This window comes from Anolis carolinensis, chromosome 2 (assembly GCF_035594765.1).
Source record: "Anolis carolinensis isolate JA03-04 chromosome 2, rAnoCar3.1.pri, whole genome shotgun sequence".
Taxonomy (NCBI): Eukaryota; Metazoa; Chordata; class Lepidosauria; order Squamata; family Dactyloidae; genus Anolis; species Anolis carolinensis.
The window spans coordinates 166,157,081-166,229,169 of record NC_085842.1 but is presented as its reverse complement, the minus strand read 5'-3'; the positions used below and the strand labels follow the sequence as shown (position 1 = coordinate 166,229,169).

The window sequence follows — 72,089 nt, the reverse complement described above, 5'->3', positions numbered from 1 at the left end:
GAATCCTGGGATTAGTTCATCGAGGCATGGAAGACTAAAGAGTAACCAGATGACGCCTTGGCAGGTCAAAATGGCGCGAAACTGCGCTAATCCTCCAGTGCAGACGCACCCGTGTCCAATTCCCCCTCCCATCGAGACCCGCCCACTCTTCCTCAATATTACGAGACAAAATTATCTTTCTAAAAATTCAGATCAACTTTCTTCTCTATCTCTAATTCCCCCCAATATTTCCCTCCTCCAACACCAAAACACCCCGAAATGCCCCACTAGCCTCTCCACTGGTTCGCAAGGCTCCAAACCAGCCTTCTTCCTTCCTTCCTATCAGCTTCCTTGCCTTCCCTAATCCTCCACTGAATGCCATTCATTCGCCCTCCACATTCCTTCCTCTCTCTCTCCTCCCCATTCATTTCCTCCTTCTAGGCTCTGCCTTTTGCTTCCTCCATCATGCAATGTCTCCTCCTGTTCTCTTTCTGACTCACCATGATGCTGACGAGGAAGAATTGCAGGAGAAGGAAAGAAGGGGGGAAAGAAATGAAACCTCTGGTGTTACTTCTCCCGACAAGCTAAGAGTCGATGTAAGTAACAGAATGGGGAAGGCAGGCGCCGCCCGCTCCCTTTTATATCACATCTCCCTCTCTTGGGCAGGGCCGGGGGCGGGACTTGCTTGTATTTAGGAGGATGGAGGGATTGCGTGGCTCCCATTGGGCGGGAGGGCACGTCCATCTGTGAGATCATAATCAGGGGTTGGCCGAGGCCCATGGCCCCCTTTTCCCTGGGAGAAACAGGAGGGCTTTTGTATCTGGAAGGAGGGTGTTTGAATGGAACCAAGGCTTCCTTTTTCATGGCAGAGAAATCCCTGGGTTGCTGTGAGTTTTCCGGGATGTGTGGCCATATTCTAGAACAGGAGTCTCCAAACTAAGGCCCGGGGGCCACATGCGGCCCATCGAAGCCATTTATCCGGCCCCCACGGCACAAAAGCAGAAGGGGGTTGGGCTAAATGACCCAAGGGTTCTCCTCTTCTCTATTATTATTATAATTATTATTATTATTAACATTGAGGCTGGGAGGCCATCTGTCAGGGGTGCTTTGCTTGTGCTTTTGGTGAACAAAGGCAGAAGGGGGTTGGACTAAATGGCCCAAGGGGTCTCTTCCAACCTTCTTTATTACTGTTGTTGTTGTTATTATTATTATTACTATTATTATTATTAATATTGAGGCGGGGGGCATCTGTCAGGAGTGCTTTGCTTGTGCTTTTGGTGCACAAAGGCAGAAGGGGGTTGGACTCAATGGCCCAAAGGGTCTCTCCCAACCCTCTTTATTATTATTATTATTATTATTATTATTAACACAACAACATTGTATGACACAGCAAACAAGATAGATATGCTGGATTTTGTATCACAAAATCACAAGTCGAACACTTCCCAAGTGTTTAGGACTGTGTGATGTATTTTCAGATGATGCGCGCAGATCCCAGTAGGGTGGTCTTTTGCAGTTGGCAGATTGTAATTTTGTCAATGTCTGTTGTTTCCAAATGCCGGCTGAGATCTTTTGGCACGGCACCCAATGTGCCGATCACCACCAGGACCACCTGTACTGGTTGTTGTTGTTGTTGTTATTATTATTATTATTATTATTGCTTGGTGGCCAACTATAGTCCGACCCTCCAATGGTCCAAAGGATTGTGAACTGGCCCCCTGTTTACAAAGTTTGGGGACCCCTGTTCTAGAAGCATTCTCTCCTTACGTTTCACCTACATCTATGGCAGGCATCCTCAGAGGTTATTATTGTTACCACGTCACTAAAGACCCAGTATATGGAACAAGATTTAATGTTTATATTGGAAAGTGTTTATTGCTGCATATTATTTGATGTCATGGCCTATGGCTGGTATAATAAACAATTCAATTCTATGGCAGGCATCCTCAGAGGTTGTGAGGTCTGTTGGAAACTAGGCAAGTGGGGTTTATACAGAGTGTTTGAAAAAGAACTCCCTATTCACCATTTAAATTAAAAGAACTCCTGTCTACTTGAGGCAAGTGTGAATGTTGCAGTTGGCCAGCTTGAGTATCATTGAAAAGCCTTGCAACCAGACTACACTGAGAAGTCACTGAAATCCACAAGCATGTAGGCAATTTCAACATAAAGAAGAAAACTATGAAAATTAACAACATCTCGCTACCTGTATCTGTATTTTAAAAAATCTCTAAAAACAGAATAGTTAATAAATAACAACACTAAACAAAGGAAATTTCAGACAAAAAACAATGAGGGCCAGCTAACACCTCTCAACAAAGGATTTACCCAAGCAGGAAGCAGCCAGGCTTTGCCGCTGCAAGGCTTTTCTATGCTTTTTTGTGTCAGGAGCGACTGCAAGTCACTTCTAGTGTGAGAGAATTGGCAGTTTGCAAGGACGTTGCCCAGGGGATGCCCAGATGTTTTGATGCTTTTACTACCATCCTTTTGGGAGGCTTTTCATGTGTCCCTTCATGGAGCTGGAACTGATAGAGGGAGCTCATCTGCACTCTCCCTGGGTTGGACTGGAACTGGCAACCTTCAACCCAATCTTCAAGTCAGCAGTCTTACTGGCAGAAGCTCCTTTTTTCAATGCTAATCAAGGTGATAAATTGCAACATTCACATTCACACTTGCCTCAAACAGACAAGAGTTCTTTCTCATACCCTGGACTTTCTACAGATATATAAACCCCACTTGCCTAGTTTCCAACAGACCTGACAACCTACCTCTGAGGATGTCGGCCATAGATGTGGGCAAAATGACAGGAGAGAATGCTTCTGGAACTCACAACAACCCAGTAATTTTGGCCATGAAAGCCTTCAACACAGATAAATCTCTCTTGGGCAAAAAGAGTTTTATTCCAAAATAATAATAATACTGAGAGGCATTAAATCTTCCAGGACAGAACAAAAATAAATTAGTCTTTCTTTTCCCGAGGTGTTCTCAAAGTGGCCATGCCAAAGGAGAAATTAGAAAATGCACACATATGCACACATACACATATACATAGATATACAGTATATGTTGAAGGCAATTGTCACCTTTGCAATCTGCAAGAGAGAACAGAGCACGCCAAGACCTCATATTCTATTGTTCTCTCTCCTTTGGATACATTGTTGTCCTCTAGCCCTTCTGCCTCCAACATAAGATTTTAAGTATCATTGTGTTGATACAAAAAATCTTGTGTCGCCCATTTTTAAAATTTATTGATGTCAAAAATAAAATATGTTGACATTAAGAGTACTGGGATGCATGTATTCAAAGCACCTTTTTTTTTTTTTTAGTCTAAAGCCCTGTTAGGAACCAAAACACAGGACTGGATTGCTGTGAATTTTCTGGGCTGTATGGACATGTTCCAGAAGCTTTCTCTCCTGACATTTAGTCCACATCTATGGTAGGCATCCTCAGAAGTTGTGAGGTCTGTTGGAAACTAGGCAAGTGAGGTTTATATATCTGTGGAATGCCCAGGGTGGGAGAAAGAACTTTTGTCTGTCTGAGGAAGGTGGGAACATTGCAATTGGCTACCTTGATTAGCACTGAATAGCCTTACAGTTTCAAGGTCCGGCTGGTTACTGCCTGAGGGAATCCTTTGTTGGGAGGTGTTCACTGGCTCTGATTGATTCATGTCTGGAATTCCCCTGTCTTCTGAGTGCTGTTCTTATTTACTGTCCTGATTTTAGAGTTTTTTAATAGTGGTAGCCAGATTTTGTTCATTTTCATGGTTTCCTCCTTTTTGTTGAAATTGTCCACATGCTTGTGGATTTCAATGGCTTCTCTGTGAAATCTGACGTGGTTGTTAGAGTGGCTCAGCTTTTCCTTTCCAATGGCTTGATGTTTTGGTGCAGGTCGGATGGGAAAGTAACTAGTTCGCTGTGATTCAGTGTGTGTGTGTGTGTGTGTGTGTGTGTGGAGCCCCCAGTGGCGTAGCAGATTAAATCACTGAGCTGCTGAACTAGCAGACCAAAAGACTGGCGGTGTGAATCTGGGCAGAGGAGTGAGCTCCTGCTGCTAGCCCCAGCTTCTGCCAACCTAGCAGTTCAAAAACATGCAAATGTGAGTAGATCAATAGGTACCACTAAGGTGGGAAGGTAACGGTGCTCCATGCAGTCATGCCGGCCACATGACTTTGGAGGTGTCTATGGACAACACCGGCTCTTCGGCTTAGAAATGGAGATGAGCACCAACCCGCAGAGTCAGACACGACTGGACCTAATGTCAAGGGAAAACCTTTACCATACATATATATATATATATATATATATATATATATATATATATATATATATACACACACACACACACACACACACACACACACACACACACACACACATATACATACACACACACACACATACACACAGAACAGACTGAATCTGGCTGGCTCTACACTTCCATATAATGCAATTTGAACTGTTATATAATCAGTGTATACCAAAAGAATGCAGTTCACCTGCATTAATATGGGTTGTTGTATGTCTTTCGGGCTGTGTGGCCATGTTCCAGAAGTATTCTCTCCTGACGTTTCGCCCACATCTATGGTAGGCATCCTCAGAGGTTGTGAGGTATGGATAAACTAAGTAAGGAAAGGAAAGGATATATATCTGTGTAGAGTCCAGGGTGTGGCGAGAGTCCTTTGTCACTGGGAAGCCAGCATTAATGTTTCAGTTAATCACCCTAATTAGCATTGGAAAGGTTTTGTCTCTTGCCTGGGAGCATCCTTTGTTCAGTCATTAGCTGCCCTCTGCCCTCAGAGTGTTGGTTCCCATCTACTGTTTTGATTTTAGAGTTTTTTTAATACTGGTAGCCAGATTTTGTTCATTTTCATGGTTTCTTCCTTTCTATTGAAGTTGTCCACATGCTTGTGGATTTCAATGGCTTCTCTGTGTAGTCTGACATGATAGTTGTTGGAATGGTCCAGCATTTATGTGTTCTCAAATAATATCCTGTGTCCAGGCTGGTTCATCAAGTGCTCTGCTATGGCTGATTTCTCTGATTGAATTAGTCTGCAGTGCCTTTCATGTTCTTTGATTCTTGTTTGGGCGCTGCGTTTGGTGGTCCCTATGTATACTTGTCCACAGCTGCATGGTATCCGGTAGACTCCTGCAGAGGAGAGGGGATCCCTCTTGTCCTTCACTGACCGTAGCATTTGTTGGATTTTCTTTGTGGGTCTCTAGATAGTTTGTAAGTTGTGCTTCTTCATCAGTTTGCCTATGCAGTCACAGTGGTTCCCTTGATGTATGGTAAGAACACCTTTCCTCTGGGTGGATCTTTGTCTTGACTCTCATGGCTTGTTCTTGGCCTTGCAGCTCTTCTGATGTCTGGTGTCTACTTCTGGTGGAGTATCCATTGGCCTGTAGAGGTTCAGATTCTTTGTGCACGGTCTGTCAGGGCATTAGGAAGACTCTTGCCACACCCTGGACTCTACACAGATATATATTCTTTCCTTTCCTTACTTAGTTTATCCATACCTCACAACCTCTGAGGATGCCTGCCATAGATGTGGGCGAAACGTCAGGAGAGAATACTTCTGGAACATGGCCACACAGCCCGAAAGACATACAACAACCCTGTGATCCCGGCCATGAAAGCCTTCGACAATGCATTAATATGGTTCCCTCTATCATATATTCCAGTTTAAACTGCATTACATGGCTGTGTAAACCCAACCTCTGAATCCTGGTGGAATTGGGTGGGTGGGTGAGGGAGACAAATGGCCGACAGCTGCTTCTCCGTCTTTCATGTCCAAATAATTCAGATGCTTTGTGGCCCATCCTCACTGTGGGTGTGTTTCCCCATCCTCCCGGGATAGGAACCTGACGGGAGATGCCTCAGGGAAGGAAACGGGCGTACGGTTACGTTGGGGGTGTTATTTTGTCCTTGGAATCTGCAGCATGAGGAAATCCCTAAATAGTCTGAAAGACTCGGTTTAAAAAACTCAACGAAAACTGCCTAGTCATGTGGCAAAGCCTGCCAAGCGCAAGAAAATAGAGCCAAGTGCAGAGGAGCAGCAAAGAGGAAGGCAGGAATGTCCCGGATGTCATGCATAATAATACCAGATGCCTGCAGAGCCCAGGCTGCGGCTCCATCTTGCAGAGGAAAAATGCGGCAAGGGCAGTGGGTGATCCCGCATTCAGAGCCTGGCATGGAAGAAACGGAAGAGGAGGAGGAGGTGGGGGAAGAAACAACGAACGAAGCCCGCCGAGCTCGGAGCCTTTCTCGGCTTCTCTCCCGCTGACTTCAACGACAATCAAGAGGATTCACATTCCTCCTGACGACGCATCTCTAGGGCGCCATTGTACCCTTTCGCTTAGCCCCGCCTCCTCCACGCCACTCTCTCTCTCTCCATCATCCACTCTGCAGCATTAAGTACTCGAACGGCCAGGGCTCGATATTGTGAAGTTTTGGGAGCTGTAGTTTTCACAAGGTCTTTAGCCTCCTCTTTGGTGCCTTCCCAAACTACAGCTCCAAGGATTCCATAATATTGAACCCTGGCAGTTAAAAGTGGAGTCAGACTGTGTTAATTCTATAGCAGGCATGGGCTTAAGCGGCTGAGGGGGAAAAGGAAAGGGCCTGAGGCTGTGAGGAATGCTGGGAGTTGAAGTCCAAAACACCCAGAGGGAGGGCTCAAGTTTGCCCTTGCCTGTTCTATAGTGTATTGGCTCCCAACCTGTGGTCCACAAAAACTAAAATATGGTCCGTCACCTCACAATTGCTACTGATGAAGGTGTATTGGGAAAATATAATACTTGTATTGGAAACTCCATTTCACTACTATGAATAATAGCAGCCTAACCTAATTTTTTTCTTGGTGTCTTCGTTTTTGGGCCTGTTCCTGGGGTTATTTGGGGTGATGATTCAAAAAATTGCATCGGATAGACCACATCAGCTCTAGGTAAAGGTAAAGGTTTTCCCCTGACGTTAAGTCTAGTCGTGTCCGACGCTGGCGGTTGGTTCTCATCTCCATTTATAACCCAAAGAGCCGGCATTGTCCGTAGACACCTCCAAAATCATGTGGCCAGTATGACTGCATGGAGCACTGTTACCTTCCCGCCAGAGCAGTACCTATTAATCTCACATTTGCATGTTTTCGAACTGCTAGTTTGGCAGAAGCTGGGGCTAACAGTGGGAGCTCACCTGCTCTCCTGATTCAAACTGCTGACCTTCTGGAGAGCAAGTTCAGCAGCTCAGCACTTTAACTCGCTGAGCCACCAGGGTGCTGATTCAGAAAAATGCATTGGACAGATCACATCAGATCTAGATTATTAATCCCAGCCAATTTACCAAACTGTTAGGATTTCTGGTAGTTGAATGCCAAAACATCTGGGGACCCACAGGTTGAGAACCACTGACCTAAATCTACAAAGCCACGAGAATTAAGACAAAGATCCATCCAGAGCAGTGGTTCCCAACCTGTGGGCCCGTGGCCCAGAAGTGGACCGCAAGAACAAAAATCAGGTCCACAAACCACCTCCTCGTTTCTTTATTTTATTTCCACTCCTTTCGATAGAGCCCACCATTGCATTGGATAGCTCTAGATGGTTAAATATGGCTTTTCTGTGGGTGAGCAGATGTCAACTTCTGAATGGTATACATTCTGTATGAGAAACTAGAGCTGATGTGGTCTATCCAATGCAGTTTTCTGAATCAGCACCCCACATAAGCAAACCAAATCTAAAGTTGACCAAAAATGAATTTGTAACCCTTTTGGTACTAATGTTAGAGATTGGTCACTAGTCAAAATGGTCTCTGGTCAAAAAAAGGCTGGGAACCATTGGCCTTGCTTTCTGCTCCCTTTTTAATATGCATAGCAAAGAAATAATAGCAATTTTTATTTTTAAGCTTGTTTTCTTCCCTCAGAGGGGTCCTGCCTTTCCCACCCTTCCCTCCCTTTGCCGTGATGTGAAAATACTTAAAGCCAGGTGGATTAGGCACCCTGGCCTGCCTCCTGTTAAATCCCTGCTAAAAATGGCAGCATTAAACAAGGGAGGGAAGAGTGACCCACTTCTCTTGCTTTATGCAAAGAGGCAAAACAAAAAAGAAAGAGAAGGTGGGGGCAATACTGATCCTTCCTGTTCTTGCCAGGTGCCTTTGTATTTCTCCTGAACATTCCAAGTGATTGAATTCACACGGCCTCAGGTGTTTTGCCTTTTGTTGTTCTCTGCCTTTGAATTGTTTCTGATTCATGGCCACCCGGTCACAGGGTTTTCTGAGTCTGAGAGGATGTGATTTGTCTAGGGCCACCTAGTGGCCACCCACCTATTCAAACCCTGGTTTCTAGAGTCATAGTCCCAATGTTAAAACTACTACATTTCGGGGAGGGGGGATCATAAAAGGATCTTTTTGACATTCAGCATCGAAAAGATAGTGAAAACGGCTTGATGTGTTTTTGGAAATGGAGCATGTGGCTTTTCTCCTCTCAGAGTCATTGGTAAAATGGCCTTTCCTAAGAATTTTAGTTTCTTTGGTTCACAGGATAGCAAGGGGCGCTCAGGGTGCATCCACAATGTAGGATTAATGCAGTTTGACACCACTTTCTCCACCATTCCTTTGTAATGTTCCTCATTAGTAAATAAAGAAAACTACAAGTACTTGCGTTCTAAATTTGAATACAGAGAAGCAACAGCAACTTACCAGAAAAAGCTTGATGGTGCTTCTTTATCTCCATCTGGCAAAGGGAGCCTTTCTTAATGGCATACTTATCTATTTTTGTATTAGCCCATGAAAAAAAATAATCATAATATGGAATTTAGAATTTTCCATTCTCCCCCTTTTTCCTATTGAAGGATACATTCCTTTTAGAATTTCCAGGTGAAAAAAAATCCAACTGCAACTAGTGTTCTTACCATACATCAAGGGACCCACTGATGGCATAGGAAAGCTGATGAAGAAACACAATCTACAAACTATCTACAGACCCACTAAGAAAATCCAACAAATGCTACATTCAGCAAAGGACAGAAGGGATCCTCTCACCTCTGCAGGAGTCTACCATATACCATGCAGCTGTGGACAAGTCTACACTGGGACCACCAAACACAGCAACATTGCCTAAACACGAATCAAGGAACATGAAAGGCACTGCAGACTAACTCTACCAGAGAAGTCAGCCATAGCAGACACAGTACATAGTATATTATTTGACCACACAGAGATGCTGGACCATTCTAATAATCACCATGTCAGATTACACAGAGAAGCCATTGAAATCCACAAGCATGCGGACAATTTCAACAGAAAGGAAACCATGAAATGAACAAAATCTGGCTACCAGTATTAAAAAGCTCTAAAATCAGAGCAGTAAATAAAAAAACAACACTCTGAAAACAGAGGAATTACAGACACGAATTAATCAGGGGCAGCTAACACCGCCAGGATTCCCCCAGGCAGGAATGAAGCTTGCAAGGCCATTTATGCTAATCAAGGTGATTAATTACAACATTCACGCTGGCCTCCCACAGACAAGTGTTTTTTCTCTCACCATGGATCTTCCACAGATATATAAACCCCCCTTGCTTAATTTTCCAATGTATCTCACAACCTCTGAGGGGCCTGCCATAGATATGGGTGAAATATCAGGAGAGAATGCTTCTAGAACATGGTCATACAGCCTTGAAAATGCACAGCAACCCAGTGATTCTGGCCATGAAAGCCTTCAACAACACAGCTGCAGATACATGCATCCTTAGCCTGTTTTTTCAGCCCTAATTCCTTTGGATACAGAAGAAGGTGGGTGATATGAGGGCCCAAAATAGGTGGGGCAATCACTTTTCTCAATTTCCATATCATGTACATAAATTTCTCTAGCTCTGTAGATTGTGCATACACGGATTCTCTATCCACAAATTCAACGGTCTTTTGAAGGCAAGCATAAGGTTGATGTGGCCCTTGATGAAAATGCGTTTGTCACTCCTGGCCTAAGCAAACTCTGTGGCCTATTCAAGTGAATTTGGAATTATGCATTAGCTGTTTTAATCTCTATTGACTGTATACATTCTTTTAAACGGATGTTTTCACCCAGTTAATTGTCTGTATATGTTGCATTTCAGTATGTTGTTCCCCACCATGATCCATGGAGAGAGATGGGTAGGAATTGATAACAATAAACATTTGAACATCTTTAATATTGGTATGAAAATAATGTGGCCCCCTGGCATGAAGTGAGGGGGATATTCAAAGAAAATTGTGTTGATCTTTGTACAGTAACTGTTGTTATTAGGCACAATGTACGCAGGGTCACAAGGATCCCTGTTATGACCTCAGGTAGATGAGACAGAGTCTCATATTTGTAGTAAAGGCCGCTGTCGCAGCTGTACTCAAATAATATTCTCGCCCAGCCCAAGCAGCCAAACAGTCAGCCAGGTCCAGGTCCAATAGGATCTTGAGACTTTGAGGCGAAGGTCTACCATAGGTCGCCAAGGCATGGTGTCCTCTCCTGGTGCTCTTATTGGCTGCCCATGATGGTCCCTGAAAATGGCCGGAATGGGACATCTTGGCTCGCTTGGTGACCAGAGGGTCTTCATGACATCATGAGCCAAAGGTGTGGTTTAGGATGGTTATTTGCTGCCAGAATTCATGGGTTTGGATACCACCTTAACCAGTGGTTCTCAACCTGTGGGTCCCCAGAGATGTTTTGGCCTTCAACTCCCAGAAATCCTTACATCTGGTAAACTGGCTGGGATTTCTGGGAGTTGTAGGCCAAAACACTTGGGGACCCACAGGCTGAGAACCACTGACCTTAACTCTTGTGGCTCCATAATGGAATCATGGGATCTGTAGTTTTTAAAGGGCTGTAGCCTGATTTGTGACCATTTCCTGAGTCCAAAGATGCTAATTAACTGTTATGTGGATGCTTCCCCTCCTGAGATTAGTTGGGATATGAGTGAGTGAGAGATGCCAGAATTAGCAGCAGTGGCAATTACATTGGAATCTAAACTGTATAAAAAGACTTCAGTATTCTTTGATTAGTGACCATTTCCTGAGTCCAAAGAGCAATGCTAATGAACGGCCATGTGGATGCTTCCCCCCTCCTATATCTTAACAGCTGAAGTTTTCTTTTAAATAAATTATCATTTAGTGTTTGTCAATAAAGCTCAAGTGCAGGGGGGAAAGTTAGCACCCATGGGGATTTATATGTATTAATCAAATAATCTGCAGTGTTATAGTCATACCTCTTTATCCAATGATTCTTCCTCCATAGATTCAACCATCCACAGGATTATTCCAGTGTATATAATGGGACTTGAACATTCATGGAGTTTGGTATGCCCAGTGGGTTCTGAAATCAAACCTTAGCGGGTATCAAGGACCCACTATATATTTAAATTTTGTTTAATATTCCATTACTTTTATATTATACACTTGAGCCTCCTAGAATACTACATGTTGGACAACTTGAGCTCAGACATGGTTTCTGTGGTGGCAGCACTCAATACAGGAGGGTGCTTCCTGGTAGGAAGGTGAAATGACTAAAACATTGCACAGAAACCACAAGGGCATTTAAAAGCTGGCCAAGGGGATATCCACACATTACTGCCACAGGTAGAGAAGGCAGAGGCTGAATGGCTGTCAGGGTTGCTGTGATGCTGTATTCCTGCATGGCAGGGGGTAGGACTGGATGAAAGTTTAAGTGGAAATTTTCACACTTGGGAATTAGTAAAATCATCACATTCAATGGCAGTGGAAGCCATCACAGCCATTAAAATCCTAATCTTCTGATTTATTATTTTATTATTTTTAATTATAATACATTTTATTTGTTACTCACCTCTCATAGCTCGAGGTGGAGCATAACACAGTTAAATCACATCACCATAAAATACATCCAATCTGTGACAAAATTATATATACACTTATTTGGAAGAAAGTCCCATGTAAACCATTGAGGGATATTTCTGAGTAGCCATGCCTAAGGGCTTCAGACAAAGGAAAAGGTGTTTTAAATAAATAATGAAAAGGAACTAAGACTCTGGGTGAAATCTGAGATATGTATGTTACTACGTGGACTGAGCCTGCTGTTATAGGACACACATTTGCAACAAAAATACCCCAAGAAGGAACATTTTAATTACGTTGAGATGCCACAGACTAAGACATCAAATGATAAAGGGGAAATTGAAAATATAAATAAGTTGTTGTTGTTTGTTATGATGATGCTGTTCCTGTGTAGCAAGAGAAGCCAAGTGATCATATGTTCATAGATAGGGAAAAGAGTTTGAAAGAAAACCTGTTTCTGCAGCTTGCTGCAACAAGAGCCAAGTAATTTGCTTAATTTTCACATCTGGAGGTTCTTGTTTTAGTACAGATTGAGATTAATGGGACAGTCCTAGAACTGACTGTGTTAACAGTTAGACATGTTCCATCATCCATCACCAAAATTAATGCTGCATCTGTATGACTCGGAAAGGCCAATGCAACCAATGAAGTTAATCTCTAATGTAGTTTATTGCAATCTGTTTCACTTTTTTCCCACATATTTGAACTGAGTTTCAGAGAACAGGGAAAGTTGACTTGGATAAATATATGTGACTTATAACTTCAAATTTTAGCTGATGGATGAGGAAAGATATCCGTCAGTTATTCAGAAATCATTAAGAAAATGACAACAAAGAGATTTCAGGTGAAAGATTGGTGTCATAGCATCTTACTGTTAGGTGGATTCGGTGTCTTAATTGAGGGTGCATTTACACTGTAGAATGAATGCCATTTGACATCACTTTGAAATTACAACTCGAGGATCCCACAGCATTGAGCCATGGCACTTAATGCTGTGGGATCCTCGAGTTGTAATTTTACAAGGTCTTTTCTGCCAAAAAAAGGCTGCTGTATCACCAAACTCCAACTCCCAGGATTCTGTGGCATTAGGTTAGATCTAGATACAACTCCCCCTAGGGATTACAACTCATTAATGTTATTTCATCATTGATATAACTTACATTTAATTTGAACCTCCTCTTCTGCTTTTTCTCTTTTCCCCCTCACTTTCTCCTCTCTTCTATCCTCTCTTTCCTTCCAGTTTCCTTGACAATCCTCCCCACCTAAGCTGATGTAATCAGGCTGTGGGGAAAGAAATACAGGACAATCATGTGATCTACACAGAACCTATTGACCTAACTAATCTGATCTAAACTTACCTCTGTGTGTATATGGGCCTTCAGGTCACCTATCCACTCATGGTGGCCCCATGAATTTCATAGTATTTTCTTAGACAGGTTTTGGTGTGAATTAATGCACCCCTGGCCAAGTGTTGGAAAAGTTAAAGCAGAGTGGAGGTGCGGTTCATTGTATTTTAAAAAAGTTAGTTTTGCTTTGAACCTTTCTGCACTGACATCAGTAATTATGGCTGACATCTTGCTAGTGGCTTATAGTATTAATCTGATTATTTTTTTTGCTGCAGAGGTCAGCATTTTCTTCAGATAGACAAAAATCCCATTTGGACTCACCTTTTAGATGATGCAGCTCCTATTTCATGGCCAGCGGAAAGCAGGTGGCATCAGATAACTGTTTGACTTTGTCTCTACAGCTGGGTGTAGAACTATTTTGTCATCTGTCCAGACCTGCATCAACCCTCTGGAGTTCATGGAGGATAGTGTCATTGTTCTGCATCTTAGCTATAGGGACATAGCCTTGATGACCTCTCACTCTCAATGGGGGCTTCAGCAGCTAAAATGAGTTCTGGGTTGTGTGTGTGAGAGTGAATGTAGACATTGTGTAGCTGTACCTGCAGAACTTTTACTCCATGTCTCTGCAATGCAGGACCTAAGCCGATACTTTGGAGAAGGCTTCTGGACCTGTAACCGTAATATTTTAAGTAGGTAGTAATGGCCCACTTTCTATGATGTCCCACGTATCATTGAATAGCGCACATGGGTCGCTTGTGGTTCAAGTGAAGAGGGGCAACTTCTCTGAGAACTGATTAGTGTCCCCAAAGTAGTAATAGGCTACTGGTGATAGCCATTATCACCAGACTTTTGTTTCCACTAAAGTCAGCCTGCTCATGGCAAGGGCCTATTCAATAATGTTGCAGACAAGGAGCTTTCAAGCTATGAATCCAAAGCTCTCCAACCAAGGCAAGAGCTAACAAATGTGCATCTCACATCCCTCATCCCCCTGCTGCCCATGGTAAGGTTGAACTGTCCTTCATTATTCCACACCAAACTGATGGCTACAGGTATTGCCCCGCACCAGCTCCCTCAACCTATTTCTGCATGCTTATTTTCAGCACTGTATTATATCAGAAATAATACTTCAGATCCTTCCATTTAATGTGTGCATGCATAGAGACTTGTGGTAAGCACCTTTCCATGAGGTTATTTAGAACAATATCCCTAGAAACATGTGGACATTTGTTTGTTCTGGCCCTCTTTCTGACTAGGAAATTAAACAATGTCTCACAAAGAACAAGTAACCTCCTTAGGCATGTTTCTGCCCGCTTTGCAAACTTCACCAAATGTTGCTTGTACCTAATTGTATGTATTTCTATGCGGTGGAAGAAAAGGGAGAAAATACATACCCAGGAGATGAAAACATGTCTGCTCTTAAACAGAGCCATACCCGCTTTCAAAAAGAGCACCACTGGACTTCTTTGGATGCACCAGTGACTTGTTTTTTTCCTCACTTCTTGTGTATTTCAGCATGGGCGGATCAAGGTGATAATGGTTGCATGGTTTGGCTGCCTCTATGGCCATGTGTGCATAATCATTTGCACCAATGCTGATTGATGGGCTTTGTTTCCAGAGGTGATATGGACATGTCTTGTAATTTCCCCATTATTTATGTATTTTTCCCTGGTCCTACATCAAATATGACAGTGAATTCACTTGTGATACATTCCTGTACCCCATAACGCACATATAGATTGCCACTGTTCACTTCCAATCCAAGCCTCAGAATATGCAGAATGTTGTATAAGGTCAGAAAATGCAACGACACTGACTTTCTAGGACAGGGAATGATTTTTATTCACAAAGCCATAACATTATTGGACGGCTTGGATCTGTAAAACGTTCATGATTTAAAGCGCAGATCAGTTATTGTAGGGCAATCCATTTACACTGCTACATAAATTAACCAATCAGACTAGTACTTGAATGTTGTTAAATACAGTGGTGATAAAAAGTTCATGATCCTTAATATTTATGGAAATTTTGAAGTTTTACCATAATCGTCTGTCTTATTCTAAATATCCAATGAGGTTGAAATTAACCAATGATATTCTCTTTCTTGTGACATAAAACAATGTATCCATTAGGCAAATGAGGAGTATATAAAAAGTCAAAGTAAGTGCAAAAGTAAGTGAACCTCCAGTTGCCTCATCTCAGTTAAAGGAAATAAATAGAAGCATTCCTTACATAATTAGATATGTCTGTGGAATGATTTGGGGGGGGGGGGGCACACAATAAAAGGATCAGAAACTTGGTCATCTCATAGCTGTGTGGAAATATATCATACCACAATTGAAAGGCATTTCTGAAGATCACATAAAAGGAATTATTACTACTCACCAATTTAGAAAGGGTTGTGAAAAACCTAAGGATTGGGGTTGTTTTAGAATGGCTTAGTCAAAATCTACGCCTAAATCCTGCTGAATTGTTGTGGCAGGACCTGACATGTTTTTCATGCAAAACAGGTCATTATAGGGAGGAAACAATTTGATAATTCTTCAAAAATATGGTGACATCAATTCTTATCTGACATTTTGGCTACTCAAGAGTATCACCAGGTAATGATAATAAAGGTTCACATGCTTTTTCAACCATGGAAACTGACTTTATCAGTCAGATAAATACATGTTGAAAATGTATCATGTTTCTGTGCCATTTGTTCAATTTGGGTATCAATTTTTTCTCTCTCTAGGATTATAGGGTTACATTAAGATCTAGTAACTTTTTAGAACTTTTAGAAATATATGACAGTCTTAAGGGTTGACAAACTTTTTCTCACCGCTGTAACTTTAAAATTCCCTGTAAGAGCAGCACCATTGTGACATTTTAGTATTCCTCTCCTTCCTCCTCCCCTTCTCCTTCAACTGAATCCACACCCACTTCTTCATAATCCTTCTCTAGGGCAGCCATGTCTTCCCGGGCCTCGGAGAACTCTCCTTCCTCCATCCCCTCCCCGACGTACCAGTGGACGAAGGCACGCTTGGCATACATCAGGTCAAATTTGTGGTCCAGGCGAGCCCAGGCCTCCGCAATGGCGGTGGTGTTGCTCAGCATGCAGACGGCACGCTGCACTTTGGCCAGGTCACCCCCGGGGACCACTGTAGGGGGCTGGTAGTTGATGCCCACCTTGAAACCAGTGGGGCACCAGTCCACAAACTGGATGGTGCGTTTGGTCTTGATGGTGGCAATAGCAGCATTGACATCTTTGGGAACCACATCCCCACGATATAAGAGGCAGCAGGCCATGTATTTACCGTGACGAGGGTCACATTTCACCATCTGGTTGGCCGGCTCAAAGCAAGCATTGGTGATCTCGGCTACAGAAAGCTGTTCATGGTAAGCTTTCTCAGCAGAGATGACCGGGGCATAGGTGGCCAAGGGGAAATGGATACGGGGATAGGGCACCAAGTTGGTCTGGAATTCAGTCAGATCTACATTCAGGGCACCATCAAATCGTAGGGAGGCTGTGATGGAGGACACAATTTGACCAATTAACCTATTCAGATTAGTGTAAGTGGGGCGTTCGATGTCGAGGTTCCTGCGGCAGATGTCGTAGATGGCCTCATTGTCTACCATGAAGGCGCAGTCAGAGTGCTCCAGGGTGGTGTGGGTGGTCAGAATGGAGTTGTAGGGCTCAACTACGGCTGTGGAGACTTGAGGGGCTGGGTAGATGGAGAACTCCAGCTTGGACTTCTTCCCATAGTCAACAGACAGACGCTCCATCAGCAAGGAGGTAAACCCAGAGCCCGTGCCACCACCAAAGCTGTGGAAGACCAGAAAGCCCTGGAGACCTGTGCATTGGTCAGCCTGTGGGAATAAATTACTGTCAATTTTAATGCTGGTCACTGACCAAAATAAAATACTGTTAATTGAAAAATTATTCAACAAATATGTAATCTCAGTGCAATAAGTGACATGGAATAAGTGAAATTATGACAGAAATGGTTCCTGGACTCTGATTTTGGACTGTGTTGTTTTAATAATTGTTTTTAATGTTTCAATATTTTAATCTTATGGTTTTTAATATATATGTTTATATGTTTATTCTATGTCTGTGTATGCAGCATTGAATTGTTGCCATTTGTAAGCCACTCTGAGTCCCTCTCGGGGTGAGAAGGGCAGGGTATAAATATCGTAAATAAATTAATCAGTTTACAATCACCAAGCTGTTGTCCTACTGCAATTTTGCATCATCCCTTACCCAAATTGTCCATGACAATGTATTATAGGAGTTCTTGTCCAACTCTACTTTGAAAGCCATACTTTACTCATGCCTGATGTAAAGAGCATGGGGAAATACACCTTCCATAGAGATGTAAGCATAAAGATACCAATCAGCATGGCCTGATACTATGTGGGACTTTCTCATTTTACTAAAGTCAGATGAACTGCATCTGTTCTACTTAAATTATACTTCCAATTTCAATACTGTTGGCTAACCCTAGCTAATTTCTTTGAATGCAAAACCTGCAGCTCACTAGCAATCTATGTGATAACATGAATCACTTGTGTTCACTCCTCCATTGTGCCCAGGTCATCTTTAAGACAAAAGATGCTTACCAGCTTTCTGATCCTGTCCAGGACCAAGTCAATGATCTCCTTCCCAATGGTGTAGTGGCCCCTGGCATAGTTGTTGGCTGCATCTTCTTTGCCAGTGATGAGCTGCTCAGGGTGGAAGAGCTGTCGGTAGGTTCCTGTGCGCACTTCATCTGTAGAGAGTTGGGAGAAATAACTGGAATTAGCAAAAGGATTGCCTGCAAGGTTGTTATTTTTTTAAGGCATTATCTGACAAGATGTATTATTCTTTTTGTTTTCACTAACAGATATGTGTACAATAAAAATACCCATTATACTATTAGATCTTCATAACTGGGGTCTGTGGGAAGCAGGATTCTTAATTAAAAGATATATGCACAGAGATATCTATAAGTGGTTTTAATGAATGCAAAATTTTAGAGGTATGTTGGGAGGAAGTGGCAAGGAAGGAACACACATAAGATGAATTGAGATAGCAATGTAATATATAAGTAAAAGGAGTAAATCTTTCCTTATTTAGAAACTGACAATGTCTTATAGTCTGAGCCTTCCCCAGCCTGGTGTCCCTCCCACCAGAGAATTTGGAATACAACTCTTATCATCCACAGTCACCATTGCTGGGGATAATAAAGAACAAATTTCAGCATCTCTAGAGGTCATCAGTTTTATACGGCCACATTTGTCTTTCTGAAAATGTTAGCACACTGAAAGATGAAATTTGCACTCACCAATCACAGTTGGTTCCAAGTCTACAAAGACAGCCCTGGGGACGTGTTTGCCAGCTCCTGTCTCACTGAAGAAAGTGTTGAAGGAGTCATCTCCTCCCCCAATGGTCTTGTCGCTGGGCATCTGCCCATCAGGCTGGATGCCATGCTCAAGGCAGTAGAGCTCCCAACAGGCATTGCCAATCTGGACTCCGGCTTGGCCAACGTGGATGGAGATGCACTCGCGCTAAAGGTGTGGAAAATGGCATAAATGCACTTTATTAATCTAGTACTATTTGAACAACCCAGTAAAAATATTAGAAATTTGTTATAGTGCTTTCATTTGGCCACAGGAATAAGATTTCATTTGCGTAAAGGCGTCTGATGAAAGCTCACGAAGCAAAAAGGACAGCTCAATGTAACAGTTACATGTTGAGTACCTCTTATCCGAAATGTTTGGCACAGGAGGTGTTTTCCTTCATGTTGATTGGTACTGTAACTGTGTTCATTTTAGACTGAACAGTTTTTACTGCTGTCTTATATTGTTTTTATTATGTTTGTTCGTTCATGGCATTGCATGTTTTTGACAACTGTTTTGTACATGCTGGAAACTGTATTAATAAAGTATTATTATTAATTATTAATTATTATTATTATTAATTATTCAAGACTTTTTTGCAACTTGGGATACCTGTATTTGCATATACATACATAATGATGTATTTTGGAGATGGGCATTTTGTCAAAAGACTTGGAACATCTCTGGATGTTCCAAGGTATTTCTCACTTTTCTGTTCACTGTTGTTCAAGTCTTACTACAGGTTGAGCATCCTTGGATTTTTTAAAATTTTGGAACTCTTGCCGTACATAATGAAAAATCTTGGATGGGAAACATGTCTAAAAACAAAATCCATTTTATTTCATATACACCTTATATATTGTGAAGCTAATTTTATGTGCAGTATTTTAATAAATCTGTGTGAAGAATAGTGTGTGTACCCTGAACCATTAGAAATCAAAGGTGTCACTATATTAGACCCCATGAAGACAAATTCAGTATAACAAATAAGGGATGCTCAACCTGTACCAGTTCATTGTTCAAAAAAGTCGCTAAAATGAGGATAATATATATATATATATATATATGGAGAAAAGCCCCCAAAGTCTTCAATGCTAAGATAAGATAAGCCAGTGACAACTGAAGTGATTTAGCAGTGGCATCACACCTTTCAATGCCAGGCTGCCACACCCACCCTTTGTTCCTGACTACTATAAAGCTGTGATCAGTGCATTCTCGATCCAAATTTCCTTTTGCTTGATTTATTCTATTGGTTGATATCAAAATTGTTATTCATCAATATTTAACCTCCCAGGACTAGGATGAGACCACATGTCCAGAAAACTAAAGAATTCTGTGACCTCTTTGTTGTGGGCTTTTCTTCTGACTTTGCAGGTAGATGTGCCCACCTCCAGGAACCTGCTCATTCTGTGTTCATTGTGCTGCAGAATATTGTCATTTGGCGAGAGAGAAGCCCGCTTGTGCCACACCCTGCCCAGGAAGACTAGGGATACACTCTGTGGTAGGAACAGGCTCCTCATCATTGTTTGGCTGCCTGCTTTGGCTCTGACTGCTGCAATCCGCAATGGATTAACACAGCCGGGTCTATTTCCAGCATGATCTCATTATGCTGTTTTTCTTATTTTCCCTCCTCTGACCTCAGCGGAGATCACACTCAAGAATGAAATCATTCCGTGGTGAGGATTGAATTGGAGGACAAATACATGCCGAGAAAGCATGATTATTATTTTTTTCATGTCAGGAGCGACTTGAGAAACTGCATGTTGCTTCTGATGTGAGAGAATTGGCCGCCTGCAAGGACGGTGCCCAGGGGACACCCGGATATTTGCTGTTTTACGATCCTGTGAGAGGCTGGAGCTGACAGATGGGAGCTCACCCCGCTCCCCGGATTCAAGCTGCCGACCTTTGGGTCAGCAGTGCTGCCAGCACAAGGGTTTAACCCATTGTGCCACTGGAGGCTCTAGCATGATGATGATGAATGGAGATGAGTGTCTGTTTTGCTCTGATAGCAAAGACACGTGCCTGTTTTTTCTCTCTGATAATGACAGTATAAGAAAAATAAAATCATAAGAAGCTGTTCCTTTCTCATTTTAATGTATTGGTAAGATTGCAGAGTGGAAAGTGGGGGCACAAAGGAGACTGGTGTGGAAGGGACTTGGTGGAAGCAGAAAGCCCCACACATTTGGGCTGCAGCATTGTCTGTGGCTTAATTACATTCGGGTCACATCTGCCAAGGGAGCCTCCCTCTTTGTCTGCTGGGCCAGCCATCCCCTCCTGCCTCCTATTCATGGAGGGACCACTCTGCCCCAAGGCATCTGGGCTCCAGGGAGGGAGAGAGGGAGGGAAGGAGGAAGGAAGGAAGGGGGGAAGCTCTATCTCTGTGATCCTCCCCTCCCTCCCTCCAGCTGGCCCCCTTGCAGGGCTTCCTTTCACAAGGCCCCTCTTTATCCTGATGGGAGCCATGCTGCAAAGCCAGGGCGTGTCTTAGGACCCTCCCTCCCATCTCCACCAACAAGGCAGCCCCTCCTCCATTCACAAGACAACTAAGGCCCCTTCCACACAGCTGAATAAAATCCTACATTATCTGCTTTGAACTAGGATATATGGCAGTGTGAACTCAGATCACCCAGTTCAAAGCAGATATTGTGGGATTTTCTGCCTTGATATTCTCAGTCATATGGCTGTGTGGAAGGGCTCTGAGAGAGTGAGAGATGAGAAAAAAAGCCCTGTGCGTATCTAGGGAGGATCAGGTCCCACTGGATTCGCTTGGACTATTTATCGAGTTGGAAGCAAACCAAGGGTACAATTGTGATGTATTTGAAAACACAAACAAAGTTAAAAACTTGGCATTATACTAAATGTCCTTTGACCTGTAACTGGCCACTTGGGAGTGCCTCTGGTGTTGCTATAAGGTCCTCTATTGTGCATGTGGCAGGGCTCAGGCTGCATTGTAATAGGTGGTCTGTGGTTTGCTCTTCTCCACACTCGCATGTCGTGGACTCCAGGACAAAGTAAAGACTTTCTGTATATACTAGCTGTGCCCGGCCACGCATTGCTGTGGCATATGGGAATCCTTTGTTGGCCAGGTGGAATAGCAGTGAATAGCCTTGCAGCCTCAAAGCCTGGCAGTTTTCTTCTTATGGGAATCCTTGTTTGGTGAGTTAGAATGCAATGGAATAGGCTTGCTGCTTGGAAGGCTGGGTACTTGCATTCTAGGGGAATGGTTGTTTGGGCTGCTAGAGTAGCAATTAATAGCCTCACTGCTTCAAAGCCTGGATGCTTGCTACCTAGGGGAATCTTTCATTGGTCAACTTCAATAGTACAGAGTAGTATTGCTGCTTCAAAGCCTGGCCACCTTCTACCAAGGTCAATCCTTTGTTGGTCTGGTTAAATTGCACTGAATACCCTTGCAGCTTCAATGCCTGGCTGTGTTATACCTAGGCCAATCCGTGTTTTTTTTTTGGGGGGGGGGTGTTGAGTGAAGGACATACCTTGGATGTGTTGGTGTGTTGTGGCCAAATTTGGTGTGATTTGGTTCAGTGGTTTTGTTGTTTACTCAGTCCTACAAACGTACATTACATTTTATATATATAGATTTCAGATTTCAATATTAATGTCAAAATACGTAGTATGATTTTACATAGGACTTGTGCTACATCATAATAGTAAAGACAACTATCACTTAAGTAAAATAAATATTAAATAACCAAAAAATAAAATAAATTGTAAACACTAAAGCCCCATTTCTTATGGTTGGCTCTGCATCTGGTGATGTCAGAGGACAGTCTGTTCAAGCCACTGGGACTGAGCCCCATGGAACCGTGCAGAGGGGCTGGGCAGTCCAGGCGCCTCTCCCTGGACAAGACCCCAGGCTTTTTCGCAGCAGCTCCTCTCTCCACCCTAGACAACAATGCGTCTTGGGAAAGAGAAAGAGACCCCACCCCAAAACGCCCCACTCTCCCATCATGGGCGTATATTATGAAAGGAGCTCACAGCAACCCAATAGCGGTCCTGTTTTTTTTTTTTTTTTTTTTAGTCGCTTCTGGTTTGAGAGAATTGGCCGTCTGCAAGGACGTTACCCAGGGGATGCCCGGATGTTTGATGTTTTTACCATCCTTGTGGGAGGCTTCTCTCATGTCCGCGCATGAGAAGCTAGAGCCCGCTCCCGGGATTCGAACCCCCGACCTTTGGGTCAGCAGCAGTCCTGCCAGCACGAGTGTTTAACCCACTGCGCCATCGAAGACTCCCTATGGCGGGCCTGTCAACTCGGAAAGCCAACCCAACGCCACCCAATGGGAAGGAAGAAGAGAGCCTTATTCTGTAGTGCGGTCGCGGCTTACCATGGTTGCTGCTGCTGCTGAGCGTGGAGGCGCCGAACCCGGGGAAGAAGGGAGGAAGAGGGTGCTTCTTTCTTACAGCGCGACTCTTAGGAGGTCGATGTAAGAGAACCTGTCGCGCCGGGGACAACGCGGGCCCCCTATATACAACGCCGTCACCATGGGGACGAGCCCAGGCGGGTCGGGATTGGCGGAAGCGCCCTCCGCTCTGGACGGGAGGAGGAAGGCGATTGGCTGAGGGCGCATAGGATGAGGTCATCGCCCCGCCCCGCTCCCCCCCTCCCTCCTTTCTCAGCATCTCAAGCCTGTCTGCATCCTCCAGACAAAGAGACCAAGCCGAAGAAGGGCTAGGCAGTAGGCATCCATCATCCGCCCTTTGGGCGCACCAAAAGGAGGGTGAAGGCGGGGAGCAAGGAGGAGGGAGGGAAAGCGGATTCTGCAAGAGCTTACAACAGCCTTGGGGGAGAAAAAGCGGTTTTGTTCCTAAGGGCAAATGCTAAAGGTTATGGGCCCTTCCACACAGCCATAAAACCCAGAACATCAAGGCAGAAAATCCCACAATATCTGCTTTGCACTGGGTTATTTGAGTCCACACTGCCATATATCCCAGTTCAAAGCATAATACAGTAAGTAGAGCCTCGCTTATCCAAGTTTCTGGATTATCCAAGCCATTTTTGTAGTCAATGTTTTCAATATATCATGATATTTAGTGCTAAATTTGTAAATACAGTAATTACAACATAACATTACTTCATATTGAACTGCTTTTTCTGCCAAATTTGTTGTAAAACATGATGTTTTGGTGCTTAATTTGTAACATCAAAACCTAATTTGATGTTTAATAGACTTTTCCTTAGTCCCTCCTTATTATCCAAGATATTCGCTTATCCAAGCTTCTGCTGGCCCGTTTAGCTTGGATAAGTGAGACTCTACTGTATATGGGATTTCATTCAACTGTGTGGAAGGGGCCTTAAGTCCCACTCTACACTGATTTATATAATCCAGATTATCTACTTTGAACTGGATTATATGGCAGTGTTGACTCCGATAATCCAATTCAAAGCAAATAATGTGGATTATCTGCTTCGATAATCTGGGTTATATTATATCCCAAAGGGACTGCAGTTTTACAAGGTCTTTCGTCTTCTCCGCCTCCCCAAATGACAACTCCAAGGATTCATGGATGCCAAGGGGTTTGGTTGACATCCTCAAACAACATGATCACATATAACAACAACAACAACAACAGACTGAAGAGCAGTATCTTGGCACAGGTGGATAACACTATATAACAAAATTTGAAAAAGATTATGTTCCTGGTTTGAAAATGTTATTTCCTGTTTAATTGTGTGGTACTTACTTTGAAAGTAGTTGTTATCCTCCAGACACTTTGTTTTTGTGGATGCCACAAACTATGTTGAATTGGTTGAAACTCTATGACATATTCATTGTAAAACGATAGCAACATGTGTTGTAGAATGCCTTGCAAAAACAAAGTTTTTGCAGTTTAATAAACTTTTGCCATGTTTTTATGATAGTTCAAATTAGGAAATGACGTTCATAACCCAAGAACTAGAATCGTGTTACAATACATAGTGTAATATTCGCCAGGTTTGAACAACTCGGTATTATGATGCAAACTGGTCGCTATGGTAACATCCCAAGAAATGAGAGATTTTGTGTCTGGGGAGAACAAATAGTGGAAGATATCGAACATTTTTTGATTGACTGCCCAGCATATGCTGAACTTCGACACAGATATTTTCATTCATTACTATCTAATTTTAGGCCCCTCAACAGAAATGATCTTCTGACAGTCCTCTTGCAAGGACAAGAAAGATCCACCATAATCAGAGTAAGCCTTTTTATCTTGAAAGCTATAAAGAAAAGAGCACATTTCCTGAAAGAAGAATCAGGAAAATAAGATTTTGACAGCAAACAGAAGGTTAGCTGCTGTCCTCCCATCCTTTTTGCCTTGTTTTTATTTATGTTGCACTTTGAAATGGTCATATGACTGGTCAAACAAATTATTATTAATAATAATAATAATAATAATTAGTGTAATATTTGGCCACCGATCCTCACTTTCCTTTGGACTATGAGGTACAGCAATGAGGCTGGGATGAGGGTCAAAGGTGGCTGAAAGGCAAGAGGCATGAAAGCATCTAAGGCAGTGGTTCTCAATCTGTGGGTCCCCAGATGTTTTTGCCTTCAACTCCCAGAAATCGTAGCAGCTGGTAAACTGGCTGGGATTTCTGGGAGTTGTAGGCCAAACCATCTGGGGACCTACCAGTTGAGCACCACTAAGCTAGAAATATATGCTTCTAGGATAAGGAAGAGGACCAGGCATGAAATCCAAGTCCAAACTAGACAGGTACAGAAAGGGAGTGGCTTAGAGAGCTGGGTATGTTTAGCTTGGAGAACAGAAGACTGAGACATGATAACTATGATTAAATATTTGAACTGGTGTCTTCGGCCCCTTCAACACTGTCCTATATCCCAGGATCTGATCTGGATTGAACTGTATTGTATGATTCTCCACTGCCATATAATCTGGGATAAACACATAATCTGGGAGCAGATCCTGGGATATAGGGTAGTGTAGAAGAGGGCTTAGTGTCTAGAGACTAAAAGGCTAAGATATGGATCAGAGGATTCAGGCTGCGGGAAAACGGATGCCACCTGAACCTTAGAAAGGACTATCTGATTGTAAGAGCTGTCTGACAGTGGAATATTCAGCCTCAGACTGTGGTAGAGTTAGGGCCGGGCTGTGGTACAGGCTGGTGAGTAGCCAGCTGCAACAAATCACTCTGACCAAGAGGTCATAAGTTCAAGGCCAGCTTGGAGCCTGGGTTTATCTCTGTCTCTGTTCTATGTTAAGGCATTGAATGTTTGCCTTATATCCTGTTTCCCCTAAAATAAGACATCCCCAGAAAATAAGACCTAGTAGAGGTTTTGCTGAATTGCTAAATATAAGGCCTCCCCCAAAAGTAAGACCTAGCAAAGCTTTTGTTTGGAAGCATGCCCACCGAACAGAACACCAGAGCATGCAGGATCATTAAATGTACGTACCATAGAGTGTTGTACATGGAAATATTGGTAGTAACAAGAAATTCTTGATAGGGTTCACAGTTTGGCTGGTTATGCTGGTTTGTGATGGCAACTACTGTACAGTATATAATAAATGTTCATTTTTTTTGTTCAACAATAAATGTGAATTCTTCTTCATGGAAAAATAAGACATCCCCTGAAAATAAGACCTAGAGCATCTTTGGGGGCAAAAATTAATATAAGACACTGTCTTATTTTCGAGGAAACACGGTATGTGTAATATGATCCACCCCGAGTCCCTTTTGGGGTGAGAAGGGCGGAATATAAATACTGTAAATAAATACATAAATAAATAAATAGAGTTTCCTTCTCTGGAGGTTTATGAGCAGAGGTTGTATGGCCATCTGTTGGGAGTGCTTTGATTGAGTGTTCCAGCATGATAGAATGAGGTTGGACCGGATGGGGCTTATGCTCCCTTGCAATGCTCTGATTCTATTAAAACGGGAAAGAAATTGGTACCTGCTTTCAAAAGCACACCCAGGATTTCAGCTTTTTCTTTTACTAGTATGGCAAGTCATGTCCTGCATACCCGTAAAGCATCCCCAACCAGTTACAGCACAAAACAGTGAATTATTTCTCTCAGCACCAGCAAGCACAATTTTTCCCGGCTCTTCTCCCGCCTTTCCTCCCACCACTTACTCGCCTCCTACTAGTCTGGCAAGGCAGCCGGAGGAAGGGAGCGGAGGGAAAAAGAGAGGCAGCAGGTGGAGAAGGCGGGCCTGGTGCCTTCTCTTTCTTTGAGAAGACACACCCAAATGCTTCCTTTCTTCCCTGCCTGCCTCCATCTTCTGAATATTTCCAACCTTTACAATCACTCCCCTTTGCTCGATTCTACCTTATTTAAGCCTGCCTTAGTACGGCCTGTTATTTCTCTTTGTAAAATGACAGCCCCCATTCTGTGCCAAACCAATGTCTTTTGCTGACTGTGAGTACATATAGAATTAATACAATTTGACACCACCATAGCTCCATGCTATGGAATTATGGCAGGTGTAGTTACGCTTTCTCTGCCAGAGACTGCTGGAGCCCCACAAAATTACAAATCACATTCAGGCTGGCTCTGTGTTGTGGATTTAATCCAGTTTGGCACCACTTTAGGTGCTATTGCTCTATGCTGTGGAATCCTGGGATTTGCAGTTTGGCTAAATCCCTTGTAAAATTACAGCTTCCACGATTCTGTAGCATGTAGCCATGGGAGTCTAAATGGTGTCAGATTGCATTAATTCTACAGTGTAGATGCATTCTGAGATGGAGCAGCAAAGTTTTTCATCCCTACCTCTGGTCAAGAAGCCAACAATACCAGCCTTGTTGTTTCAACATCAAGCAGGCTAACCAAATACCTAACAATTTGTTGCAGTTTATGAAAGCTCAGAACTGCTAATTTGGGGGTGCCCGACGGTAGAACTGGTTCTGCCTCTTTCTATGACCACACCACCATATATCTGTGTATTTCTTTGAATTATATTCTGCTTAATTGGAAAGGTTGGGCCTTGACTTTGATCTTTTACCAGTTCATTGGCTTCTCTGTTCCCCTCCCTCAGCACAGCTTCTGACAATTACTATTTTGATGGACTGTCAGTAGCCCTTTCTCTTATTCTAGTGTTACTACATTACACACACTCTCTCTCTTTATGTCATTCCCACACCCCTTTCCCCTTTCTCTTTCCACAGTGGGTTGCCAAGGGAGGGACAGACCGGTCTTTCCAGAGGTCTGAATCTGCCAGTGGCCTTTTGAAATTAGACTAAGCTCTGCAAATTGTCGATCTCTACTCTGAAATATTTATTTCTTATGTGCATTGCTAGATTTCCTCTTATTAAATACAAAAAAATCCTCATGTTTAGTGATTAAAAACAGGTCTGTATGTGCAGGAGAGTCATTTGCACCAGGATTCTCAGTTGGTACCAAGTGAGCATCAATATTTAATTGTAGCCAATCTCCCTTACAACGAACACATGAAATAGATCAAACTGACATGAGCACCTGGTTTGTGTACAATTGCTGTACATTAGCAAATCTGGGGATTTGCATCTTGGGAGCCACTGAAATATGCATTGGTTAATTCTACCTGGGAACAAAGAGAATGTGCAACAGCAGTGATAGATTCCCTGCCGGATACTGCAAAATGTTGCATTTGCCTTCTCCAGTGCTTCACTTTAATATGCTATACATTTCCCTGAATGATGAGCTGTACTTCCTGAGCAGAGGCATTACATATTTATTTACCAGCAAAGTTGAGAGGGGAAGCTGGGAAAGGCGATTCTCCATAGACTGGACAAGTTATCAGAATAATTTTATTCTGGTTTATAGGAATTGCTTCAATGTTTACAAAGCCCAGTTGGTGCTAGACTTTGGATGCTTTTGATATGTTTTAATCGTTTGAAAGACTATTTTAATTGATGTATATGTTTTTTACAGTTTTATAATATTGAGTTTTACTGATATTATTATTGTCTGAATCTGGCATTGAATTATTGCCATAGTTTGTAAGCCGCCCTGAGTCCTCCTTCAGGGGTGAGAAGGACGGGGTATAAGTACACAGTAAATAATAATAAAGAAATAATAATAATAGCATGGCTTTTCAGCACATTTGTGGGAGGAAAAAAAGGACCCAGCTTTGAAGTAAGATCCTATTAAACACTATCCAATAAAATAAATAAATAAATAAAGAAGCATGTTAAGATGTTGAAGCAGATGACAACAAAAATGTCTTGCATTTTTGTTATTTTATTCTTAGATCAATAAAGACTGATCTTTTCATCTGTGGAATACACCCTAAATTTTATCCCTGGTGATAGTTACTAATGTAGACTACCAAGGCAGTGTAAATGCTCACCAATGCAATTCTATGCCAAGATAGTAAGCACATTGTGGAACGAAGTCTTAAATCCCAGTGTGAGGCCACACTTGCCTTTTTGCAAGTGGTTCAGGCACATGACAGATAAAACATATGTCTGTAAGAGGGCTACAAATATTTTTCAAAACAGATGTCCTGGCTTTTTTTAAAACTTCCTATTCGGAAAAAAAATAGTAAAAGTGTCCCTTTTGTTGCAGGTCTTTTATCTCATCATAATGAAATTATTTTTCCAATCCACCATTCTCAATCAACGGTGGATGAATCAATCAACCATTCTCAAAACAGCTAACAAAACCTTCAAAAACTTCAAACAGAGCTTTGTTTTAGAAAAGACGACCGCACTGAAACCCCAGAGAATGCCATTTGCCTCTCAAACAAGGTATGTGTTCCCCAAATTTCTTTTGACACGAAAGGGTACTTTTAGCAACTGAAAGCATTCTTCTGTTTCTGGTTGTTCCTGCATCCCTGAATTTTGGAAGTATATGACAGCATATATGGGAGCCCCCGGTGGCGTAGTGGATTAAACCACTGAGCTGCTGAACTTGCTGACCGAAAGGTCAGTGGAGTGTGGTGGAGGCTCCTCCTTTGGAGGCTTTTAAGCAGAGGCTGGATGGCCATCTGTCAGGGGTGCTTTGAATGCGATTTCCTGCTTCTTGGCAGGTGGTTGGACTGGATGGCCCATGAGGTCTCATCCAACTCTATGATTTTATGATTCTATGAATCTGGGGAGCAGGGTGAGCTCCCGCTGTTAGCCCCAGCTTCTGCCAACCTAGCAGTTCAGAAACATGCAAATGTGAGTAGATCAATAGGTACCTCTGTGGTGGGAAGGTAATGGTGCTCCATGCAGTCATGTCGGCCACATGAGCTTGGTGGCATCTATGGAGATGAGCACCAACCCCCAGAGTCGGACACAACTAGACAATGTCAAGGGGAAATCTTTATCGTTTACTATGGCAGCATAGGGGAGGTGGCAGAAATTCAGAGGCTAAAAGGGCTTCCAAACCTACCAAAGATGTTAACTCCCGATGTATATATAAATATTCGCTTCTGTTTTGTGGTGGAGCAGGTCTGAGTGGTGGAGCAAGACCATGAAAGACTAGGATTGGGATCTCTGCCCAGCTAAGGAAATTGTCTGGATGGCTTTGGGCAAGTCATGCTGTGAAAGCATTGGTACAGCTCCATATGAACAAATCAGACCAAGAAAATCCTAGGGTGGTGTTGCCATAAGTCAGAGATGACTTGACAGCACACAACAACAACAGCAACAACAAAACAAGAATTATATTATTATGAATGTATAATTTGGACATCACAGCTTCTTGAATGGGAGGTTCTATGAACTTCATTTGTGTAAGGTTTGACTGGGTTACATGATAAACGAAGATAGGAATATAACTATTGGATCAGCCAAGGGGCCTCTCTAGCCAACGTAGTTTCACAGTGGCAGCTGGAAGTCCAGAAGGAAAATACAAGTATCTCAGCATCCTCCTACCCTTCAGAACTTGGCAAGTGGTATTGATAGGCACACTGTGCCACTTGTATGTTTAGGCACATGGAGACACTCCAGAATTTGTTCCAAGGTTGAGGGCTAGACTATGCTCTTATCCTTCCCCAGGTACAAGGAAGCACAGAGCAGAAGGATACCGTACAACAGGGGTTCCTGGCCTTTGGGCCTCCAGTGTTTTGGACTTATTTATTTATTTATTTACAGTATTTATATTCCGCCCTTCTCACCCCGAAGGGCAAACAATCAATGCCCATAACACACACCAAACAGAGACAGAGACAGACAGACACAGAGGCAATTTAACCTTCTCCAGAGGGGATGTTCGATTCTGGCCACAGGGGGGAGCAGCTGCTTCATCATCCACTCTGACCGCACTTCCTCACTCCCGGTCGTAAATTAGTTAAACTTGCCTCCCCACTTTTATAAGTGGTACCTTATTTCCTACTTGATGGATCCAACTATCTTTCGGGTTGCTAGGTCAGCAGCGAGGAGGGGCTATTTTTAATTTTTAATTGACGGATGCTCACCCCGCCACGGGCTGGCCTCGAACTCATGACCTCATGGTCAGAGTGATTTATTGCAGCTGCTCAACAGCCTGCGCCACAGCCCGGCCCCGGTGGACTTCAGCTCGCACAGTTCCTAACAGCTGGTAAGCTGGCTGGGATTTCTGAGTTGAAGCCCAAAACACCTGGAGACCCAAAGGTTGCTTGGGAACCACTGCTGTAGAAAGTAAGACAATAAATAAAATGAGTCACGGCTCAGTTGTGGAATATATGGATGGCATGCAAAATGTCCTACTGCCTCATCACACCAGAGCATGGATCCACTTTAAATCTAGTTTCTGCCTTCTGCAGATTTCTGGGGTTTGTAGTTTGGTGAGGCCCAGGACTTGTCTGGCTGAGCTATTTAAAGGCTCCTCCCTAAAGTGGATTTAAAGTGGATCCAAGCTCTAGTGTGATGAGGTCTTACTACATACTTTTGGTATGTTCAGATGGGAAGACTCCTGTCTGAGGCACTCTAAAGGGCCACTGGGAGTCAGTGCAAATAAGACGGGAATTTGAATGATGTAAAAGTAGTCTCAGCTTCTCTATATGCTGTCCGTTATTGCCTTTCCTCTTGCTTCCTCAAGCTTCCCACAAACAAAGGAAGATGGACAGTGGGATTAGGAAGGGTCTGCTCAGAATGCGTGATGTGTCAGACCCCTCTAACCCCTCCAGTTCATTCAAGTGAGTTGTCATGTGACAGTCTCAGTCTGAATGGATTGAGAATCCCCTAGACAGGTGGCAATGCCAATCACAACTTCCTGTTGTTACTCTTGTAAAAAGCTTCAGCTCAGACCTCTGGTTGTTTGACTTCTTGAACCAATTAGTCAAATGTTGCTTGTCCATGAGAATAATAGTTAGGGAGCAGCAGCAAGAGAGTCTTGTCCTGAAAGACTTAATGGATGCATCTACACTGTATAATTAATGCAGCTCAACACAACTTTAACTCTCTTGGCTCAGTGCTATGGAATTATGGGAGTTGTTGTTTTGCATGGTCTTTAGCTGTCTCTGCAAAAGAGTGCTGGTGCCTCACCAAACTACAAATCCCAGTGTTCCATAGCATTGTGTAGATGCACACAGTGATGTATATTTCAGTACAAACCTTTCTGGATTAGAATCCACTATGGATCAGTGTGGAAAGGATGTATGTCCTTTTAGACTGGCCAGAGGCAGCATTTCTTCCAGATGTGGCTGAACAGCAACACATGACATAGTGGTGAGGAATGCTGGAAGATGCAGTCCAATAACATTCAGTGCCCAGCAGGATCCCTACCCTCATTGTGAAACATTTATCTCTCTTGTGACATGATAGTCAAGCATTCACATCACTGGAACAGGTCAACATAGAGGAAGCCCCCGTTCAACTGGTTGCCTTCTTGATTCTTGAAAGAAGTTGGGGATCCTCTGGTGGCCCACATTTCAAGCACAGTGGAGGCCCCCCAGTCCAAGTGAAATGTGCCACCGCTTCCCAGGAACTTACCTTTCTCTTTGCAGGAGCTCTATTACGTTCTGCCCATTACAACTGTATTTCTTTTTTGCTTTTTGATCACAAGGCAACACAAGTCCATTGCAGCCAACTAATTAATCTTGCTCCTTGCTTTCTTGGATTGACTTTAGGGATCCATTCTGGCTAAGTCCAATGACAGATGCCTAACCCTTTTCTGTTTTTCTGTTGCAACAGCCCTCCCCCCCAAATATCTCAACCATCTGGTCGTACATGAGCTTGAGCAGCTCATCCCTTCTTAGGAGCAGCATAGGTCAAAGCAATATTACTGGAAATAGAAGCCCAAAGAGGGTCAGTCCTGGGTTCTGCTAGTTTCTTATTGCATTTCCCAAACTACAGCAACTCCCCAATTGTGCAGGAACCTATAGCTGACTTCAGTTCCATTTAAAGTTCAATGGAACGATTGCCAGCTTCTAACTTGCTTTCTCGTTAACTTGATTTAATTGAATTGATTTGCACAGTTGTGTTTTATACCAGTTACCCAAGGACACTAAATTTAAATGCATTTCTAAATGGTGAAATGCACTGACTTTACAAAGGCATGTACTGTATATACTCGAGTATAAGCCGACCCGAATATAAGCTGAGGCATCTAATTTTACCACAAAAAACTGGGAAAACATTGACTCCAGTATAAGCAGAGATACCAATAAAATTACATTAATTGAGGTATCAGTAGTTTAAATGTTTCTGAATCTCAAACTGTAATTTACATCAAATTGTAATTTAAGATATGACTCTGATTAAATCATTATTTTCATCTTCAATGTAAATGTGCTTATGTATCCTTTTAATAATAATAGAGTGAAATAATAAATGTAATAATAATAATAGATGCAGTAAAATAATAAATGTAATAATAGAGTAAAATAACAAATGTATTAATAATAATAAAAATAGAGTAAAATAAATGTAAAAGTAGCAACAATAATAGAGTAAAATAATAAATGTAACAATACCAATAATAATAGAGAAAAATAATAAATATACCATATATACTTGAGTATAAACCGGGCTGAATATAAGCCCACCAGGGCCCTCACCTGAGTATAAGCTGAGAAGGGTTTTTTTTCAGTCCTAAAAAAGGGCTAAAAAACTAGGCTTATACTCGAGTATATACAATAAGTATTCTGGGAAGGGAATGCCGCAGTATGGTTGAAAATAATAATAAAAAAGATTGATATAAAGTTTTCACAAACTACTGGGCTAGAAAGAAAAATTCAGATCAAAATTCAGTGCATGAAAAGAACAGAAAAATGCATGGAATGTAACATTATTCTCTGATTAGCAACTGTATTCAAGGAAGAGACCATGCCATCATTTTAACATTTCAAGTTGCTTCTAGACAAAGCTCTTATTGTGCAATTGTACTGCACCACTCACAGAATTGCACAAGGGGTCATAGTCCTACTGGTTCTCCCATCTTTTTTTTCCTTAGGAAAAAAAAATCAAGGTAAAAGTGGGATGGCTGCAGTATATATTTTCACATTTAACACAGCAATGCTTCATATAAAACCATTCTACATAAAAGGAGTCCTTCAGTTAACCAAGTTTTTGAAGAACAAAGGATGTGAAATATTACAAAGAGCTGAACTCTTTGAGACACTGTATCTCTCTCTGTAATATTTCATATGCCCTTAGTTCTTCTGATTAGGTCCCAGGTTCAAATCCTGGGAGTGGAATGAGCGCCTGCTGTTAGCCCCAGCTTCTGCCAACCTAAGCAGTTCGAAAACATGCAAATGTGAGTAGATCAATAGGTACCGCTCCGGCGGGAGGCTAACAGCACTCCATGCAGTCATGCCGGCCACATGACCTTGGAGGTGTCTATGGACAACGCTGGCTCTTCGGCTTAGAAATGGAGATGAGCACCAACCCCTAGAGTCGGTCACAACTGGACTTAACGTCAGACTTTACTTCTGATTATCTTCTTTCTTCAGTTCAACTCTTTCCTTAGCTTGTGATTCCTGTGACTTCTAGTGTGACATGTTTCAAATCTGTTAGCTACTTGACTGTAGCAATTCTTGACATTTTGTGTGGGTGTCTGCTCTCAGTCATAGCGGACAAGGATCAGTGTCAGGGTTTCTCACTATTCACCCACCTGGGATTACCTGAGAAGGAATCCCACTGGAGCATTGCAGCTCACCAAAATAGGTGGAAGTTACTCTGGACTGTGCTCTGACTTACAAGAAGCACTGCTGAAGAGAAGCAAAAAGTGGGTGCTTGAAATAATATAATACGAAAGCTGACTGGCACAACCTGGGGATCACAACCAAACAGTGAAGACACCTGCACTTGCGCTTTGCTACTCTGCTGCTGAATACACATGCCCAGTGTGGAACACATCTCACCATGTTAAAACAGTGGATCTGGCTCTTAATGAGACATGCTGCATTATCATAGGATGTCTATGCCCTACACCGCTGAAGAAATTATACTGTTTAGCTGGTATTGTACCACCTGACATCCGCCAGGAAGTAGCAGCCAATAATGAAAGAACCAAGGCATTGACATCTCCGGCTCATTCCCTGTTCAGATATCAGCCAGCATGCCAATGCCTTAAATCATGAAATGGTTTTCTAAGATCTACATAGATACTTGCAGAGTTATTGCAGGTTGGCAGGCTAAAACCTGGAACCTCAAGCCATGGCTGGTACTGAAGAGTCTCCCTCCTGGGCACACAGAAGACTGGGAGGTGCTGAACAGACTGCGCTCTGGCACCATGAGAGGCAGACCCAACCTTAAGAAATAGGGCCATGAAGTGGAATCCACAAGTGTGGAGAAGAGCAAACCACAGACCACCTATTACAATGCGGTCTGAGCCCTGCCACATGCATAACGGAGGACCTTCATATAGCAACACCAGGGGCTCTCCAAGTGGCCTGTATGTGTGTGTGTGTGTGTGTGTACTTCAGGTCACCTGTTAGCTTATAGCAACCCTATGAATTCCATAGGGTTTTCTTAGCCACCTTCTACACAGCTATATAACATCCAAATTATCTACTTTGAAATGGATTATATGGCAGTATAGATTCATATAATCCAGTTCAAAGCAGATAATCTGGATTCTATGGCAGTGTAGTCAAAGAATACTTAGGAGTGATTTCACCAGTTCTTTCCCTTGAAATATAGCCTACAGCACCTGATATTTGTTGGTCGTCTCCCATCCAAGCACTAATCAGTGCCGAGCCTGCTTACTTTCCAAAATCAGACAGGATCTGATGCCATTAGAGTATTTAGATTAGGTGTTGGGATAAAACTCTGTTCAAATCCTTAGCCATGGAAATGCACTTGGGTAAAGTCCTGAATCAATATTGCCAAGAAAACCCTGTGATAAGGTTGTCATAAGTAAGAGGCAACTTGAAGACACACAATAATTCTCCCAGTGCCTTTTTTTCCAAGCCAGATCTGGTTCCAAAATAAAACAGTCTTTTCTTCCTGCATTTTTTAAGCATCACACCAGTATCTCCTGAAATCCAATTCAACATAAAGTACTCAAAGTGATTCCCTTTGGGTGTGAAGATGATTGTGTGGGGAGATGAAATGAGGTGACAAGTGGCTGCCCCTCACTTTTTTTAATTTACTAAAGCCGGAGGCAAGCTGGCAGCTGAGCTGCTGATCCTCTTCCGGCATCCCATATGCTGTGAACTGAATTTGCAAATAGTAGAGGGAATAGAAACAATGCTCTTTTTGCTTTTTCATGAAGGTTATAAAGAGAAAAAAAGCATGATTAGAGCACAGTACATGAAACCACAACAGCAGCTCAGTTGCCCACTTGCCTCTGCTGAAGAATTTAAAAGGGTGGAAGGAAGGAAGGAAGGAAGGAAGGAAGGAAGGAAGGAAGGAAGGAGGGAGGGAGGGAGGGAGGGAGGGAGGGAGGGTGGAAGGAAGGGCTGATCACCAACATTGGACTCCTCCAATCATCATTACTTATATCAGAATAGCTGTCAGCAAATCCCAATCCAACCCAAAAGACCAAGGCCTCTGCTTAACCCCAGACATATACCAAAATCCCTAGGTGTAATACAGTTCCATACCTGATACACACACATACAAATTCCTTGTTTTGTATTTCCATTTCAGGAGCAACTTGAGAAACTGCAAGTCACTTCTGGTGTGAAAGAATTGGCTGTCCGCAAGGATGTTGCCCAAGGGACGCCCAGATGTTTTGATGTTTTGCCATCCTTGTGGAAAGCTTCTCTCATGTTCCCACATGGGGAGCTGGAGCTGACATCCGCGCTCTCCCTGGATTTGAACTGGCAACCTTCAGATCAGCAACCCAACCTTCAGGTTGTTATCGACCGCGTTTTAGGGGATCGGGCCCTTAAGGAGAGACCCGACCCGGTCCTGAGGGAACGGACCTTGGCGAAGCCAAAAGGAGAATATGAGCCGCAATACAACCTGGAGCCGAAATGAAGAAGGTCCGCCAAAGATGAAGGAAAATCCGCCAAGGAGTCTTTATTTAGCGATTCAGCTGAAAAGGACACTAGTAGTGATCATTCAGTCTACTAGCGTATCATATGTTTCAAATAAAGCCATATTTATACAATGTTTCGGTCTGACAGCCCTTTGAATTTCCCGCCCCGCTCCCCCGCCCATCTGATCGCGGATAGGCTAGAAGATTGAACGAGGCGGGCTTTCGTTTCCCGCCTTGCTCTGCTGGCCCAATGGGGAGCCGCTTTTTGTCCCCACTCGGGCCAATCAGAGAGGGGGAGGCGGGAGCTATTGAAACAATGAAGTGACTAAGCAGGAAGGACCGGATTAGTCCTTGCCCGGCCGATTTCTAAAGGGATTAATGACAGTCATCAGGGGTTCCTGTCATGTACACTGATTTTAGATATGTCAAGTAAGGATGGGTGGCAATGGGCGCACCAGGGCGTCTTCCTGAGACGTCCTGGTTTTCCCTTTGGAGGAGATATGACAATGTTTGCCCTGGGGGGCTGAATCACCTTTAGGACTATACTCCGAATTTGGTGACTCTTAGCCTTATATTGTCCATGCAATCTGAATTAGATTGGGTTAAGCTGTGGCAGATTATCCTTTTGTTTTTGGGAAGGGAGACCTGGGTCATAGGGGCTAGGGTTCATGTTGGGGTCAAAATATTTCCCATTTGATTTCATGATTTGACAATTATATGAGATAAAAATGAAAAATAAAATAAAGTTGGAGCGTAAACCCAGCTAGGAAAAACACATAATTTCCGGGGATCCCAAAGAGTACAAATACATATAGGCAGATAGACAGATTTCAAGGAAGTAAGGGGGGAATCCATAGAGGGGGGTTACATTACATAAAGGGGAATCATGGATGATATAAACAATTGAAAACATTTGATAAGAACGAGGTTTACAACATCTGGGGAACCCAATATGGAAAGTCATAGGAGTGGAGTTTTAGCAGCATGATATTACAATTCATGAAGTTGTTATCTCTTGCCTCAGAGTGCAGGGATAATCCACAGTAAACTCCAGTAAAAAGTCTCAATCACCTTCTACTATAAATATATGAAATATAGAACATAAAGTCTTGATTTTTGAACTATCTTTTACAAAGTCCTGGGGGGGAGGTCACCTCGATCACAAGGTCAGCAGTCCTGCCAGCACAAAGGTTTAACGTATTGTGCCACGGGGGCTCTAATCCCCTTGTTGACTTAAATTCTTACGTTTGTGCAGATGTGCAGCTTATAGGTGTCATAGCCACTTACATTCAGAAGTATCAGTATCCCATGTATGTGTGTATGCATAACATTCCAATTACGTTTACAGAACTGCTTTTTATATTTGTATTCTGCCAAAGACTTGGAATATTTCTGTATGCCCCAAATGGTAGTCACTGCTGCTGCTGCTCAGTCGCCCAGTCGATTCCGACTCTTTGTGACCTCATGGACCAGTCCACGCCAGAGATCCCTGTCGGCCATCGCCGCGCCCAGTTCATTCAAGTTCATGCCAGTCACTTCAAAGATACTGTCCCTCCTCCTTGCCCTTCAGTCATCAGAGTGGTATCATCTTCATATCTAAGGTTGCTGATGTTTCTTCCAAGAATTTTGAATCCAGTCTTGGATTCATCAAGCCCTGCATGTTGCATGATGTGTTCTGCATACAAGTTGAATAGTTAAGAGTGAGAGTATACAGCCCTGCCATACTCCTTCCCCAATCTTGAACCAGTCTCTTGTTCCATGGTCTGTTCTTACTGTGTCTACTTGGTCTTTATACAGATTCCCCAGGAGACAGACAAGGTGACTTGGTATCCCCATATCACCAAGAACTTGCCACAGTTTATTATGATCCACACAGTCAAAGGCTTTGGAATAGTCAATAAAACAGAAATAGATGTTTTTCTGAAACTTCCTGTCTTCCTCCATTATCCAGCTGATATTGGCAATCTGGTCTCTCATTCCTCTGCCTTTTCTGAACCCAGCTTGTACATCTGGCAACTCTCGTTCCATGTATTGCTGGAGTCTTTCTTGCAGGATCTTGAGTATTACCTTACTGGCATGGGAAATAAGTGCCACTGTATGAAAGTGGAGGAGAGCAATGGCCAACCTTGATAAAATAGTGAAGAGCAGAGACATCACACTGGCCACGAAGGTCCGCATAGTCAAAGCAATGGTATTCCCCATAGTAACCTATGGCTGCGAGAGCTGGACCATGAGGAAGGCTGAGCAAAGGAAGATAGATGCTTTTGAACTCTGGTGCTAGAGGAAAATCCTGAGTGTGCATTGGACTGCAAGAAGATCCAACCAGTCCATCCTCCAGGAAATAATGCTCGACTGCTCACTGGAGGGAAGGATATTAGAGGCAAAGTTGAAGTATTTTGGCCACATCATGAGAAGACAGGAAAGCTTGGAGAAGGTCATGATGCTGGGGAAAATGGAAGGAAAAAGGAAGAGAGGCCGACCAAAGGCGAGATGGATGGACGGCATCCTTGAAGTGACTGGCTCGACCTTGAAGGAGCTGGGGGCAGCGATGGCTGACAGGGAGCTCTGGCGTGGACTGGTCCATGAGGTCACGAAGAGTCGAAAATGACTGAACGAGTAAAGAAGAAGAAGTATGAAAGTTTGAGCATTCTTTAGTGTTTCCTATTTGAATAACTTAGTCCCCATGTTTGAAATGTAAATTAATACATTTTCCTTAGTACTTTTTATCTTCTCCTACAATTAATTTGGACATTTGTCCCCCTTCCCAACAGTCGAGATATGTTTGCACTTTGTGCTCTTGCCCCGAAGCACTTTATAACCATAATATTGCACTTTAGTTTAAATGGCCCCTCCATGCTATCCCCCTCCACCAAATTGGTGCTCCATCATATTTTATTATATTGTTACTCATTGTTTTGCATAATGTTGTTTTATTGTATTTTTTACTCTTTGTAATGTTTTAATTGTTGTACTTTGGTTATTGTTTTCGGGCCTTTGTCCCATGTTAGCCGCCCCGAGTCCCAGCCGGGAGATGGTGGCGGGATAGAAAAATAAAGTTACTTACTTACTAATGTACACTGTAGAATTAATGAAGTTTAACACTATAATGACCATGGCTCAATGTTATGAAATCATAGGAGTTGTAGCGTTTGCCAAAGAGTGCTGGAGCCTAATCAAACTATAACTCCCATGATTCCATAGCATTGAGGTTGTGGCGATTAAAGTGGTGACAAACTGCATTGATTCTATAGTGTAGAGGCATCATGAGCTGTGCTTTGCAGGGATAAAAAACAGTTGAGTGGGGGAGCTGCTTTGTCCTTAGCCTTGCCAGGCATTGCGTGGAAGTTGGTGCTGATGGGGAGTGTAACTGGGAGGTGGGGAGGCAATCATATCAAATTTAGCAGATCTTTTGCCTGCAATTAACACTAAAGCACTTGTCATCTATGGCAGGAGGCCAAAGGATTGTTTCAAACTGTGGGATGGCTGTCCCGATGCAGCAGAAAGATCAATAGGATGTTTCCCAGAGCAGGCCTCGGCCAGAATAAAATCAATGCCTTCACATTCTCAGGCACCAGAAGCCTGGGAGATACTTGCAGCCTAATTAAGTATGCAAGATACTCACGTGCTGCTAGGCAACCAGCTATTTGGTTGCTAGGAGACGGGACAGGAACCCTGGTGGCCTTTGGTATTCCTGCTTCACCTTGCAAGTCATCCCGCCATGCCTCCGGGATAAGTCGGGCTGCTATGAATGTCTGCAAAGGCAGGGACTGGGGGAGAAGGCAAAAACAGGACAGAGAGCTGTCTCTGCTCCTCCTCCTCCACTTACAGCAGTCAGACATTGTTATACTCCACATCACTTTCAATGCTCTTTCCAGGAAAGGACCGGTGTCATCTTCATTTCCACAACACCAATCTTCTTTATCTGAAGGGGGGGGGGGGAGAGGCGGAGGAGGAGGAAGGGAAGTAAAACTTTCACAAAAAAATCCAACAATAATAATTTATTTCTTATACCACGCCTCCATCTCCCTGAGGGGATTTGGAGCAGCTTATAGCCCGTGCAGGTTTATAGGGAGACATGCAATCACGAAGATAGGCAGAACCCAAAGCGCTTAGGCTTTAGAACAATGGCTTTCAAGCACAAGAAAACAAGATGGAAAAATGTGCTGAATTTTATCCTTTAGAATGGATGTGATTATCAGCAAGCTATCATCACCATCATCATGATTTTTTATATTGTATGATAGTTAATGTAGAATGCTCATACTTTTATACAGTGGCACTTATTTCACATGCCAGTAAGGCAGTGGTTCCCAACCTGTGGTCCGTGGACCACCAGTGGTTTGCAAGAACTAAAATATAGTCTGAGCCTCACTGTTAATACTACGGATAATAACACAGCCCAAACAAAAAAAAAATTCTTGGTGTTTTCATTTTTTAGGCCTGTTCCTGGGGTTATTTAGGGTGCTGATTCAGAAAATTATTATTATTATTATTATTTATTCATTTCTATCTCACTTTTCTCCCGTGAATGAGATTCAAAGCAGTGTACAACATATAAAATTCACACACACACATCCAACCAAAATACATAATACAGTTAAAACATCATATTGAAATATAAAAAACCCAATTAACATATCAAATAAAACAATTTAAAAAATTACAGCAAGCACCATTTAAAGATATCCATAACCTCTGGCCACTGAAGTAAAATTGCATTGAACAGAACACATAATAATAATAATAATAATAATAATAATAATAATAATAATAAGAAGAAGAAGAAGAAGAAGAAGAAGAAGAAGTTTATTTGTATCCCGCCTCCATCTCCCCCAAAGGGGACTCGGGGCGGCTTACAGCAAAATCAAAATACAAACAATGATAAAATATAAAACATCAGGACAAAAACAAAACCAATTAAAAATATACACAATAAGTTAAAAACACAACGCAGAATTAAAACATCAGGTTAAAAACAATGAGGTTGCAATAGTGGATATAGTGGACATCAGCTCTAAATTATTAAATATTATTTTCTGTGGTCATGAAGATGGTGACTACTGGGTGGCACATGTTCTATATCAGAAACTAGAGCTGATGTAGTCAATCCAATGCAATTTTCTGAATCAGCACCCCAAAAAACCAAACTGAATCTAAAGTTAACCAAAAGCTGATTCATAACCTTTTTGGTATTAATGTTGAAGAGTGGTCCCTGGTCAAAGTGGTCCCCAGTCAAAAAAAGGTTGGAACCACTGCAGTAAGGTAATGCTTAAGATCCTGCAAGGCAGACATCAGCAATACATGGAGCGAGAGTTGCCAGATGTCCAAGCTGGGTTTAGAAAAGGCAGAGGAACGAGAGACCAAATTGCCAATAGCCTCTGGATAATAGAGGAACTCAGGGACTTTCAGAAAAACATCTACTTCTCTTTTATTGACTATTCTAAAGCCTTCGACTATGTGGATCATAATAAATTGTGGCAAGTTCTTGGTGGTATGGAGATACCAAGTCACCTCAGTAAGAACACCTTCAGTAAGAACAGACCACGGAATAATAGACTGGTTCAAGATCGGGAAAGGAGTACGGCAGGGCTGTATACTCTCGCCCTACCTGTTCAACTTGTACACAGAACATATCATGCAATGTGAGGCGCTTGAGGAATCCAAGGCTGGAAGAAACCTTAATAACCTTAGATATGTGGATAGTACTACTCTGATGACTGAACGTGAGGAGGAGCTGAGGAGCCTTATAACCAAGGTGAAAGAAGAAAGTGCAAAAACTAGGTTGCAGCTAAACATAAAAAAAACCCCAAGATTATGGCAACCAGACTGATTGATAACTGGCAAAGAGAGGGAGAAAAAGTGGAGCCAGTGACAGAGTTTGTATTTCTAGCTGTGAAAATTACTGCAGATGCAGACTGCAGCCAGGAAATCAAAAGACACTTATTTCTTAGGAGGAGAGCAATGACCAATCTCAATAAAATAGTAAAGAGTAGAGACATCACACGGGCAACAAAGGTCCGCATAGTTAAAGCAATGGTCACCTATGGATGCAAGAGCTGGACCATAAGAAAGGCTGAACGAAGGAAGATGGACGCATTTGAACTGTGGTGTTGGAGGAAAATTCTGAGAGTGCCTTGGACCGCAAGAAGATCCAACCAGTCCATCCTCCAGGAAATAATGCCCGGCTGCTCATTGGAGGTAAGGATATTTGAGGCAAAGATGAAGTACTTTGGCCACATAATGAGAAGACAGGAAAGCTTAGAGAAGAGAATGATGCTGGGGAAAATGGAAGAAAAAAAAAGAAGAGGGGCCGACGGAGGGCAAGATGGCCGACAGGAAGTTGTGGTGTGGGATGGTCCATGAGATCACAGAAAGTCGGAAGCAGCTGAACGAATAAACAACAAGTTAATGTTGTGAGACGCTTTGTACAAATAAATATTGCCATCATCATCCTTCCTGGGACATGAGAGAAGCGTCCCACAAGGATGGTAAAAACATCAAAACATCCAGGCATCCCCTAGGTAGCATCCTTGCAGACAGCCAATTCTCTCACACCAGAAGTGACTTGCAGCTTCTCAAGTTACTCCTGACATGAAAAAAAAAATCACCCTTCCTTTCTTTCAAATTTGGGGTTCAAGGAGTCTTACCATTTGAAAGGAACAATACACCTGAAAACATACAAAAAGTGAACACTAAAAGCTCCCAGAGCTTCACCTTATCAACTGAACCATGGACAGTCACTTATTACTATTATTACTTTTATTAATTAGTATTACTAATTACTAAGTAGGTAATATTAGATAGATATGGTAAAAACCACTTGAGAGATCTTGGATACCTTTAAAACCAATGGGCAGTTTACAACCTACCAAGGCCCCTTCCACGCTGCCATATAATTCAGATTATCTAAACAAATAGTCCACATTTTGTTTTGAACCTGATTATATGAGTCTACATTGCCATACAAACCAGTTCAAAGCAGATAATCTTGATTTTATATGGCAGTGTACAAGGGGCCTGAGTGAATGGCTATTGAGAAATGGTAGTATGATTTATCTTTCCCACCTTCCATAATATCAGACTGAGATTTTGACAGCGGTTGCTTTGTACTTGTAGATGAAGCAAACATCATGAATCATATGCTAAATCTCTTGGAAGTTTTACAAAGCTTCCCTGAGACTTCTAAGCTAGTGAACATATAACTGCACCCACAACCCACTAATCAAAGTTGAAGTGGGGGATTTATTTATTCCATTTCCATGTTTATCCTTCTTCCAAAAAGATCAGGATGCAGCTATGCTTCAAAGGCATGATTCAACTTTGTGAAGTAGATTCTTTCAAATACATGTCTTACAGATGTTCCAGTTTGGCAGAGATAGACCTGATTAATACCCTGTTTTCCACTTTTCCAGTAGTCTTTAAAATGTCCCAGTTCCCCTCTCTTCTCTGCTCTTCTCTCCCCATTGCCAGATTTTAGGATAAGAATTGTTTGCCACAGCTATATATCTTTACAATAATACAATATCATTGCCTAAGACCAAGAAACTAAAGAACAGGACGCGAGAACAGAAGAACCTTCATGTCTAGAACTCTAGCTGTGGCTGTTGAAAAGCTGAGGCCACTATTGACAGGAGAAACCATGAATCTCATGCTCAAATGAAATGCAATTGTTTCTTCATCATAGACACACACACATACATCAGTGCATTTTCAGATCAAGAAATATTTTATTTACAGTATTTATATTCTGCCCTTCTCACCCTGAAGGGGACTCAGGGTGGATCACATTGTATATACATATAAGGCAAACATTCAATACCATATACACATAGAACAAAGACAGAGACAAACACAGAGGCAATTTAACCTTCTCCTGAGGGGATGTTCAATTCTGGCCACAGGGGGAGCAGCTGCTTCATCATCCACTGTGACGGCACTTCCTCATTCCAATGGCGGCTGGATGATTTTTATGGAGTTGTAAATTAGTTAAATTAGCCTCCCCACTTTATAAGTGGTACCTTAATTTCCTACTTGATAGATGCAACTATCTTTCGGGTTGCTAGGTCAGCAACGAGCAGGGGCTATTTTTTTAATTGTTGGGTGCTCACCCCCCCCACGGGCTGGCCTCAAACTCATGACCTCTTGATCAGAGTGATTTATTGCAGCTGGCTGTTCCCCAGCCTGCGCCACAGCCCGGCCCCAGTATCCAGTATCCAGTAGTAATTGATACCAAAATCCAAACAGGACCAATCAAACATCACAAAAAGTTAATAGTTTTTCAGGGGTAACATTGTAGTTTGCATTTTTTTGGTAATCTGGTATGAGTTTTGTGTTTCAGCAGTTAATTCCTTGGTTTGGCAATTCAGCTTTTGAAGGACATTCCTCTGATTTGTCTGGATGTTGCTGTTATCTGGCAAAACTGAGACTGAGATAACTGCATGATATGCATTTGTATAAGCAGCATCTTACCCCCCTTTCCCTGCATTCATTTTAATTTCAGAGTTAAAACTGTGGTAGTTGTTCTAGTCATACGTTTCAGGCAAGTTCCAAATGGTGGTGCTTGGGGATAGCTGCTTCTCAAAAAGGGAGCTGTTATGTGGCACCCCACAAGGGGATATTCTATCTCCAATGCTCTTTAATATTGACATGAAACTGCTGGAAGAGATCATCCAAAGGCAGAAGCAGAGTATTTTCAATATGCTGATGACACCCAAATATATTTCTCCATGCCTTCCAAAACAGCCTCATCTAAGAATAGTGTGTCTCTCCTGAATGAATGCCTGGAGAAGGTAATGGGCTGGATGGGGAGAAACAAATTGAAACCGAATCCAGACAAGACAGAGGTGCTTGCCATAAAGGGTTCTAACGTGGGGATGGAGGTGTGTCAGCCTGCCCTGAAAGATTGTATTCACAGCTTGGGAGTGCTCCTGAATCCATCTTTCCAGATGTCAGACCAAATAGATGTGACAGATAGGAGTGCTTACTACCATCTTGTGACAGGATCTCAGGAAAGTGGAGAAATGATGAATTAAATAAACATGTTGGGAGTTGTAGTTTGGTAAGGCCCCAGCACCCTTTTGTAGATTAAAGATGTTGTAAAACTACAGCTCCCAGGGTTTCATAGTATTAAATCATGACAGTTAAAATGGCATCAAACTGCATTAATTCTACAGTAGATGCACCCATAGTCATCAAATGAAATTTGTGAAGTTGGACTTGCAAATATGAAGGGGCGACTGTGAAATTTCCATCTGGAAGATGCTACTTCATATACTTTGTATCAAACAGCAAAATTTTGCATGTATGGCTATTAACAGGGGGGAAGTAATGTGTGAAATTGCCCTGGAGAAACCGCAGGCCACACAGAGCCTGTTGGCATCTTATCATGGTCTCTCAAAGAGAGAAATACCATTGCCATTTGACCTCAGATTTCTGCTCATCTCCAAGGACAAACAGCTCTTTTTGCTAGCCTTTTGTGTACTGTTGATAGCAACTGTGCAAGCTCTCTAGCAACCGTTGTTATGGCCCTCCCTGGATGCTGTTTCAAGCAGCCTAGAATTGTGTTAAAAGCCAAGGAGATACAATATTTTGAAGAAGAAAAAAACACTGTAAGAAAGTATGCAGGGACCGTTAGAGCCTCTCATTCCCCAAAAGCAATTCACTAAACAAGCAAGGCAGTTGGGACCAAAGCTTGCTTTGAGATGTTGCATAGGAACCCAGAGCTTACCTTGTGTTTGGGTAACCGACCATGATGAAGAGTGTGAATGGTATCTCAAAATGGACTTGACTCCACCATTCCTTTCGTCTTGAAAATAGAGCATTGTTTGCTTTCTGGCAGGTGCTGTTCATCAGTCACTGGGAGCTAACTGTAGATTAGAGATAGGAGTTTTGTGCGGCGAGCATCTAACTGATTGTCGATGGAAACAGAAATTCTTACCAGCAATAGGAGTGACTGGAAATGGTTGTACGCAGGAACAACTTAACATGTTAATCATGGAAATGGGCTACTATTTCTTGAATGGGAAGCAGGATTGTATGGAGTGTTGGCTGCTCTCTGCCTAATGGTAGAGCTAAACCTAAGGGGATTGGGTCCCTCCCTGTTGAATTAAGTTATTAAATTTCTTTCCTCTCCTCTCTGATAACCATAGGAGAGCCATAAGGGCACTGTGAAGTTGTGATGCTTATTTTTTTATGTCATATGTTTTTGCACGTTTTGTATTTTGCATGTTGCACCTTGAGTGCTTTGTGAGATGGTGGTGGGGTATAAATAAAGTTTATTATTATTTATTATAGAAGCTGGCATTGCACAGTTATCTATGCATGTGGTTTTCCACCTGTGATCCTTGTGATCAGGAGTCCAGTTGTGACAGTGCTTTACATGGGAAGACTTTCCTACTGCAGGCATCTCTGTGTAGGGTGGGGAGGAGAGAGTGTGAAGGCCATTCACCTTCCACTTCATCACTTAACTTAAATTCCACTGAGTTCTACACTTAAAATCTGGTATTCCACTGAGTTCACCACATTCATTTTGGTTAAAGTGCAGTTTTTGAGTCTTTTAAACATTGAGGGCAGCATTTTCCCCAACATATCAGGAAGAGATGATAAAATGGATTTTTCTCAAAACTCTGGATGTTTTGTCAAATTTCTAATGAAGTAGCACTTGTTGCTCTCAGGTTAGGATCACCCAGTTTGTGGGAGGAGAAATTAGGGGAGGAGTCAAAATAAACTTTTTCAGGCAATTCCCTTTTTCCCCAAGCAGGAAGGCTTGGTTGTAAGCTACCTCATAATGCTTCTACTTTGTAAAATAAAACAGCCTTTTAGGGTACATTTATTCCTTCCATGATTTGTCTGTGTCCTGTGTTGGGAGGGCCAGTGCTGTTGCCTTTCCAAATGGGTTTCCCTCCCATCTCTTTTCTCTCTCTCCCTCACTGCTGTTGGGAATTGTGGGAGTTGCAGTCCAAAACACCACCAGAGCCCCTGCTGTTGCTTTTCCAAATGGACTTCCCTCCCATCCCTTTTCTCGCTCTTCCTCCCTGCTATTGGGAATTGTGGGAGTTGAAGTACCAAAAAACACCGAGAGGGATGGTGGGTGGGGCCAAATGTCTGCAGTGTGGAAACCTCTTCATTGAAAAAATACGCAAGACAACTGAGTGCACTAAACAGTGTGATTAAAAGGTAGGGAAAAACTCCATTTTATTACGAAATGAAGTTAGACTTAACTCTCTTCTTCTGAACACTTCCCAGCATAATCTGATGAAGTCCATAGTGCATCCCCGGATTTGGCACATTATATGCCAATGCATAGAGCCTCCTTTACATCATTAACAAGCCAGAAAAGTTAGAATCCACATCACATGCTCTGATGGTGATTCCCAGTATGAGCCAGTGATTGGCAGTGATGTGTTTTAGCTGCATCACAGTGTGGTTTTTGTTGGTCTCTTTGCACACCATCCACCTGAACGGTATGACTCCCTAAAAAAGGCTCCCTAGTGTCCAGCTGGGGTTTATTGTCCCAAGTGGAACCCACTGCCTATTATTGCCCTGAGCCAACGTTTGTTTAAAAAAACCTAAGATTATGAGTTGCTATTTTAAATTTCTCACAGTTCTCCATAGCTCACATCTCACTTTTGTGGCCACTGAATTTCCTACTGAGATACCCCAACCCTCTCCTTTAAATACACCAATATTAACCATGTGTTGATTATTTCAAACTTATATGAGCTCTAACAAGAAGATGCCCTAGCTATCCTGCAACAAACACTACCTTCACAATATTCTTGGGTATGATTTATTTTTCATCAGTGGCCCCTTCACAGCATGTAATCATAGTTTTATTATTCTATTTTGTAATTTAGAAAGGGATACAGTAGAGTCTCACTAATCCAACACTCGCTTATCCAATGTTCTGGATTATCCAACACATTTTTGTAGTCGATGTTTTCAATAAATCGTGATATTTTGTGCTAAATTCGTAAATACAGTAATTACTATGTAGCATTACTGCATACTGAACTACTTTTTCTGTCAAATTTGTTGTATAACATGATGTTTTGGTGCTTAATTTGTAAAATCATAACCTAATTTGATGTTTAATAGGCTTTTCCTTAACCCCTCCTTATTATCCAACATATTTGCTTATCCAAGGTTCTGCTGGCCTGTTTATGTTGGATAAGTGAGTCTCTACTGTATTTAGAAATCTTAGTTATAGAGCACTAGTACTTCTCCAAAGTACAAACCCCAAGACTCCGTATGATTCAGTCTAGTACACTTCATCACACTAGAGTTTGGATCCACTTTAAATCCACTTAGGATTTAACAGCTCAGCGAGACAGGTCCTGGGCCTCACCAAACTACAAACCACAGAATTTTGCAGGAGGCAGAAACCAGATTTAAAGTGGATAAATGCTCAAGTGTGATGAGTAGGTAGTTCAAGTGGGATAATAGTGGCATAATTGTGTAATGTGAAACGGCAGGTATGGGGTGGGTAGCCAGCATCCTATTTGCACTATTGCAAAGAGAAGCTAAAGTGCTTTTTTTAATTTCAAATACAAAACAAACAGACAGGATGCTGCAGCTGCTCCTGAACAGGTCCCTATTAGTATTCATTATGCCATTAACTTTCTGGACAGCAACGGCTCCCAAAGTGACCCATTTAAGGTGGAATCAGGTGTCAAGCAGGGATGTGTTATTGCCCCCACCTTATTTTCCATCTTCATCGCTATGATACTTCACCTTGTTGATGGGAAGCTTCCCACCGGAGTGGAAATCATCTATCGGACAGATGGCAAGCTATTTAACCTCAGCAGACTGAGAGCCAAAACCAAGGTCACCACAAAATCTGTTATAGAACTCCAATATGCTGATGACAACGTAGTAAGGCAGGAATGAAGGGGTAGGAGGAAATGGCCATATAAGGAGGTACGAGCAGGCCAGGAACACAGCCGATGGGTTATCACATGATTTCCCCGAAATCATGTGTTTTGAGAGAAACGAAAGTAATGAAATGTAATACTGCACCACAAATATGCACCAATGGTTTGATATGTGGGCTGAACCCACTGAATTGTATAAATAGACACTTGACCCTGTCTGCGGGGTTCTCCCTTTTCAGCATCTAGTTGTGCGTGGGATGAACCTCTGCAGCTGCAGGAACTTTAGTAAACTGCTTTCTTTGGAAAAAACCTCCAGTTGTCTGTCTTCTACTTCCACTGCGTCCGCACAGACACACGAGAAGCCGGGAAGAGGGGAAATCTGGTTTCCGCTACATTTTCTGGTGACCCCGACGTGATTCCACAATAAGACGGGCCAGGAGATCGGAGACGGATCCCGTTGGCGGGACGGTCCCAACTCGGCGGTGGGGGCCAGAGGCAACTACCGTGAGACGAGAAGGGGCCCCTGAATATTGTAAGACCGGCTGCGGTACTTGCCTCTGATGCCAACGCCGGCCGACGGTGGGAGCCGCAACGACAGCGAGGTTCCAAAGAAACCAGCCAGGAGGAAAAGGATCCAGGGAAAAGTCCAGGGGCGAAGGTTGGTCCGACGTCTACAGCAATCTGGCAAGTATAGTGGTTAAATGAGACACTAAGGGAACACAGTTACCAGCGCCGGGAGGGACACAAAGGTTCCCAGGGAGGTATAAAGGGGTTCTGTCTTGTGATTCCTGACACACACCGTTGAGTGTCCAGGTGCCCAGTCCAAGGCAGTCCCCTCTATTAGGCAGGATGGGAGGCAGTGGGTTCAAATCCACCACCCCATTACAGTGTATGTTAGACAATTTCGGCTCAGTTGCAAGTAGAGCCGTAGAAGGAATTCCCCAGAGAACAAGACTTGTGAGGGTGCCCCAAGACCAAGTCGTGCAGGGCTCATGAGGAGTCGCAACTCCCGGGGAAAGGAAAAGAAAAAAAAAACTGTTTGATTTCTTTGTCATGTGTGGGGAATAATGAGTTTCAAGTTCTGCATGTTTCGTGGTAATATTGAAGTGAAAATGAAAAATGAGTCTATAGATTTACACAAAAAATGTTGAGCACAAATATCTAGAAATGTTTTATTACGGTTGAAAAAATCTGATTCGAAGAGGGTCTGTCTGTGTTAGTTTGCTTTTGCTGACAAGCTGCAGAGAGGCGAGAAAAAGGGAGGGAGGCTGTTAAAGTGGTGTTGAGGCTCAGAAAGTTTTCCTTGTTATTTCTGAGGAACAAAGGCTGTTTTCTTAAAAAGTTTTCCTTTGCACCTGGGCCTCATGCCAAAAAGATAGTGGGAAAATCTTGGCAGACAGCCCAAGGTAAAACGATAAGTCTGTTAGAATGTTTCTTCCCTGTCATTCTGGTTAAACTCAGGCGAAATGCCCAGAGAAAGATAATGGAATTCCAGTGGACAGCCAAGGTCAATGAAAACCGCTGTGAACTAGTGAAGTTTTAAAAATGTAATGTGAATTTAATATGAAAAAAAGAAAGAAAGAAAATGATGATGTAAATGTGTGTATATATATATATATAATATTGGGGTTCTGTCTTTCACCTGGAACTTAAATCCTTGCTTTGAACTTGTTTTGGGACAACTGGGTGAGAATGTTTCATGAGCTGAGAGAGAGTGTGTGACTTTATCTAAACAACTAACCACTAATCAGAATTCCTGTGGACCTTGTGTGAATGAGATGTATGTGTTGAATTCAAAATGCATAAAGAGTTATAAACAATGTTAGTAGATTTGTTCAGAAGCAATTCGGAAGCTGTAGATATTTTTTTTTGGGAAAAAAAAATGGTCTTAGGCTTGAAAAAAAAAATCCTTGTTTTGAAAGAACAATGCTTCAGTGTTTTTAGAGAACATGGTGATACAACAGATAAGAGCTGGACATCTGCCCAGAAATTGAATCTCAAGAAAAAAAAAATGAGCCTGAACAAGTGTACTTTTGAAAACTCAAGCCTCTGTGGGCTACTCCCCCTTTTTCTGTTCTACAGACTGTTTAAACCCCTTACAGGTTATAGGGAAATGTTGGAGGTTCTTTTTTGCAGCACTTTGGAATACAGGTGATCTTGGTGAGTCAAGAAGAAGGAGAAGGAATGTGAATGAATGTTTTGGAAAGGAGATGGATGCTGAAGGGAGAGGACAAGGAGAGGAGTTATTGGTTGTAGAGACTTTGTATGGAAAACTGTCACAAGGTGGCAGTGCAAAAAAAAAATTATTTTTGAAAAAAAAAATAATAATATTTATTTTTGGAAAAAAAAAATTGATCCCATATTTCTGACACAGAAGGATTAAGAACTGACATTGATTTTTAAATTTTTGATTGACATTTTATTCAAAAAGGGAGCTAGTGCCCAAGTGATAAAAAGTTATCCTTTTGAGAACCAAAGACATGATATAATTGGCTACTTCTCATGTTGCTTCATAATAATTTTGTGAGATTTGGATTCTGGACTTTGTGATTTTGGCCCAACTCTTTCTAAAGGTTACGGAAAGGGAGGACTAGGACTTTTGTAAACGGGACATTAGATCATGCAAATAGGGGCATTTTTCCATCGCCCCCAGCCTGGATTTTGCCAGATTTGAGAAGCGGCAGGAGGCTTTTCAACGTGTGTTACTAACAAATTTTGATCTGTTCAACAAGTCGGTGTAAAAGGGGAATTGAGTAAGTTTAACACTGCAGCAGGATTGGAGTGGAAGATTGCATTGCAGCAAGTGGATAGACGATTGTTAAATCGTTTGCGGAAAAGAAAAGAAAAAGATGTGGAGAAGAAAGATTTTTGTTGGATTTCAAGACAGATGAGTGTGTTGTCAAAGGCACAACCTCTGAGGAGGCCTGCCGTGGATGTGAGCGAAATGACTAGAGAGAGTGCTTCAAGAGCCATACAGCCTGGAAGGATGAGTATTTCCCTCCCCTTCTTTTCCCTCTCATTGTTTTTTTTTTGCTACAGGTCCTGAACTCCTGTATGGGATAAACCCAGAAGTCTATGAGACATGTTTATTGAGAGGCCTGGGAGGGCCTATAGGTGTTGCTGAGTGTTAAGGCTGTGATGGAGTGTGGCATCAGGCTGGAGGCTGTAAGGGCTGACCAACTCAACAACATACAATTTTCTATTTTGACCCAACTCTCCTGGATAGGACCTTTTGTAATGGGACATTGCAAATAATTCGGATTTTTGCCGGATTTGAGAGACAATGAGGGACTTTTTCATATGCCATCTAACAACCTTGCTTTTTAAGCCAAAAGGAGGATATAGCACGGAGGCAATGTGACAAAGAATAAAATAAGTTAACCATTGCAGCAGGACCAGAGTAAAAAGGATTACTGCAGATCGCGAAAGAAGGCCCATGGAGGAATCATTTCTCAAGAGGCCATGGAGGGGTCGTTTGGGAGCTGAATAGTGGCCTACCTGCCCCACCCGTGGAGAGACAAGGGATTTCAACAAGATTGGCTGAGACAAAAGTGATGCCGAACAGGATGATCGACAGATGGGTAATCCGTTCCCCCTCCCCCATTCTCTCTCACTGTCTTCCTGCTTTCTTTTTCAGCTTTTTGGACTCCTGTTCCTAAATTGGAGATCCATAAGGCATTGTTACTGAGAGGCCTGTTTTCCAAAATGGAGATCCATAAGGCATTATTACTGGAAGGCCTGTTTTGGAATCCAAAACCCGCAGGAGTTTAAGTCTACCCCACGCCACACACTGGGTATACTGGGTATGACAGCTAAAGCCCTGTGAGAGATGGAGATTTTCTTTACAGACTTTTCTTTACACAAAGACAATTCTTAGAGACTAGAGACTTGATTGGACAAAGAGACTTTCTTCAAATTAACTGAACATTATTCCTTTGATCAAGGAAGAGGAAACACACCCCCAGTTTGACTTTATGCCAAAGACTGAAAAGACCTGAAAGTTGGACATGTATGTGAATGGCCACCTCTGGCCATAGCAACAAATCCATCATCGGAAGAAGCCAAATGACTGGGCTAGATCAGAATTCTACTGTGGACTATGTCCTTTCTAAAACCTGATTAATATTTTTAATCCTCATGTGTTGTTTACCTCTGGTGATGAAACTATGTACAAATGCTATTCTGCGCTCATTTTCCACTGAAAAGATAGCTTGGCTGCAAGCGAGAAGGGATTGGAGGGACCCATAAGTCTGCTCATTTGTTTTGCTTCAGCTTTTGTATACACGCTTCGCAAAAAAAAAAAAAAAATGGGGGAATAAGTCAGGAATGAAGGGGTAGGAGGAAATGGCCATATAAGGAGGTACGAGCAGGCCAGGAACACAGCCGATGGGTTATCACATGATTTCCCCGAAATCATGTGTTTTGAGAGAAACGAAAGTAATGAAATGTAATACTGCACCACAAATATGCACCAATGGTTTGATATGTGGGCGGTCGTAAACTGAACCCACTGAATTGTATAAATAGACACTTGACCCTGTCTGCGGGGTTCTCCCTTTTCAGCATCTAGTTGTGCGTGGGATGAACCTCTGCAGCTGCAGGAACTTTAGTAAACTGCTTTCTTTGGAAAAAACCTCCAGTTGTCTGTCTCCTACTTCCACTGCGTCCGCACAGACACACGAGAAGCCGGGAAGAGGGGAAATCTGGCTTCCGCTACAGTAGTCTGTGCGCATTCAGAAGAAGACCTACAAGCCACTCTAAACACCTTCACAGAAGCATACGAGAAGCTCGGCCTCTCACTGAACATCGAGAAAACCAAAGTGCTCTTCCAACAGGCACCAGCTAATCCCTCTGCAAAGCCAGGAATACAGCTTAACGGTGTAACATTAGAAAATGTTGACCATTTCCGCTACCTTGGTAGCCACCTCTCCACAAAAGTCAACATCGACACTGAAATACAACACCGCCTGAGCTCTGCGAGTGCAGCATTTTTCCGTATGAAGCAGAGAGTGTTTGATGACCGGGACATCCGTAGAGAGACCAAGGTGCTTGTTTATAAAGCCATTGTCCTCCCAACCCTGCTCTACGCCTGCGAAACGTGGACTGTGTACAGACGTCACACCAAACTCCTGGAGCGTTTCCATCAGCGTTGCCTCAGGAAAATCCTGCAAATCTCTTGGGAAGACAGGCGGACAAATGTCAGCGTGCTTGAGGAAGCAAAGGCCACCAGCATTGAAGCGATGCTCTTACGCCATCAACTCCGCTGGACTGGCCACGTTGTCCGAATGCCCGATCACCGTCTCCCAAAGCAGCTCCTCTACTCTGAACTCAAGAATGGGAAACGGAACGTTGGAGGGCAGGAAAAGAGATTTAAAGATGGGCTCAAAGCCAACCTTAAAAACTGTGGCATAGACACTGAGAACTGGGAAGCCCTGGCCCTTGAGTGCTCTAATTGGAGGTCAGCTGTGACCAGCAGTGCTGCGGAGTTCGAAGAGGGACGAACGGAGGGCTTAAGGGAGAAACGTGCCAAGAGGAAGGAGCGTCAAGCTAATCCCGACCGGGACCGCCTTCCACCTGGAAACCGATGTCCTCACTGCGGGAGAATATGCGGGTCAAGAATCGGTCTCTTCAGTCACCTAAGAACACACGCCCAAGATACCAAGGTTGGAAGACTATCGTCCTCGAACGACGAGGGATCGCCTAAGTAAGTAAGTAAGCCATTAACTTTCTGCACCATTTAGGACAGAGAAATAAGATCATTCAGTCAGCTCCAGTTTTGTGCTTTACAATGCTTTGCTCAGTTGCTTCCTTTTTGCACTTTCTGAAAATTGCTGACATCTCTCGTTTTCCTGTCTGGAAGACACTGCCTGATTTATAAAATGAAAATACAGGGAAGCTAATAAAAGAGCAGGAAAGAATTTAAATGTCTGAACATGTTGAGGATTTCTATATGTTTCCATATGATAGTGCCTATATTTTCAAATGAGAGTAAACTCCAGAACAATAAATAAATTGTAAAATAATCTTTCTCTGTCTCTTTATGTAAACAGTGGATCTTCTCTATGCTGTAGGTTTGCATGCAAAATCTTAGTTATTTTTTTCAGAAGAACAAGGATGTCTCTCTACTCAGCACTTGAAGATCTATTCCAGTGATTCCCAACCTGTGGACCACCAGTGGTCCCCAAGAACTAAAATGTGGTCAGCGACCTCACCGTTACTACATCGTTGCAATGAGAGTGACTGGTTTCGTGAACCCCTCTTATAGTGCCGAGGCAACTGGGATGTTGAGTGGGGAGAGGCTGACTACCCATGAAAGGTGCAACAACGAGCCACCTGACTGCTGCTTCTCCTCCTCCTCTCGTTCCATGTGGCTCCTGGAAGTGAGGTGTCTTCCTTGTTAGGTCTGTTCCTGGGGTTATTTGAGGTGCTGATTCAGAAAATTGCATTTGATAGACCACATCAGTTCTAGATTAAATATGGTTTTCTGTGGGCAAGCAGATGGCTACTACTGGATGGCATATGTTCTGTTTCAGAAACCACAGCTGAAGTGGTCTATCCAGTGCAATTATCTGAATCAGCACCCCAAACAACCAAACCAAATATAAAGGTGACCAAAAACTGATTTGTAACCCTTTTGGTACTAATGTTAGAGATTGGTCTCTGGTCAAACTGGTCCCTGGTCAAAAATGAGTTATTAACAAGGACAAGTCCAAGGTGGCAGTATTAGGGAAAAGGCACAAAAATACAATTGGTACCTGGATGGGGTCCTGGTCGAACAAGTTAACTCTTACTTATACCTCGGGGTACTTTTCTCAAATACAGGGGCATGTTCAAACCATCTCAGTAGAAACATACAGAGAGCTATAGCTGATTCCAGTATACTCTATAAACTTAAACTACAACCACCCCACCAGCATATCCCCTATTCTAAAAGTATACAGGGCCAAAAACATGCTGATATTATCTTATGGAGTGGAACTGTGGGGTTTAACATATGGGTTGTCGAGCCACAAACCTCCAGGAAAGGTGTCCCTCGTTTAAAAGCAAAGGACTAAATGTAACATACCATTATGTGATGTCCTTTGAACAGGCAATTTAAAAAAGTGTAAACTTATAAACATGGTGCCTGCTGATAGCATAGCAAATAGAAAGAAAGAAAAGGAATGAAAACAAGCAAAACTAGGACACTGCACAACAGACTGTTTTAAAGTGTAGACAGCTGTCATTTCACATTCATTAATACACACTCAAAGGTCACCTTTCCTGCGTTTTTTTGCAGAGCAAGCAGAAATTAGTTCAGTCATGAGTTCTACAGCATAAGCAACAATCCAAGATCTCCCTGAAGGAGGAACCCCTGTAGCCCCCTAGACAGCAGAATTTATTGTTTACAAAACAAGAGAAGTGGTTTTGTATTATATTAATACAGAGGGGAACATTATATTGAACTATTCCACTTGTTTTGACATTGGGTGTTTCCTGGCTTCTCGCTTTCCTTTGTAGAAAGCAAAATAGTTCAGTAACAGCTGCCTGCCATTACATGCCTCATAGCAGCATTTCCTCTTTCTTTGTTGTCCAGATGTACACCTCCAAGAGCAGTCAGATTTTCCAGCTGTTAGCTCTATGATGCCAAAACTCTGCTCTTCCATGCATGAATTCCAAACAGATGCAAACAGCTTGCTGGATGATGTAGCAATCTCAGCCCTCTAGCTAAATTAAGGATAGATGGTTTTATTTACCGTACTTACTATCCTACCTCTATCCCATTAGATAAAGGTGGGATTTACTGTTTTAAGGCATCAAATAGTTGCTTATTTGTAAAGCCGCCTTGAGACTCCTCCAGAATTGAGAAAGGCGGGGTAGAAATGCCGCAATAAAATAAATAAATAAATAAATAAAATGATTTACGTGACATCTTAAAAATTATTTTAAAACACTTCAAAACCTCATACAGAAAAGGATTGGTGCACATGATTGAAAAACAACAACATTGCAACAATAAATTAAAAGCTGATTGTCTGTCTAAATAAAACAGTATTTTTTTGCTGTTGAAAACAAAGCAGAAGAAGGAGGAATCCTTGTGCCGGGTGGACTGCTGACCTGAAGATTGGGTTGCTGACCTGAAGGTCGCCGGTTCGAATCAACAAGACGGGGTCTCCCGTCTTTCAGCTCTAGCTTGCGGGGACATGAGAGAAGCCTCCTGTAATGGATGTATATGATGGAGATGTGACAGGGATGTTTGAATCTTATAATCTCTCTAGATTATATATCTATCACCTTTATATGAGGGGAAGGATTACAGGGGGTGATCTTTATTTCAAGATCCCAGCCTCTGTCTCTGTAGTTAGGGATTTCTGTGTTGTGGTTCCCTTTTTGAGGTAAATGTGACTATAACTCTTCCCCAATTAGGTGATTCATTAAGGTAACTGCCACCAACGTGAGGCTTTTGAATTATTACCGATGAAATTTGGCTCCACAGACGCAGATAAGATGAAGTGAGTCAGTTGTTAACAAAGAATAACAAGTTTATTGCATACAAAGCTTATGGTTGCAGGTTGGTTGATTTACTTTTGTAACTTTAAATAAACAAGTGGTTTAATAACTCTTATAACCACCCAACAGTAGTCTCTGGTGTAAATCCTATCTCACTCTTCTACTGACGATATAAATTGTAGCGAACTCTAACCTCAGCTGAGTTCCTTAGTGAACATTGTTCCAACTACAATAGCCTTTAATTTGATCTAATACCGATCAAATCCCTGATCACTAGTCTTTCCTCAACTAGAGATCTTAACTAGGCTCCCTTTAGTCTGTCCTGACTAAAGATTTCTTGGCCAGGCCTGTCTCCTCAGCCCTTCCTGACTGAAAAGCCTCCAGCCATGCACACACACCTCACACACTCCTCTGGCTTCTCTTTTTAAAACTGCCCTTTTTTCCTTTTCTTGGCTCCGCCCACTTCTCCTTCTGATGAGCTAGCCAGCTTCGTTTCCTTGGTAACAGCACCACTGTGGATCGAAACAAAATGGCTTCTGTTTCAGCCAGTGTCAAACAACACAAATACATATTCCAACAGTCAAAATTAAACACAATAACTATGACTTCTCCACACCTCCCAACAGGACGGTAACACATCCAGGTTATCAAAGTAAGTCCATCCTGTTATATAAAGAAGAAATACTGGCACCTCTTTGCCTTCCACTGTGTGTGTGTGTGTGTACCTTCAAGTCGCGTGTGAATTTATGGCAACGCAATCCCTTGAATTTCATAGGCAAGGAATACTCAGAAATGTATACTCTGAAATATAGCCCACAGCACCTGGTATCCATTGGTCTCCCATCCAGGTACTAACCAGAAGTGACCCTGCTTGGCTTCCAAGATCAGGTTCCTTAGGTCCATTACACAGTGTAGCTGAATTTGATTGAAGCCAATCAGTGACTTGAGAAATACAGTATATCTGCATCAGCCTGGGATGCAATGGGTTAAACCCTTGTGCCAGCTGAACTGCTGACCGAAAGTTGGGCTGTTGACCTGAAGGTTGCCAGTTCAAATCCACGAGATAAGATGAGCTCCCATCTATCAGCTCTAGCTTGCAAGGACATGAGAGAAGCCTCCCAATTAACACATCCGGGCGTCCCCTGGGCAACGTCTTTGTAGATGGCCAAATTTCTCACACCAGAAGCGACTTGCAATATGTTCTCAAGTCACTTCTGACACGATAAAAAGGAAGGAATCCCACAGGACAGGAGCTTCGATCAAGGCCTTCTTTCATGTCCTCACCAATGTGCCTTTGACCGTGGTGGCACTAAGGTTCCCAGAACCTGGGCAACCTCATTTGTAGAGATATGGATTGTCAGATAAGCTGGGCCTAAGTCATGTGTGCCTTTCCAAGTCATAACAAGCACTTTGAATTATGCCAGAAAACAAACTGGCAACCAGCAGAATAATTACAACAAGAGAAAACAGAGAACAGAGAAATTCCAGACATGAAACAATCAGAGACAGCTAATACCTCCAAACAAAGGATTCACCCTGACAGGAGGAAGCCAGGCCTTGAGGCCACAGGGCCATCAAATGCTAATCAAGGTGATTAATTACAACATCCACACCTGCCTCCAACAGACAAGAGTTCTTTCTCTCACCATGAACCTTACACAGATATATAAACCTCCCTTGCCTAGTTTCCAACATACAGTAGTCTCACTTATCCAACACTCACTTATCCAACGTTCTGGATTATCCAACGCATTTTTGGAGTCAATGTTTTCAATACATCATGATATTCTGGTGCTAAATTCGTAAATACAGTAATTACTACATAGCATTACTGTGTATTGAACTACTTTTTCTGTCAAATTGGTTGTTAAACATGATGTTTTGGTGCTTAATTTGTAAAATCATAACCTAATTTGATGTGTAATAGGCTTTTCCTTCATCCCTCCTTATTATCCAACATATTAGCTTATCCAACGTTCTGCCGGCCCGTTTATGTTGGATAAGTGAGACTCTACTGTACCTCACACCTCTGAGGATGCCTGCCACAGATGTGGGCAAAACATCAGGAGGAAAAGCTTCTGGAACATGGCTATACAGCTCGAAAGACTCACAGCAACCCAGTGATTCCAGCCATGAAAGCCTTCGACAATACATCCAACAAGAGTCTATGTTCCCTATAATAATCCTTAGTAGTGCCTTTTGGAACTACAGTACTCAGCAATTTTAAAGGTAGCCAACCATACATAGGGTGTATTACTTTGTAAAATGTTTAAAAGTCATAAGACCATCTATACATTTAAAATAAAGTGAAATCTCATCAAGGCCAAAAATATTATTAAGGCCAAGGAACTAATTGTATCGGATTCTGTAGATTCTTAGAGTTGCAGTTCAAAAAAGTGGCACAAGCTTTGGTCAATACTTGTTTGAGGCCCCTTCCATACAGCTGTATAAAATCCCACATTATCTGCTTTGAGGTGGAATATATGACAGGCCCTAGCTCTTGAGGGTTCTGGCTGGAGGTCAGCTGTGACCAGCAGTGCAGTGGAATTTGAAGAGGCATGAACGGAGGGCGAAAGGGAGAAACGTGCCAAGAGGAAGGCACGTCTAGCCAACCCTGACCAGGGGAGCCTTCCACCTGGAAACTGATGTCTTCACTGTGGAGGAACATGTGGGTCAAGAATAGGATTCTACAGTCACCTACATACTCACTGCCAAGACACTGCACTTGGAAGGCCATCATATTCGGACAATGAGGAAACACCTAAGTAAGTAAGGATTGTCATTGGTTGAGTCTTTTAATTTTGTTGTAATAGCAAGTATAATCTCCTAGTTTGCCTTTTCTGTTAATTTGTCTGTTTAGTGCAGTAGTTCCCAACCTGTGGTCCATGGACCACCAGTGGTCCCCAAGAACTAAAATATGGTCCACGGCCTCACGGTTACTACACCATTGCAATGAGGGCAACTGGTCTTGTGAAACCCTCTTATAGTGCTCAGGCAATGATGATGCCAGGAGAGAAGAGGCTATGACAACAAGTCTCCTGACTGCTGCTTCTCCTCCTCCCTCCGCCTGAGTGGAGCCATTCCATGTGGCGCCTGGAAGCAGGAAGCTTGGTGTTTTCCTTTTTAGGTCTGTTCCTGGGGTTATTTGGGGTACTGATTCAGAACATTGCATTGGATAGACCACAACAGCTCTAGATGATTAAATATGGTTTCTGTGGGCGAGCAAATAGCGACTACTGGATGGCATATGTTCCGTATCAGAAACTAGAGCTGATGTGTTCTATCCAATCCATTTTCTGAATCAGCACACCAAATAACCAAACTGAATCTAAAATTGACCAAAAACCGATTTGTAACCCTTTTGGTACTAATGTTGGAGAATGGTCCTTAGTCAAAGTGATCCCTGGTCAAAAAGCGGTTGGGAACCCCTGGTTTAATGGTTGTCTGTGTGCTTTAGGCAGTGAACCATATCCCCACCCAGTTGCCTGTTGTTGTTGCTAAGCTGTTACATGGGAAATAGACAATCTGAGTCACTACAAAAAGGACAGGTTATTTTCTGTGACTGTTTTGGTTTGGGAAGAGATCCCAGAGTTAGTCTTTGCCTTCACTTTGAGTAGAAAATAAGCACAATGAAGAAAAAAATCCAATGCAGTACTAGCAGCAGGCTGCAGCACTAAATGTCTTACTCAGCGGTTGAAGAAAAGTCTAAGCGGCCAAGCAGCAGGGGTGAGACTCATAAGGCATTAACAAAGGATGAAGGCAAAAGCCTCTCTGACAGGCCTGAAAAGACAACTCTAGAAGAGACAGACTGGTGAATTTGAAGCCATGAGAAAAAAAGATCACCAATTGAGCACAGTCCACTGTCTTAAGGGGAATGATAAGGAACTCACCAGTTAGGCTACTGGTAATAACATGCTTTCTTTATCCTTCCTTTCCTTACATGTGCCAAATCTTACCAGTCAGTTTGTTGGTAGGATAATCAAAAAGAATCTTCCCTTCAAGGACTCTTGTCACGTGACTTTCATCATCCTATATCTTGTCAAGCTTTAACAAACTTACTGCCTTGATGCTTTAGGGACACAGTGCCAGGGCAAAAGCAACATGAACTGAATTGCCAAGGCCAAATAAATAGTCAAAAAGAGCCTTTAACATTGTGTGTTTTTTAAAAAATAGTAAATTTTACTGCCGCTTTGCACAGAACCACCTGGAGTTACCTCTTTAAAACTGGTATGAAGTAATTCCCACTTTAAGGTTTATTGCATCTCAACAATTTATTCTGACACGAGAAAAAAATTAAAAAGTTCAATCTTTGGGTAGTAATACAAATTAACTGGAGAAAACTGGCAACTTAGGTTCCCAAATTTTGATTTCAATTTGGGGCCTGTATTGAAATTCACTGGGTCAATCAAATATGAATCAGATCTTGAATCAAATAACCGAATTTGCTCAAAATTGAATTGGGGTGACTGTGCCTAGCCCTACTGAGAAAGCCTTTGTATTCCTTGCAGAATAGACCATTTATGTCACTTCAAGAAAATTTAAAGAGACGCCTCCTTGGCTGATCTGTATGCAGAAATAGTAGGGATTGATATGGAAGGAAATGGCTGTACAGAAAAAGCACTAAACAGCGTTCAGATCACCTCCCTTTTGTGCTTTTTGATCTCATTCAGAATTGGGAAATTAAAAGAAAGAAGTGGAACTGCATTTCTGGGAAGAATTGTATCCAAGAAGAAGGAAAATAGATTTTTGTGAATGTCTTCTGCAGATATGTCTGGTAGGCGGGGTGCCTTTGTGTTCGCCTAATGTATTGGTTTTTAAATGAAACGTTTCTTTCAGACCTAGTCAATTATGCAGGCTCACAAGACAAATAAGGAAAATGCTGCCAGGGACCTGCTATGAGAGAAACCACGTCTGCAATGGGAGGAAGGACTCTGGGGACTAAAAAGAGGCATCTTTGTGCTGCAGCTGCTTGCTTTGCTGCAGTTGGGGGAAGGGAGCTCCTTGAGCAGGGGCTGATCTCAGCAGAAAAAAGCAAGCCCTTTTACATCCTATGAAAAATGCATGGGAGTGACAGCTGCAGTGGATGACGGCTTGTTTCCCCACTGCTTTGCTGGGAAGGGAAGGTGAGGATGGAAGGAGGGTCAAGTGTATGTACGCGTGCAGCTAGCGTTTGCAGCTAGAAATGGGTGGGGAATCTGCCATGCTCCAGATGTTGCTGAAACATCAACTCCTATCCATCCAAGGCAGCATGAGAAATGATGGGAATTTTAGTCCAACTTCTGGAGGACTACCAGTTCTTTGACTTTGAGCTAGAGGAGGAAGAACAGGAAATGTTCTGTTCTTTAGCTTTTGTCAGAGTGCAATTACTCATCAACATTAGCATGGCTAATAGAAAGGAATGCTGGGAATTGCAGTCTGTCATCAGGACCAGATCATTCCTACCCTTCAGAAGAAAATGAGGCTTCAAAGCAAAAGAAGAGACAGAATACAAGTGCATTCACACATAGTCCCATTCAGAACATAAGCATTAAGCATATCAAGATGCATGATGTGAAACACTTCACTCTGTATTATACACATGGAAGATACTAAATTAGAATCATAGACTCATAGAATAGTAGAGTTGGAAGAGACCTCATGGGCCATCCAGTCCAACCCTCTGCCAAAAAGCAGAAAATCGCAGTCAAAGCACCCCAGACAGATGGCCATCCAGCCTCTGCTTAAAAGCCTCCAAAGAAGGAGCCTCCACCACAGTCCGGGGCAGAGAATTTCACTGCCAAACAGCCCTCACAGTGAGGAAGTTCTTCCTGATGTTCAGGTGGAATCTCCTTTCCTGAAGTTTGAAGCCATTGTTCCGCGTCCTAGTCTGCGGGGCAGCAGAAAACAAGCTCCCTCCCTCCTCCCTATGACTTCCCTTCACGTATTTGTACATGGCTATCATGTCTCCTCTCAGCCTTCTCTTCTGCTGGCTAAACATGCCTAGTTCTTTAAGCCGCTCCTCATAGGGCTTGTTCTCCAGACCCTGGATCATTTTAGTCGCCCTCCTCTGGATGCTTTCCAGCTTGTCAACATCTCCCTTCAATTGCGGTGCCCAGAATTGGACACAGTATTCCAGGTGTGGTCTGACCAAGGCAGAATAGAGGGGGAGCATGACTTCCCTGGATCTAGACGCTATTCCCCTATTTATGCAGGCCAGAATGCCGTTGACTTTTTTAGCAGCCGCATCACATTGTTGGCTCATATTTAACTTGTTGTCCACAAGGACTCCAAGATCTTTTTCACACATACTGCTGTCGAGCCAGGCATCCCCCATTCTGTATCTTTGCATTCAATTGAAAATAATGATTGACAGTAGATTGATCTTTTTCCTATATACAGCTACCCCTTCATACCCATGGATTCTGTATCCATGAATTCAACCATCTATGTTTGAAAATATTTTTAAAACATCAAAAAACAGGCCTAGATTTTGCTATTGTGCATAAGAGATGCAGTTCTACCAGGCCTCTCATTGAACATTGAGATAACCAAAGTGCTCTTCCAGGAGTCAATCCCTCCACAATGCCAGGAATATAGTTCAATGGTGTAATGTTAGAAAGTGTTGACAATTTCCGCTGCCTTGGCAGCCACCTCTCCACAAAAGTCAACATTGACACTGAAATACAACACTGCCTGAGCTCTGCGAGTGCAGCATTCTTCTGAATGAAGCAAAGTGTGTTTGAGGATCGGAACACCTGTAGGGATACCAAGGTGCTTGTTTATAAAGCTACTGTCCTCCCAACCCTGCTCTATGCCTGCGAAACGTGGACGGTCTACAGATGTCACATTCAACTCCTGGAACGATTCCATCAGCATTGCCTTTGAAGAATCCTGCAAATGTCTTGGGAAGATAGGCGGACAAATGTCAGCATGCTGAAAGAAGCAAACACCACCAGCATTGAAGTGATGCTCCTACGCCATCAATAGCTGGGCTGGACATATTGTCCGAATCCCCAATCATCACCTCCCAAAGTAGTTACTATACTCTCAACTCAAGAATGGAAAATGGAATGTTGGTGGACAGGAAAAGAAAAATCTTGAGGACCATATTTTTCCCAGCACTGCACTGGGATCATTAGCCAACCAAACTGTGTGGTGGGGAGGAAACACTCCCCAATTCCAACTATCGCAAGCAGAGCCTGAGAAGCAGGAGACCGATGCTGTAACCTTCCCAGAAACCTTGAGGTAGGTAGAGTGGAAGTGTTGCTGTACCCTCCAGGCAGTAGTAGCATCTAGGCCAGTTACGTGTTCTGGCTTTGCACTACAAGGAGCCTGTGGGAACTTGCTGGGGCAGATTGTAGCTGGCTGCAAAACAACCTAGAACAAAAACAACCCTTGAATAAATGAGCCTGTGTGATCATGACCTAGAAGGATCAGCTTTTAATGTTTTAGCTACTGAACCCTCAAATGCATTAAGAAGGCTCTTCACCATAAAAAAGAGATCCTGTCCAGATTTCCTTCAGTGTAGGTTAAAGGTAAAGGTTTTCCCCTGACATTAAGCCTAGTCGTGTCCAACTCTGGAGGTTGGTGCTCATCTCCATTTATAAGCCGAAGAGCTGGACTTGTCTGTAGACGTCTTCTAGGTCATGTGGCCAGCATGACTGCATGTAGCACTATTACCTTCCCACTGGAGCGGTACCTATTGATCTACTCACATTTGCATGTTTTCAAACTGCTAGGTTGAAAAAAGCTGGGACTAACAGCAGGACCTCACTTTGCTCCCTAGATTCAAACCGCTGACCTTTCGGTCAGCAGCTCAGCGGTTTAATCCGCTGCGTCACCAGGGGTTCCTTCCTTCAGTGTATCTAGTGTTATTTATTGGAGTCAATGAAGTATAGTTAATGGGTGACTGAATGTTCATCCTATTTGCAGGATAAAAAACATTGTTGTTGTGTGCTGTCAGGTAATTTCCAACTCCTAGTAAACATATCATGAATGTTTCTTGGCAAGATATGTTTGTTGTCGACCGCGTTTTAGGCGATCGGGCCCTTAAGGAGAGACCCGATCCGGTCCTAAGAGAACGGACCTTGGCGAAGCCAAAAGGAGAATTACGAGCCGCAATACAACCTGAAGCCGAAATGAAGAAGGTCCGCCAAAGTTGAAGGAAAATCCGCCAAGGAGTCTTTATTGAGCAATTCAGCTGAAGAGGACTCTAGTAGCGATCATTCGGTCTACTAGGGTACCATACAATCAAAATAAAGCCATACTTATACAAAATTTCAGTCTGACAACCCTTTGAATTTCCCGCCCTGCTTCCCCGCCCATCTGATCGTTGATAGGCTAGAAGGTTAAACAATATAAACAATTGAAAAGATTTGATAAGAACGAAGTTTATAACATCTGGAGAACCCAGCATGGAAATTCATAAAAGTGGAGTTTTAGCAGCATGATTTTACAATTCATGAAGTTGTTATCTCTTGCCTCAGGCTAAAAGGTCAAACACCTTTTGTGCAGAGAGTCACAGTAAACTCCAGTAAAAAGTCTCAATCACCTTCTACTATAAATTATGAAATATAGAACATAAAGTCTTGATTTTTGAACTATCTTTTACAAAGTCCTGGGGAGGGGGGTCACCTCGATCACATGTTCAGAGAGATTTTGCCATTGCTTTCTTCTGATTCTGAGAGACTGTGACTTGCCCAAGGCCCTCCAACGAGCTTCCATGGCCAATTGTGGATTTGAACCCAGATCTTCACTTGTAGTTCAGTACTGAAACCACTAACTCACATTAGGTCTATTAAAAGGTAAAGGTTTCCCCTGATGTTAAGTCCAGTCATGTCTGACTCTGGGGGTTGGTGTTCATCTCCATTTCTAAGCCGAAAAGCCAGCTTTGTCCATAGACACCTCCAAGGTCATGTGGCCGGCATGACTGCATGGAGCGCTGTTACCTTCCCGCTGGAGCGGTATCTATTGATCTACTCACATTGGCATGTTTTCAAACTGCTAGGTTGGCAGGAGCTGGGGCTAACAGCGGGTGCTCATTCCGCTCCCGGGATTTGAACCTGGGACCTTTCGGTCTGCAAGTTGAGCAGCTCAGTGCTTTAACACACTGCGCCACCACCAGGGGTCCCATATAGAGATAAGGAAACTGCAAAACCACAGATAGACATATATTTCAGGATATATAAAAAATCAAATAGAGGAAGATTGAAAAGGTTGCTTCCTCCAACAAAGCACTCTTTGGCAGAAGCTAAAGACCTTGGGTGGTACCACACATCCTTATATCCCAGAATGTCAAGGCAGAAATCCCACAATATTTGCTTTGAACTGGGTTATCTCAGTCCACACTCAGATAATGTGGAATTTTCTGCCCTGATATTCTGGGATATAGGGCTGTGTGGAAAGGCCCTTAGTTGTGGATTTGACCCTTCCTGTCCTGACCATAAATTTGCCTTTTTTAGGAAGGAAGGAAGGAAGGAAGGAAGGAAGGAAGGAAGGAAGGAAGGAAGGAAGGAAGCCACTGGCGTGGACCACGCCTCGTTCTGGCCAGCCTTTGTTTCTCTGCTGCTCTCCCGCGCCCCCTTGCGGCCAGCTCCGGAGCGGCAGGGCGTTGGCTCAGCGGCTGAAGCCGTGCAGAGCAGCAGGGAAGCGGCGGCGGATGGCGAGAGGGGAGTGGCGGGGACTTGGCTTCCTCCCTCCTTCCTTCCTTGACATCTGCATGGAGTCTCCGAAGCCGAGGGAGGGAGGGAGACGCACACCGCATTGCGGCAAAACCTGGCTGGAATTAAAATAATCATTTAAAAAAACCCGAGACAAGAAGCGGGGGGAGGCCTTGGCGATGCTCCGCCCTTACTCTCTCTCCCTTCTGAGAGATGGAGAAGCTACTGGCAGAATCCCTAGGCTTTTCGACTCTTGATTCAGTCCTTACTGCAGGCAAGACATCCGAAGGGGTCTCAGGCTTGGAAGGAGGAAAACAATCCTCTGGAGAAGAGTCCTGCAGGGACTCTGGAGCCAAATAAACGGGCCTCAGAGAAAACGAAGCCCGATCTTGAAGCCAGGATGAGTAAACTGAGGCTGTCATGCTTAGTTCATCTCCTAAGAAGACATGGCTGGCAAGGAAAGACTATCATGCATGACGAGGTCAAAGGCAATAGGAAAAGAGGAAGACTGCATCCCACAATTAAGGAAGCCCTGGCTGGGTTGCTGTGAGTTTTCCAGGCTGTATGGCCATGTTCCAGAAGCATTCTCTCCTGGCGTTTTGCCTACATCTATGGCAGGCATCCTCAGAAGTTATGAAGTCTGTTGGAAAACTATGCAAAAGGGGTTTATAAATCTGTGGAAGGTCCAGGTGGGAGAAAGAACTCTTGCCTGTTGGAAGCAAGTGCTCCTCAAGGTGGCCAATTGCAACATTCGCACTTGCCTCAAGCAGACAAGAGTTCTCTCTCCCACACTGGACATTCGAGAGAGATATACAGTAGAGTCTCACTTATCCAACGTTCTGGATTATCCAACGCATTTTTTGTAGTCAATGTTTTCAATGCATTGTGATATTTTGGTGCTAAATTCGTAAATACAGTAATTACTACATAGCATTAATGTGTAATGAACTACTTTTTCTGTCCAATTTGTTGTATAACATGATGTTTTGGTGCTTAATTTGTAAAATCATAACCTATTTTGATGTTTAATGGGCTTTTTCTTAATCTCTCCGTATTATCCAACATACTCGCTTATCCAACGTTCTGCCGGCCCGCTTATGTTGGATAAGTGAGACTCTACTGTAAATCCCTCTTGTCTCATCTCATTTCCAACAGACTTCACAACCTCTGAGAATGCCTGTCATAGATGTGGGTGAAATGTCAGGAGAGAATGCTTCTGGAACATGGACATACCACCCAGAAAACTTACAGTAACCCAGTGATTCCGGCCATGAAAGCCTTCGACAACACATTGAAGCCATGTCTGTCTTGAGTCTGCAAGACGTATTGAGGACTTGGAGGCCTCTCATTCGTAGGGGCAACAGAAATCAAAGTCAGTTTGGCAGTAGTTAACAACAACATCATCAACAACAAAAGGCACGACATGTGCGATCAGAAGGAAACTACTTCTGGCTTTCTCAGTTTACTCCAAAGTGAGCTCATTCACATGTGTGCTTGTGCTATTGAGAGATACTTGACTCGGCTAAATCATCAGATGTGAAATGGGGACTGCACTCACTCTTCATTATAAACACAAAAGTTATTTACAAAAAGAAGCCATGTCCTGGGTAGGATTTACTCTTTTCATTGTCCCTTGCAAGCTGCCATTGTCATGCCCATGTGAATGGCATCTACACAGATGATTTAATCTAGTTCAAAGTCAGCCTCAAACCATGGTGGCCAGACCAAAAAAACAAAACAAACTCCCATAAAAGTATACAAAAGCAAGCCCTCAATGTGCACCAGTGCTGTGTGGCTTGCATACCCACTAGCAGGGCTTCAACTGAAGCATTCTGTCTTGATGTTTCGCCCACATCGATGGCAGGCATCCTCAGCAGTTGTGAGGTCTGTTGGAAACTAGGCAAGTGGAGTTTATATATCTGTGGAATAATGTCCAGGGTGGGAGAAAGATCTCTTTGTCTGTTTGCACCAAGCATGAAAGTTTCATTCTACAAACCTATATGGAAGTAATATAGCCATATGTTTCCTGAATATTTTTTTTTACCAAATGGTCCCCAGTTGAGAAGAGGTAGTAATACAAGCCTGCATTTTCACTTCCCATTTTACACATGTCTAGGAAATGCAAATCATCTCTGCCTCCCACTCACTCACTCACTGGAGAAAAAAGGAGGAGGAGGGAGAAAAGGGAAGTATCCACACATTTCAGATTAACTGGTTTTAATTTTAGGATAAGCTTTTGTGGATACAAATCCACTACTTCAGATGCAGTACCAAGTGATATGAAAAACCTAGCATTTTAAACCATATGTACATTGGTTGCTGTGAGTTTTCCAGACTGTATGGCCATGTTCCAGAAGCATTCTCTCCTGATGTTTTGCCCACATCTATGGCAGGCATCCTCAGAGGTTGTGAGGTCTGTTGAAAACTAGGCAAGTGAGGCTTATATATCTGTACACTGTTGTAGGAGTGTTTGGGATGAAATAGGATCCAGAAAGATGCAAATCATGGCCCTCTCCCTGCATAAGGTGACACAAGTCTTTCAGATTTTTATAATGGCCTGTTAGCGTTGGCGTATGAAAGCAATAAGCCTGTTTCCCAAAAGGCAGTTTCTCCCACTGGAGACATGCGGTGACTCAGACATCACTGTCAAAAGAGAGACAGAGGGAGGCAGACATACATTGAGGCCAGGCTGGCCAATGACATTTCGTTGTTTGAAAGGGACTAAGCAGATGCCCCCTCCCCCATTGCTCATTGGATAACCTTGAGCCAGTCTCAGCCTAATAAAAATTAGTTTTTTAGCTACTTAGGGAAAAGTCAAATAAAATGCAATGAAAATAAAAAGATACTAGATGCGAAAATGAAACTGTCTTATATTACACATTTCAAAGTAAGCATCTTAACGTAGTGTGTAAATTGGCAGCTTATGTGTTGCATGGTGCTCAGCTGTGCATACATGTACATGTGTGTGCGTGTACTAGAGACATTATTAGTGTGATTAATATTATTATGTTTATTCATACCCAGCTTTTTCTCTCCACAAGTAGACTCAAAGCAGCTTAAATTAAAAGCATTTCAATACAATTTAAAATCTACAAACATCACAACAGAATTACATATCATTTGGTATTTTAAAAATTCAGTTAAAATCCATAAAAACATATTCAGAACTAAAAATCAGTTCCTGACTTGATCTTAAGGCCCTTCTACACAGTCAAATAACCCAGAATGTCAAAGCAGAAAATCCCACAATATCTGCTTTGAACTGGGTTATCTGAGTCCACACTGCCATATATTTCAGTTAAGCAGATAATGTTGGATTTGATTCAGCTTTGTGGAAAGGGACTTAAAAACCTTCCTTAAAAGCCTGCCTGAATAAAAGGTTTCATTAAAGATTCATCCAGCACTCCAGATAGAAATGTATTCTATAGAAGCACTGGGGAAGAAGTTAAACCCTTAAGATTTGAATTTGTTTTCTTTATATTTTATCCCACCTTTCTCTTGATATAGGGATTTATTGCAAGTACCTCTTAAGTCATGCTGTATATAGATGCAAAACACACCCAACTGCTTCTCATTTGTGCCTTTCATGCCTCTCCTTCATTGTCTGAATGACAAAGAAGCTTTGTTAAGATACAGCTCTGTGCATGCATTCTCAGAAATAGTATACCAAGGGCTTCTAATAGGCTTACTCAGAGGTAAGAGCAGATTGGATTCTTGGGTTTCAGCACAATTTCTGTGTATCTATTTAGGAAGAAAGTCTTACTGTTTTCAATAAGATGTGCTCTCAGACAAATGTGCATTAAACTGTACATTAGATGGCTCTCCCCTGCTTATTGTCTACTCCTTCACAGCCCTTTTCTCAACAGTGTTTCCCTAAATACACTCAAGCTGTCATAGAATTGGGTTGTTGTGAGTTTTCCAGGCTGTATGGCCATGTTCAAGAAGCATTCTCTCCTGATGTTTTGCCCACATCTATGGCAGGCATCCTCAGAGGTTGTGAGCTCTGACGATGCCTGCCATAGATGTGGGTGAAACGTCAGGAGAGAATACTTCTGGAACATGGCCATACAGCCTGGAAAACTCACAGCAACCCAGTGATTCCAGCCATGAAAGCCTTCGACAACACACTGTAATTGAATGAATAAGGACACTGTGCTACACTGCAAGGGTGTCTTACACTTTTCTGAACAATTTGGCCACAACAGTGCTGATGCAACCCATGATCAGCCCCACTGCCATCCTCATACCATCCTGAATGGGTTTAATAGTGGAGTTTTATTTGCATTGGGAGGGTGTTTTTGAAAAGATGATTATAAATT

General features: G+C 42.7%; 2 protein-coding genes across 2 annotated transcripts in view; both read right to left on the bottom strand.

Annotated features, from left to right (window-relative positions):
• Positions 1-639, bottom strand: part of LOC100562564 (tubulin alpha-1B chain) — a 12,636-nt gene extending 11,997 nt beyond the window's left edge. Inside the window, exon 1 of the mRNA XM_062971032.1 lies at positions 480-639. Within this exon, the coding sequence (XP_062827102.1) occupies positions 480-482 (3 nt within the window). The 5' untranslated portion in view covers positions 483-639. The remainder of the gene's footprint in view (positions 1-479) is intronic.
• Positions 640-14,953: 14,314 nt separating this feature from the next.
• Positions 14,954-23,000, bottom strand: LOC100562235 (tubulin alpha-1A chain). The gene is made up of 4 exons (XM_003223191.3): positions 22,841-23,000; positions 18,446-18,668; positions 17,742-17,890; positions 14,954-16,988 (listed from the first exon to the last, which is right to left on the bottom strand). Exons 1-4 carry the CDS (start codon positions 22,841-22,843, stop codon positions 16,008-16,010), a joined length of 1,356 nt encoding a protein of 451 aa, XP_003223239.1. The 5' UTR covers positions 22,844-23,000; the 3' UTR covers positions 14,954-16,007.
• Between the last annotated feature and the right edge of the window lie 49,089 nt (positions 23,001-72,089).

What these genes read in the sequence shown, in the direction of transcription:
- LOC100562235 (XM_003223191.3), bottom strand. An exon ending in CTTGGAACCAACTGTGATTG is followed by an intron (nt 17,891 to 18,445) that starts GTGAGTGCAAAT and finishes AACTCTCTACAG; the next exon opens with ATGAAGTGCGCACAGGAACC. An exon ending in TGGACAGGATCAGAAAGCTG is followed by an intron (nt 16,989 to 17,741) that starts GTAAGCATCTTT and finishes TTATTCCCACAG; the next exon opens with GCTGACCAATGCACAGGTCT.